Source organism: Schistocerca gregaria, chromosome X (genome assembly GCF_023897955.1).
Source record: "Schistocerca gregaria isolate iqSchGreg1 chromosome X, iqSchGreg1.2, whole genome shotgun sequence".
NCBI classification, from domain to species: domain Eukaryota; kingdom Metazoa; phylum Arthropoda; class Insecta; order Orthoptera; family Acrididae; genus Schistocerca; species Schistocerca gregaria.
The window spans coordinates 301,389,063-301,461,151 of NC_064931.1; positions in this window are offsets into that span (position 1 = coordinate 301,389,063).

A 72,089-nucleotide genomic window follows, 5' to 3' on the forward strand; every position below is an offset into this window, starting at 1 on the left:
TTGCCTTGCATTTCCTGACTGTTACATTGCAGAGTCGAAATCATTAACGAGCTAAGTGCCAAAAATAAAGTTTTTTAGTTATACCCGAAAGTGCTGTTGCCAAAAACCTGAAAAGCGGGCTAAACGCAACGATCATTTCTAATAGTGCATCTAAGGCCACAGAGATATCACGAGCGGTATGCGCCGGCCCACTAGCGAGGCTAAAGTGGTCTAAATACCACAAAGTTTTGTAACTGTTTGCAGCTTGTGACAGAGATTTTGCGCAGATTGAGAAACGTAAGGGGTTGTAAGAATGTCGTAGTGTCATGTACCTAAGGACCACGTAACAATCTATTTGTGGTTACTATGCTCCAGCTTGAGGACAGTTTTGATTTAAAAAAATCAGCAGATACACAAATTAACGCGACGAAAATAAAAATTTCAAAATATAATTCGATTCAAGTGAAAAAATTTGCACCTGGTGTCATCAAGATGAAAACAGTGTTAAATGAGCGTGGAGATTGGAGCACCTAGAAGATTTTCGATTAAGGGATTACCACTGACATAATGAAGAACTTTGTTTTACAGTCACGACAATGAAAAAATGCAAAGTGAAAGGATATGCCACATATGCTGCCGTATTGGAAGTAACTAATAGAAAATTTTTCGAACAATTAAAGAATTAAAATTACTTTATACTCTATAAAATGAAACGAGGGAAAAATAACTTATTCACAGGATAGTGTGCCTTCAAAATGTTTTTGTAAAATGTTTACTATTAACAAAAATGATAAATACTTGAAATTTCTTTCATTGACACTTAACACGTTAAGCAATTTTCAGAATAAAATATTTCTTTTCATTGGTTAAAGGAAGGGAACTTAAAAAAAATATTTCAATATTTGTGTGACTCTTACAGTAGACAATACATAAAAATAAAGTGAATAACTCGGAATCAGTCTTTTTGGTACTTATCCCGTTATTGATTTCCACTCTGCATTTGTTGGTGGCTTAATCTTTGGATGTATGAATGTTCGGACTGACATTAATACTTGAAGGGGGCCTTAGAAACCTTCATTGAGATTTCTGTAAATATCGTTACTTTTCAGCCTTGTTACGTTTATTATGCAAACTTCCTTCTATAATCGAGTCAAAACGGTCTTATAAGACTTATCTGCAGTTAGTTTAAATTAGGAAAACATCAAATAACAGGTTAGGACGTTAGTTTCAATAGAATAATCTTTAATTTAGTCCTTACTAATTGTATTATTTTGACATTTAATAAATTACGTTAGCCTTTATACAAACTAGGAATTGCACATTGGTGAGGTACAATGCAAATCAACATGCAGAAAGCATCCAAATACAAAAAATAAAGGAAGAAAATGGCTAAGTTGCACATGGCATTCTCACAAAATAAAAGCTATACAACATTTCATCCAAATAAAAATTAGACAGCCTGTCACAAAGGTCTACGCATTACTGGAAACAATCTTCTCAAGCAAACACATTATGTACATTTCATACATTGTTCGAACATTTTGAACAACATTGAGCAGTTTTCCTTTCCAATTCACGTGGGCACAAAAAGCATTTTCTTCTGGGATTTTTTTAAATTAATAATATCCATTTCCCACTCCTTCTGACGACACATCTAGCCAACGCCTGTATTTCCTTGCCAGTTCGGAGTTTTGACTCTGGATTTCATATATGGACGAATTATTTCTAGGGACAATTCTGTCAAGAAAACCCTCCTGTTATGTGATTTTTCATTATCATATTCTGGATGTTGATTTGTGAATAAACAGTAAGCATTTATAGCTGCAACATCCATTACATTTGCCAATAAAATAAATGGCCATCTCCTTGGTTGTATTTAGCAAATGTAACTATGTACCCTTTGGTCAAGAGAAGCCACACCTGATTTTCTTTTGTTATGGAATAAAATCATTTATGGTCTCTTCTATGTGTGAGTCTCTTCAAGTGTGACGACGTAATGCTGGATCTCAATAGCACCACGCTCTTATTCTTCTTTGGTACATACCGATCAGCCAGAACATTATGACCAACGATCTACTCTCGATGTAAATCCGACCACTCGATAGCAGCATCATCTGGCGAGGAATGAGTGCTAGTCAGACATATACAGGTTACATTTAATATCAGTGAGCGTGCTGTCTGTGTGTAGATTGAGGAAGGCGCGCGATCTGTCTGAGTTTGACCGAGCGCAAATTGTGGTGGCCCAGACGCTCGGCACGAGCCTTTCGGAAACTGCGCGTCTTGTGGGTTGTTCGAGGAGTGCTGTGGTGAGTGTCCCCAGCACGTGGCGAAACGACGTCCTCGCGGTTCTAGGTGCTTCAGTCTGGAACCGTGTGACTGCTACGGTCGCAGGTTCGAATCCTGCCTCGGGCATGGATGTGTGTGATGTCCTTAGCTTAGTTAGGTTTAAGTAGTTCTAAGTTCTAGTGGTCTGATGACCACAGCAGTTGAGTCCCATAGTGCTCAGAGCCATTTTTGAAACGACGTCCTGATGTCGTGGTGTTGGGCGGCCACCCATCATTACAGATGTCGGAGATCGTGGGTCTGGCAGACTAGTAAAACAAGACAGATGGCGAACTGTGGCGGAACTAACACCAGACTTCTAATGCTCGGCAAAGTAAAAGTGTATTTGAACAAAAAATGTTTCAAATGGCTCTGGGCACTGTGGGACTTAACATCTGAGGTAATAAGTCCCCTAGAACGTAGAACTACTTAAACGTAACTAACCTAAGGACATCACACACATCCATGCCCGAGGCAGAATTCGAACCTGTGACCGTAGCAGTCTCGCGGTTCCAGACTGAAGCACCTAGAACCGCTCGGCCGCTCAGGCCGCCTGTGTTTCAACAAGCAGCGCCCCTAACACTCCTGACGATGGGACTCTGCAGCCGACAACCTATGCATGTGCCAGTGTTAATAGCACATCTGCATCTACGACTGAAATGGTCACGTGATCATCGGCACTAGAGGTTGGCGCAGAGTAAGAGCATAGCATGGTCTGTTGAATCATGGTACCTTCTTCATCAAGCCGATGGGAGGGCGCAAATCCGTCGTCTTCCAGGGGAACAGCTCTTTGACACCCGTAGTGCGGCACAGAGACAGTCTGGCGGCGGTTACGTGATGCTCTGGGGAGCATTCACGTAGGCACCCACGGATCAAATGGAGCTAGTGCAAGGCACCATGACGGCCAAGACGTTTCGTACACTGGTTTCAGACCAGGTACATCCCTTCATGATGATCATAATTTTCTACGGCAGTAGACTTTTCAGCACGATAATGCTCAATCTCACAAGGCCAGGATTGTGATGGAGTTCATCGAGGAACGCAGTGGTGAGTTCAAATCAATGTGCTGAGCCACCAGTTCGCCAGGTCTGAACCCGATCGAGCGCATCTGGGATGTGACTGAACATGGCCTCAGAGCTTATTGCCCCCTCCCCAGAATCTACGGGGATTAGGTGGCTTATATGTGAAGATATGTCAGTTGCCTCCAGCAACCTACCAAGGCCTCATTGCTCCCATGCCACGACGCGTCGCCGCTGTTATCGTGTCAGTTAGTTGGTCATAATGTTCTGCATGATCAGTGTAACTCAATCTCAGTCTTACTGTTGAAGACAGAACCTCTCGTGTCTTACGTGGTTTCATTTCTGGTGGAATTTGGAGTTTTATTTTATTTTTTACGGCGAAGAGTACAGACTCGAACCGGAAAACACTAGTAAAACAGTTGTCCACCGTGATATTGGTTGAGCTTCCTCTAATAGTCTTTGGCAGGGTCTTTACCACACGAGCTGCAACATTAGGGTGACGAGGGTAATTTCTTTTTTTCCAAAGTACACTAGCTCATCTATAGCGTATGATATCAACGAGCCACAGCGCCAGAATATCTTTATTCAATATTTTCTTGGCTTGCTCGTAATACAGTGTAGAGATCTTCCATCACCTTCTGAAAGACATTAGCTGCTTATCTCCTGTGCAGTTCTCTCCTGGATAAAATCTTTGTCGGCAGTTGTTACTGAACAGTTATCATACGCTACAGAAAGCTGCTATATTACCATTTTGGTTCCTAGCTTGTCCGGTGTGTCTATCGTCGAACCTTACGGCTATCCTTATTTCTTCAAACCTCTCTACAGAAGTTTTCTTATAAATAGAGTTGCCAGTAGAGCCGTGAAATAATTTCCAGCTTCTGTAACTGCCACCTTATAATAGAATTCCAAAAAGTACATTGATTTCCTCGTTTGTGATACCACTCCGTGTTTGACCTTTTATACAGTAATTACCGAGCATCATCCTTCCAGGAATTTGTATTTTTTACCCTAACATGACCTGGAGAAACTTTCGGTGGCTCCACGAAGTTCCATCGCATCTGATTAAAAAGTTAACAGGCTGAGCCGGACTAGCTACATTATAGACATTCTCAGGCTGGGTTGTGCTTGCTCTATTATTTCTTTTGCAGGCTGGAGTGTACCTGATACACTATGTGAATTTGCAGGCTGCGCTGCATTAGCAGAACAGGCTATTCGTCGTAAGTCTCCATTATTTACAATGCGAGTTTCATCGCAACTTTCTTCAGAGTCTGACCTCCAAGACGCAAGTCTATATGCAAGATCAATTTCATCTTCGGAAGCAACGCTGGATTCACGTTCGTCCAACCATTCAGTAACATTTTTTTTTGTTTTTACAGCTGATAAACAGTGAAACAGTAAGTGACAGTGACAGTGGCAGTGGCAACTCAATATTCAGTGTTTGACAGTGATGAAGACGAAAAAAGAGTATAAGTGGTTGCAGATGACAAACTGTGGAACAAACGGTCACTGTAGAAACACAAGACGTCAGAAAAACCACACCATGTGGTAAAAAGATGGAAAATAAAAGCCCACTGAGGATGCTGCAACTGCAGTGAAACATGTTTGGGTTATAAAACAAAACTGTGTTTTGCTAAAGGCGGACCCTATCCAAAAACATATGTATTGTTAAAGCAAACACGGAAAAAAAGAGCTTCAATACCAAGATGATTAATAGTGGTAGCGCTTGTGTCATGTACATTTATAGTATTGGTAGGTTGTCTTTTTCGAGATCCCATACTTTAAGAAACGAACGTCCCTTTGCCAAGAAAGAATAAATAGTTACTTTTTCAGAGAAAGGGAGAAGAAAGAAAAACATAGACAATAATAACAGATATAATTACTTACTTCAGCTATGACAGAAACGCCTTTAACTTATGAGGTAAACTTCAACAATGTGGTTTCCGTGATTTCCCTAAATCACTCCAGGCAAATGGCGGGATAGTTCCTTTGAAAGGGCACGGCCGACTTCCTTCCCCGTCCTTCTCTAATCCGATGAGACCGATGACCTCACTGTCTGGTCTCTTCCCCCAAACAACCCCCAATCTAAACCGTGTCCTCCAATGAGCTCCCGCTTAACACTAATGAAGCCGTATATTGTGGTTGTTTGACGTCAGTGGAACACACGCTGCAGGGACTATGGCTCATAGCTGTCCTTAGAGTAACCGATATATTACAGTTTGTTGTGTCACTGTGGTGCCAACTGCTGTTAAAATTGATCCTACAGACGCCGTACCATGCGCCACAGACACACACCAAACACAGTGGTCTTTTCTCTCGGTAGCGCTACGTCGCCGTCCGGAGCCCGGTCTTCTTGGATCGCACGTTCTCGTGATTACCGCTGCCAGCGATCATGAACAGTGGCTACATTCCTGTCAAGTCTTTCTGCAGTATCGCAGAAGGAACATGCAACTTCTCGTAGCCCTATTACACGACGCCATTCAAACTCATTGGTGTGTAGACAATGGCGTCTTTGTCGCCTTAAAGGCATTTTTGACTAACATCAGCTCAAGACTTCCGTCAATGGCATCATTGGATGCGATATGGAGAAGCGTGGGTTTAGCACACCGCTCCTCCCGGCCATTGCCAGTTTTCTCTACCTGGCTAATTAAATGTAACACCTACGAAAGAGGTAGCTTCTAAACCGTACGTTCAACTGAATTTTGAGTATCGCACAGCGGTGTTGGAGTCTTAATATGAAGGATCAATAGAAGAGATAGATGATCCAAAGAAGAGCAGTGCCTTCTGTCATGCTACACCATTCACCCTAGTAATACCAAGACTTTTTTCATATCGCGCATTTCCAAGGGATAGGGGTACCTTATGCCCCTCCCTAAAAAAGTTGAAAAAATCGTTATCTTTGTTGACTTATATCAGCAAAGTAATTTTTAAGTGGGTGATGGCGTGTAAGTAGGGTGCAGAACCTGAAGATATCTCTTAGCACACTCTTAGCAGTATCAATACGGTTTCAATAAGGTGTATGTACTGCCGACGGGGGAAGGGGTTCTTCAGTCATATCGTAAAAAAAAGAAAAAAATTAAAATATCTTGAATTGTTGTTGACTTTTATTCAAAACATATTTCTAAAGAGATAGTGATGTGTAAGTAAGATCCTGAATCTGAAAATATTGAATATGACTTTCACTAGGGTACGTGACATTTACTACTAAAAGGAAAAACAGATTTATTTTTGTGTTGAGTTCAACTGAAAAATTTATAACGTTTAAGGAATCTGGTATAAAAGTTCACTAAAAACAAAAATATTTTTCAAAATTTTAAAATTTAAAGTAACTAATCAAATTAAAATATTTTTAGCAGATGGGCATAAAGTACACTCCCCCACCCCATCCCTTCTTGGTATTGCAAGGGTTAAGGAGATACTCTACAAACTGTAATGACAGACGCTATAAGACAAGCGTTGTGAGCCACAGAAAGGTTTATTGCTAAAATTCCGAGATTTTACGTTCGAAGAATATCTAAGAAACATTACTTGCTCGTAAGTACGTGTCGTGAAGAGTACACGACGCTCCATTGACGAATGTAACAGTACATGATAGCGCTACCAGAAGTGCCTTCCTCCACATGTAGTTTGGGGGCAAGCGGAGCACAAATAGCATAAGAGAGCTCCGGTGGATTTTTATTCGTTTCAACGATGAAACTGTCTTATATTATGACAGATATTGTTGATAAACGCAGCGAATGTACTCTATTGCTACCTCAATACAAAGTTCATTTACTGGGAAGGAGTAGTACACAGCATTAGTTGATACAACAGTCTCTATCATTTCTCTGATGAGAAAGTTTATCGGTACGTGAAGGTAATCTCGGATGTCAAAATTAATCAGTGAATGAAGCAGATTTATAGTGTGCACTGACAACACTCCAATAAGGCATTCGTTTAGATGAATGTGTCAACTCCGATTAAAGGGCACTGGCGGAAAAAGTGATCAAACCGACACAGCTCTACAAAATTCTTCAGTAAAATCCTTAAGAAGGGTAACGGGAATATAGTTGGACTACAGTACGTTCGGAATGTTACTTTGCACTGGACTACGGATTGTGGATGAACTTTCGCTGCTTGAGCCAGTAAAGACGGAAAAGTATTCACTGTATGCGTAACTTTATAGGAAAAGGTCCAGACAGTGTGCTGCAGGACTGCGATTGTTAATAGTGTTAATGTCATTAACTGCCGTTAGGCGCCGGTACTGATACGGCAACATACGGTTGAAACTAAAACATCAGTGTGCATTAGATGTACAGACAGTCAACATAGATCTGCAAAAGGTGAGCGGAACTTTACTCGTGAAGCTGTTTTATCAAAACAACATCAATAGTGCTAATGCTTTTTGCGAGTATGGTGTATTCAAGGAATACGGGGAGGTCGTCTTTCCGTACCGGGGTTGAAGAAAATGATTCGGAAGTTCGACTTATTTGGCGTTTTGGGAATTACTCCTGCGAGAGACCGACTGCCAAATTCGCTACAAATCGTCGAAGAAATTAATATTGACATAGCTGAGGATGCTCAACGCAATGTGCAGTCTTAAACAGTGCACGCGGTGTGTCACAACAGCTGACCATTCCATGGGTCACCTTTCAAAAAGTGCTGTAAACAACTGTGAAATGGTATCGCTAGTGTTGTTCCAGGCTGTCGTTGATACAAATGATCGCAACAATGAGCAACGTTTGAAACCTGGAACGCATACGTGGTAAGCGATTAAGAAGTGTTATACTTTTATGTGGAAATTAAAATGTGTTTCATTCAATAGTTTATTCGTTATTCCTCTTCCACAAGTCCTTATAATTGTTTACACGAACTTTCATTGTCCTACGATAACTCGTCCTTCATGGAGGTCCTCTCAAATACCGGAAGTCCAATTACAACCATCCTGTAAATTACGTCGGAAGATTGAAAGGAAGCTGGCAGAACATAAGTTAGTAGAATTGTTTTCTCATAGATAACTCTTTGTTTCTTAGCTCGCTCTACTATTGCGTAGCTTACACTGTTCGGTTCTGTTCATGAAAGCTACTGAATGCGATGTCCATTGTTTAGATGTTCAGTTTGTTTTTGAATTAGGCTGTTTTCAACTGATGAATGAATTTTTCTTATTGAAAATGTATTTCGAAAAAACGATAAATACACAAATGTTCCGGAAGCATTTCTAAAATAATTCCCGGACACAGCTGTACTTCGTCGTAATACGGTTCGTCAATTTACTGAGGTATTTCGAGAGACGGGCTCACTGTTAGATGCCGAATGAGCTTGCAGATCAAATAAACTAAACGAACGCAAGTTGTGGGATATCCCTAACTCTATGCAGCAGAACCCCGCAAAATCGTTGAACGGTAAAAAGATATCGGGCTGGCAGCCGCCCATAAAGGGGTTAGACAAACACTGAAAATATTCGTCTATAAAGCAGCAGTGGTGCTAGAATTGAAAGATGTGGATCATGAAAAGCGAATGCGTGACTAGAGATGGTTTACATCTTTATTGAGAGAATAGCCACTGATATACTTAATGTCATTTTTTATACAGACGAGGCTATGTTCCACCTCTCGGGTCATGTTAACATGCGAAATACACGATTATTTTCAACGGAGAATCCACTTGCTGTACTTGAAACTCCACTGCATGATCAGAAAATTGGAGTGTTGGTAACAGTATCCAGATGACCCATTACTGGACCATTTCGTTTTGAACAAATCGTGAACAGTGAATGTTATTGTTTAATGATGCACAATTTCACTGGCCAGCTAACAACAGACGAAATTAACTACTGATGGTTCCACAAAGATGACGCTACTGCGCACTCAGGTAACAATAGTATGCATCTTCTAGAAGAGTTGTTTGAGGAAGGTGTCATTTCAATAATCATATGGCCCCCTGCTCACCTCACCGTACTCCACTAGACTTTTTCTCTGAGGGTGTATAACTGCCCGTATTCGAAATATGTAGTAACTGCACAGCAAGTTTCCTATCTATGTTGGGAAGCATGAGAATAAGAATTCGTCACATTTACTTGAAATCATTTAGGAAAAAGTCAGAGATGGTAAACGTAGCTGGCTGAAGGGAAATTCCAGCCTCGCTCCTTCTACTTGGAATATCTATGTCTTTCATACTGTGCCACTTGGTTCTGTAAATTACTGCGTGTTCTTGTGTGTGTGCGTGTGTGTGTGTGTGTGTGTGTGTGTGTGTGTGTGTGTGTGTGTGTGTGTGTGTGTGTGTGTTTATGAACGACTACTTTCAGGTAACAGTGTACATTTATTTTGCTTTTATATGCTTTAAATATGAATTAATACACTCTCTCGTGTTGGTTAGTATCTGCTAGGGTTCTCACAATCTACGTTTTGAATCCCGTAACACAAAACACCTCAAGCTCCAAGATAATCTCCAACCGATTTCTCACAATGGTCACTTTAGTAGTACTCGACACGCGTTCGAGAGGAGTGTCGCTGCCAGTAATCTACTTCTGACTGCTTCTGTGCTATCACAATCACTTTGTCTGTACGTAAAGTCATGTCTGTCTAAATGTGTGTCGACTACCATCAATAATTTCCAATAAATATGTTGCACTATTTAGTACGTCTGCCTCTGTAGCTCAGCGGTGAGCTGGTCTGGCTGCCACACGCAGTATTCACATCGATTCCCATCACTCACCCTCATGAAGACAGTGGACGGGAGAACGGTGCTTTGACCCCGTGCCTTCCTCTCCTCTCCCTCACCACCGCCCCCTCCCCCCCCCCCCCCCCCCCCCGGCAGAATCACACGGCCACGGCAGAGAACAGAGATGAAATCGACGACTGGGCAGCGTCAGGTGCGCTTTTGGGGTTAATCAAGGAATTTCTTTTGCTATACGTGATAGACCTCCACAAATACAGTTGTAGTTTACACGATGATTGGTACTTTTTAGTTTAGTTGCTAAGCACACACACAATTACACTACCGGCCATTAAAACTGCTACACCACGAAGATGACGTGCTACAGACGCGAAATTTAACCAACAGGAAGAAGGTGCTGTGATATGCAAATGATTAGCTTTTCAGAGCATTCACACAAGGTTGGCGCCGGTGCAACACCTACAACGTAATGACATGAGGAAAGTTTCCAACCGATTTATCATACACAAACAGCAGTTGACCGGCGTTGCCTGGTGCAACGATGTTGTGATGCCTCGTGTAAGGAGGAGAAATGCGTACCATCACGTTTCCGACTTTGATAAAGCTTGGGTTGTAGCCTATCGCGATTGCGGTTTATCGTATCGCGACATTGCTGCTCGCGTTGGTCGAGATCCAATGACTGTTAACAGAATATGGAATCGGTGGGTTCAGGAGGGTAGTACGGAACGCCGTGCTCGATCCCAACGGCCTCGTATCACGAGATGACAGGCGTTATCCGCATGGCTGTAACGGATCGTGCAGCCACGTCTCGATCCCTGAGTTAACAGATGGAGACGTTTGCAAGACAACAACCATCTACACGAACACTTCGACGACGTTTGCAGCAGCATGGAATATCAGCTCGGAGACCATGGCTGCGGTTACCGTTGATGCTGCATCAGAGACAGGAGCGCCTGCGATGGTGTACTCAACGACGAAGCTGGGTGCACGAATGGCAAAACGTCATTTTTTCGGATGAAACCAGATTCTGTTTACAGAATCATAATGGACGCGTCCGTGTTTGGTGACGTCGCGATGAACGCACATGGCCAGCCGCTGTGGCCCAGCGGTTCTAGGCGCTACAGTGTGGAACCGCGCGACCACTGCTGTCGCAGGTTCGAGTCATGCCTTGATCATGGATGTGTGTGATGTCCTTCTGTTAGTTAGGTTTAAGTAGTTCTGACTTCTAGGGGACTGATGACCTCAGAAGTTAAGTCCCATAGCGCTCAGAGCCATTTGAACCATCTTTGAACGCACATTGGTAGCCTGTATTCGTCATCGCCATTCTGGCGTATCACCTGGCGTGATGGTATGGGGTGCTATTGGTTACACGTCTAGGTCACCTCTTGTTCGCACTGACGGCACATTGAACAGATGTGTTACGACCCGTGGCTCTACCCTTCATTCGATCCCAGCGAAACCCTACATTTCTTCAGGATAATGCACGATCGTATGTTGCAAGTCCTGTACGGGCCTTTCTGGATACAGAAAATGTTCGACTGCTGCCCAGGCCAGCACATTCTCCAGATCTCTCAATAATTGAATACGTCTGGTCAATGGTGGCCGAGCAACTGGCTCGTCACAATACGCCAGTCACTACTCTTGATGTACTGTGGTATAGTGTTGAAGCTCTATGGGCAGCTGTACCTATACACGCCATCCAAGCTCTGTTTGACTCAATGCCCAGGCTTATCAAGGCCGTTATTACGGCCAGAGGTGGTTGTTGTGGGTACTGATTTCTCAGAATCTAAGTACCCAAATTGCGTGAAAATATTATCACATGCCAGTCCTAGTATAATATATTTATCCAATGAATACCCATTTATCATCTGCATTTGTTCTTGGTGTAGCAATTTTAATGTCCAGTAGTGTATGCTGACAATATGCTGATATGAGTTGGGTTGCATATTGCGTAGGTAGGGTTTCCAAGAGGCATTAACTAATTATATCGCCATATTGATTTTATTAAAGTTTATCGGTCCCAGGTGTTTCCATACTCATCTGTGGATGGTGCTCACTTAGTTTACTATCATGTGTTGATTCAGACATTAATCTTGAAGTTTACAGTCTGTCATCATATGACAGCACACGTGACGGACTACATGGGAACAGGATTGCAGTGTTGCTGTAGTCCCTTGTCGCTGATGTGTTTACTTCTGCTCTGACAGGTTGACGGATGAGACAGACATTCGTTTCTGCGACAAGGAGATAACTCAGGAATAAACCGAATCCACCCTCATGGTAACGATCGCTTGCCTCTTGCATCATGAGGCGCAGATGTGGAATGCATTCGGTTTTTCACCATCCCTCTGCACATGCGTTACAGGCAAACACTTAAAAAAAAAAGCAATTTCACACATGACAAGAATTTACTTTACCTGCAGCAAACTAAATAGCGTGGTTACTTTTATTTCTAAATAAACGAGACTATGATCTGCACAGAATGCAATCGGCTTATGCTGTAAGGAATGGGGTAGGCTCAGAATTTGCGACTTTTACCAGAACTATGATTTCTTTCGGGACTGTGCAATAGCATGAAGATTTATCAGGATGGCGTTTAGTTATCAGTGTAATAGAAACTGATAACAGATACATAATTAAGGGGTAGAACACAATAATAAGAGCACCCGTGAAAACTGATAAACTCTTATTAGTGGACTTATGGACTTCCTCTTTTTTGAAACTCACTTTGTATCCTAAATACAACGGAACATTCAAAGTCTACACAACAGCAGGAGGGAGACATATTCACATCATACACGGAGGTCACTAGTTTCTAAACTGCCCCTGGATGAGGAAATTGACTGCTCAGCTTCTTATCCAAATCATCATACAAATATTCAGCTATATTTGGATCAGAGAAGAGGAGACTGTTGGTCGTTCACCAGGGAACACAGTTTATATTATTGGGTCAGGCTCGTCATTTAGAGTACTTCAATAGCAACCTGTAATTCAAACATGCAGAACAGTAAGTGCGCCACGGTGAGGATGTTAAATGACGCCTCACAACACCTGTCGTTTTACCCTATTCGTCTTAGGCAGTCAACATGATTTTCTTCCACTGCCGTTCTCCAAATGTAAACTCGTACCCTTGTAAGAAATTATTTGATTCACGTTAACCGATACTTTCATCGTTTCTGGGTACAATAGTTCCGTAATTGTAAACGATAAGCATCCACAGTTTTGTACTCTTAATATTTAAGTATTTCAGTGACAATTTGTCTGATTTTATTACATTCTTCGTGGTTGTTATACCCAAATTGTATGTTTGTGAGACCATTGTCATCATATGAAGGATCGCATTACTTGATCTATAGTTTCGAAACAGTCACTCAATAGTTCATTTTTGCCGCATACAATTCAAGTCGGATATTTTCAGTGGTGAAGATTCATGCAGAAACGTGTTAACCGGACACGGAGTTGTCTTGTGTGTTCAGGCCACAATCAGTTTCACAGATTTCTTTGTGTCGTTCAATCAGTTTCGACTGCCGGCCACAGTTTTGTCTGACAAATATTTTTTCCCTGTTCGATACAAGCTGTAAATACACGCTACTTCTTCTAACACCAGCCAGGGTAACCACTTTCGTATTGAAATTCTCTCAAGGTGGACCCCAAGAATCATACCTCTCTCGAAATCTGTAGCTCATCCATAACAAAGTCTTAGCGCCACAATAGCATCACTAGTAACACACTGAATTACTAAAATTTTCACTCACTATGTGCCACAGTTCAACAATGAAGTGCTGGAATATACGACATGCTTCCACTTACCTATGTTCTTAGACAAATGTATATACTACCTTGTATAACAGCTATATTCACTACGTATCTCGGGGAAGAGAGACCAGAAAGTGTCGAATAGGGAGAAAATTGTGTAGTCACAAGTTTTTAAACGATGGTTGGATGGAGTGCCATGAACAACATACTAAAATTCGTGGACTATATTATGTGAGTACGGGAGGGGGGAGGGGGGGGGGGTGCAGAAGGGATGGTAGGGAGAGGATAGATGAGGCACTTATGTTTCTATTCAATAACTAGAAAAACCGTGGGTTCTAGCATAAGTGATTCCCTGTACAAATTACATTAAATTTCCTTTTTAAAATCGCCTATACTATTACTAATAGTTCCTCCGTTGCAGAGGATAGGAACGTCACTTATTGCTAAGAATAGTGTTTTGATGGTTCATAGTTAATGTTTATGTTTAAATAAAGTTAGTTACTAACAAACATTAAATGTCTGTACCACACCTAAGGGCGCTATAAACGTAGTAAGCGGTAAGTTCTGTTTTGCTGTGTAACAGGGTAGAGGTGGAGGTGCTGGAAGATTGACGCGTAAGGGAAGGCAGATCAAAAAAAAATGACTCTGAGCACTATGGGACTTAACATCTGTGGTCATGAGTCCCCTAGAACTTAGAACTACTTAAACCTATCTGACCTAAGGACATCACACACATCCATGCCCGAGGCAGGATTCGAACCTGCGACCGTAGCGGTCACGCGGTTCCAGACTGAAGCGCCTTGAACCGCACGGCCACACCGGCCGGCGAAGGCAGATCGCCGGATTGTAGTTATGCAATTCCCTCTTCCGTAGGTCTGCAAACTAAAGAGGGGGCTAGAGAGTCCCCACTTTCTCTTCCCCGCTATGTCGCAACTATATGATGTTGCACGAAGTTATACCGACGCTTCTGCAACTCACTTTATGAATCACTGGATACGCAGTGCACGGAGACACCGGTAGGCCTTTATTCTCCACAAAGTGCGTTAACATTAAATGGAATTGAGATATGAATTACTAATAATGCTAACACAGTAAACTCAAATGCACACTATACTACACTGTGCTACATCGCTAGACTATTGGTCGTAGAGAAATTTGGTTGGAAAGGTAATTTAGTTTAACGGCGTACTGGTGAACAGTTTCACTAGATGCCGTGGTTTCCGATTTGTGCAAGAAAGACGCCTGTCCCCTTACTTCCTTGCCGCAACATCCACGCTCACACCCCACCGGTCAATATTTTTAGCATGTAATTCATGGCACTCCCTTTTAGCTCTGCACAAATATTTCCGACTAGACTATTTTTCCTCTGATTTTCCTTCGTTCACAGGACTAATGAGAAAAATGACTTACTTTAGTCACATTACATAATATTTTAGTTTTAGTATGCGCAGTTTGTGATCGTATTTTATTTCCTACAGGTAGGTTAAGAAAATAGGCAAGAGGAGGTGTTCCAGCAACGTCGGCACTACTCATTCGCACGCAGCGACGTAGCTAACGGCAGTCGCCTCTCCGCTCTCAACGGGTCTCTAATATGGATCAGTCTGGTAAGTGTTGATTCTCTATAGTTTTGAAGGCATCAATAATCTGAGGATTAATTTATAGTTCAGTCTAAAGTACAGATCACTATAGAGTCAAGCAACGATAGTTTCTTTCGTATTTGTGGTAATATTCGTTCTGCTTGAATTTGGTAAACGACTATAAAACCTTTCTTTGAATTGAAAAATGTATCTGAATACTGTATTGATATGTACGTCCACCAATAACACTGTATCTAACGTTTTACTAGACATCTCACAAACCAATAGACGTACTTCTAATGTGAAGATTATTTTCTAGCTACGATTTGTTGAGATCCGTGGTTTGAAACTGTAAGTTGTTAGAAACTACGTATTGTCTTGTACAAAAGGAAAAGAAAATGCTGCTTGCATTACCAGTGAGATATTTGCAACTACACATTCGTAGGCGATTACCTTTCTGCCTGAACTATGTCCCCAAGCTATGACGAATCTTATCAACGTCGATCAACACTTTCCTCCAGCAATTTCGTGTACGAGGCCTATTATAAGATAAATGAGAGCGATACTGCGTATATTTTGCTTATCGTAACGTTCAGTTAGTGACTGTTGCCTTTAGGGCACATTTTCGTGCACAAACTTCTGTGTTCGTTCCTCTTTTTAAAACATTTCTGTATGTCGCGAGGATTTGTACTAGCTTCCCCATTTGTGTGCTCAAGCTTCTTCCACTGACAGCGAGTTGATTGACATTTAATAAAACTTCTCCCACCATAATGAAAAAGCTTAAGGACGAAATAAAAGTCAGTTGCTAATGTGCCATGATAAGAAGTTTCTTAGTGAGGTAACCAGCCTTCTTATCTGTTGCGCATAGATAAAATTTTTATTTTGTGTTAGGTAGTGCTCATGTTTTGGCGTAGGTGTATTATGCTGGACAGAGCAGAAGCTGAATGGTAGCGTTACTGATTAGGGTACAAAGCTGTCGTGCATAGTCTCGAAAGTTGCCCACAGGGGTCCACAACAATTGCGGCGATGGGCATCAGCGAGCAGTCACAACTCCTATAACTGTAGTCCCAAAGGTGGCTAGATGAGAGGATGCTATAAATACTGCCACACGAAATCAGAAAATGAAGATGGAGTCATAGTACAACAACTAAAATTAATTTTCAATGCTCTACGGTTTGCAGCTGGGGCAAATTTTTTGAAAGATTTCGTGGTGCCTTCAGCTCCCATTTTCTCTATTTCATGAACAACGGCACAATTTCGGCCTTAGGCCATTTTCAAGTATTTTATGCATTACTTTTCAGTAGCAAATTATGCCATCTATGTCATTGCTCCTATGATTCCATGTTATACTCACAAAATAATTCGAGATGTTTTACTCTGTTTTAGAAGCATGTTACTTTCGAGCAGTTGCAACAACTCCTAAAATAGCGTAAACACCTCGGATCTATTTTATGAGCATAACATGGAGTCATAGGAGCAACGACATACATGGCATAATTTACTACTAAAAATTATCCATAAAATACTGGAAAATGGCCTAAGACCGTAATCGTATTTGAAATAAAGAAAATGGCAGCTGAAGGAATCATGCAATCGTTCAAAAAATTATTATTAAACTGTATAGGAGGTGAAAGAAAGCTTAACATCGAGAAAAGATTGACAGAGATAAGAACATTGGAATTTAACTTAAACAAATAGTAAAATGTAGTATAAAATAGAGTGGATTTATTGTCGCTCAGTGATTTGGTGGCGCTTCTCAAGAAGTGTGTACCTAGCAGAACGTGCCGACTGTCCAAAATTTTCTCTGACTTTCAGAAAGACTTCGTAAAACTCACTTCTCATGTAGGCTTGGAGGCCTTCACTTCTATTGAGCCGTGTTAAACCACAGAGAATATAAATAGTCAGGATAGTAGGCCAATATGGCAACTGGTAGCGTTGTGGGAACCCGTTTCTTTCCCTAAAACGTGTACCATTTATTTTTTAGCAAGAGTTATACATGTTTCTACATAGTCTTCCTATATAAGTCTACTCAACTCGCACTTTTCACAAATCTGAGATTGACTGCGTGAAGTGGATCTGTTCCAATTTACTGCATCAGATGCTCGTCGTAACCCAAATTTTATGTGATAAAAGTTGGTTGTAATGTAACGTAGCAGACACTGTCGGCCACTACATAAAATTACTTTATATTACTAACCCCTACGTTTAGTTTATCACCTGTCTTCGTGTGCTTTAAGTTTCCGTATTTGATTTATGTTACGAAATTATCCCCAGTATCAATAACATGTATTGTAAGCCGAAACCATCTTATAATCGCATAGACTTTGAGGTTTGTAGGGGTTGGTTTCCATTAATAAGTTCTGCAAAACTGAATATAAGAGCACAGCCAGCATCAAGTTCAACATCTTTTTTAGAAAAAAACTTTATAAGCAACTAATATATTCCAGTTAAAGTAGGCTGTCAGAATACCTCGCTTCTTCCAGGACTAATTCCAATTAAAGTTTTATAATCCTCTGATCAAATGGAAACGTTTGATATACAGCACTTCAGTAATCGTTTTGAATTATATCCTTATATTTTTCTAGTGATTTTTGTTTCTGTATGTTTTAGTCCTTTCCAGAGCTTTCAGTCCTGTTAAAACAAAACACCATAAACATAATACGCACGCCACCAGATCCTATAATTTACAAAGGATTCCCAATGTCATTTGGATGTAGTAGGCTACCTGTATGATTACCCATGAATGTAATTTAACCTAAATTATCCTAAGGACTAACACACAAATTTAAGCCCGAGGGAGGACTCGATCCTCCGTCGGGACAGGCCGCACAGGCCATGACTGCAGCGTTAGTTGACATTGGTTAATAGACATAAATGTCTCTAATCACACGTTCCTTTGGCGTATTCACACTGCTAGCGACCCAGTTAAAATATGTGGATATTAATTAAAGTCCATTTACAGCCAACTCCTTTCGCTGCATGTCGGATGGTGTGTACAAGAGCCAACTTACATGTAAGCATACGCTGTTGAACCAAATCATTATGGGAGACAAACTAAACAGAAAAATAAAGACACAAATAATTAGAAAAACGTAACGAAACCACGTCAACACATACAACCTGCGAAACCACAAAAAGTGGTATACCATGACCTACCATACAGAATTCAGAAATAAAACTTGGCATAAAAATTTCTTACAAAACAAACAGCTCAATTCAGAAGCACATCCCAAAACAGAAATCGAAACCAAATACATACCAGAATTCTGGTATCTATCAGCTCAGTTGCAGAGTTTTGAAGAAATATACAAAGATGTGATTGGCAGGACATGTGACACAAGATAAAAAGAACACATCAGAGCGCTGAGATACGGTGCTAACCATTCCACATTCACAGCCAGCGAATAAACACTATTGCAAACGATGTGAACATCATCATAAGTCTTAGAGTGTAGTTGTTAATTGTATGTATATTCTTGCTACTGTATTCACGCGAGTATATGTGAGTCAAGAGAATAGTGTGGAAATAAACGGTGCGCCAACAAAGGAAAAAATGGCACAAAACATGCAGATTGTGATATTCGTTAGTATAACCATCTTGAAGGATAACCAATTTTTTGTACTGACAGGCTGTCCACTCAAATCGAATTAATATCGTACTAACCATATGAAATACTAGTTATAACGTGAAAGTATCACACGAGTAACAACAAGAATGTTTAAACTTAATTTTCCTTCGTCCTTGTCACTTCCCAGTCACTTTAGATTGGACAGATGTGCCGAATAGTGTTCAAATGAATCAATAGAGAATAAAACAGTGATTTGCAAGAAGCGAGTGAAACCTATTCCTGAAACGAAATGACTGTTGACTAATACGGTCTCCGAAGGTGAAGGTTAGGTTTTTCAATGTATTGTACCAACAGAGATACCAGAGTATCTACAGACTACTCTGGAAGACTCGAAGCAACGTACAGGTCAGACATACTAACATTACAATGAAATTGACCGTTCTGACACATGCACACTGTAATACCGCTAGGATTAGTCACCATATCAGAGGGATATACTGAAAATCGTGGATTGTTTAGTGACACATAATGTAAATTAACCCACTCCATTTCAGTTCCTAAATTCACTATAGTCTCATTGGGTTACAGCTGTATATACGGATCTGAAAAGAAACTTCTAGTAAGATAAACGACTCAACGAAGTCACATTTACTAGGATACTTACAGTTCTTTTCCACTTAGCTACACGCACTGAGAAATGAGCAAGGTACGAAATATGAAGTACATGTGGTAATAGTATTTAAATAACGTTTACCGCAAGGGACTCACAAGATTACTTTCATTGCTACACCGAATACACTTCATCTATTTAAGCACACATAATGCAACTGAAATCGATATATTATCTTAAATGCAGTTGTCCATTGTCGTTTTTTGTCTGTTAACGAGATGCTCATTTGCAGCATCTCATTTTTAAAAATAATCCTTACCTGTAAACGTAGTAGTATTTATTCTCGTCTCTTCCTTTTCTACCGGCTGATTCTGCAATATTGACAACGAGAAAGAAGGCCTCCCAGTCCTTGCACCTTTCCTTCTTCTTTCTCCCAGTTCATTCGCACTGATTTGGCACGTTCTTTTCGTCCTTGAATATTATTTGTAATTGCAACGATGAGCTGTAACAAAATTATGCTCGCATTGCAATTGGGACCACCAAAATGCACCGAACATTTGTGAAGATACTTCGCTGCATGTAGGATTTTCTGTTTTTGCTGCTTTAGCTTAAAATTTTAAATTTTCGTTCGTGTTTTACTTTCTTTTTTTGTGGACCAGGACCAGTTGTCCTTGAGGGAACTCCTGAGATATCGCCCCAGTTGCCTCAGCCTATATACGGGGTGGTCCATTGACAGTGACCGGGCCAAATATCTCACGAAATAAGCGTCAAACGAAAAAACTACAAAGTACGAAACTTGTCTAGCTTGAAGGGGGAAACCAGATGGCGGTAGGGTTGTCCCGCTGGATGGCGCTGCCATAGGTCAAATCGATATCAACTGCGTTTTTTTAAAAATTGGAACCCCCATTTTTATTACATATTCGTGTAGTACGTAAAGAAATATGAATGTTTTAGTTGGACAACTTTTTTCTCTTTTTGATAGATGGCGCTGTAATACTCCCAAACGTAAGACTACGAGGTATCACGCAACATTCTGCCAGTGCGCACGGTATTTGCTTCGTGATACATTACCCGTGTTAAGAAGGACCGTTTACAAATTTCGGAAAAGGGCAATACCGTGTTGATGTATGGCTATTGTAATCAAAATTACCAACGGGCGTGTACTAAGTATGCTGCTCGGTATCCTGGATGACATCATCTAAGTGTCCGGACTGTTCGCCGGATAGTTACGGTATTGAAGGAAACAGGAAGTGTTCAGCCACATGTGAAAAGTAAACCACGACCTGCAACAAATGATGATGCCCAAGTAGGTGTTCAAGCTGCTGTCCCGGCTAATCCCCACATCAGTAGCAGACAAATAGCGCGAGAATCGGGAATCTCAAAAACGTCGGTGTTGAGAATACTACATCAACATCGACTGCACCCGTACCATATTTCTATGGGCCAGGAATTGCATGGCGACGACCTTGAACGTCGTGTACAGTTCTGACACTGGGCGCAAGAGAAATTACTGGACGATGACAGATTTTTTGCACGCGTTCTATTTAGTGACGAAGCGTCATTCACGAACAGCGAGAACGTGAACCGACATGATATGCACTATTGGGCAACGGAAAATCCACGATGGCTGGTACAAGTGGAACATCAGCGTCCTTCGCGGGTTAATGTATGGTGCGGGATTATGGGAGGAGGGATAATTGGCCCCAATTTTATCGATGGCAATCTAAATGGTGCAATGTATGCTGATTTCCTACGTAATGTCCTATCGATGTTACTACAAGATGTTTCACTGCATGACAGAATGGCGATGTACTTACAACATGTTGGATCTCCGGCACATAGCTCGCGTGCGGTAGAAGCCGTATTGAATAGCATAGTTCATGAAGCGGTATTGAATAAGATATTTCATGACAGGTAGATTGGTCGTCGAAGCACCACACCAAGGCCCGTACATTCACCGGATCTGTCGTCCCAGGATTTCTTTCTGTGGGGAGAGTTGAAGGATATTTGCTATCGTGATACACCGACAACGCCTGACAACATGCATCAGCGCATTGTCAATGCATGTGCGTACATTACGGAAGGCGAACTACTCGCTGTTGAGAGGAATGTCGTTACACGTATTGCCAAATGCATTGAGGTTGACGGACGTCATTTTCACCATTTATTGCATTATTGTGGTATTTACAGGTAATCACGCTGTAACAGCATGCGTTCTCAGAAATGATAAATTCACAAAAGTACATGTATCACATTGGAACAACCGAAATAAAATCTTCAAACGTACCTACGTTCTGTATTTTAATTTAAAAAACCTACCTGTTACCAACTGTTCGTCTAAAATTCTGAGCCGTATGTTAGTGACTATCACAGCGCCATCTATCACGAGAAGCTCCTCCTAAGCCACACGTGTGTAGTCAAAGCTAAGGGAAACTTAAGCTGATGTAAGGAAAAAGGTGGACCAACTAAAACATTCATACACTCCTGGAAATTGAAATAAGAACACCGTGAATTCATTGTCCCAGGATGGGGAAACTTTATTGACACATTCCTGGGGTCAGATACATCACATGATCACACTGACAGAACCACAGGCACATAGACACAGGCAACAGAGCATGCACAATGTCGGCACTAGTACAGTGTATATCCACCTTTCGCAGCAATTCAGGCTGCTATTCTCCCATGGAGACGATCGTAGAGATGCTGGATGTAGTCCTGTGGAACGGCTTGCCATGCCATTTCCACCTGGCGCCTCAGTTGGACCAGCGTTCGTGCTGGACGTGCAGACGGCGTGAGACGACGCTTCATCCAGTCCCAAACATGCTCAATGGGGGACAGATCCGGGGATCTTGCTGGCCAGGGTAGTTGACTTACACCTTCTAGAGCACGTTGGGTGGCACGGGATACATGCGGACGTGCATTGTCCTGTTGGAACAGCAAGTTCCCTTGCCGGTCTAGGAATGGTAGAACGATGGGTTCGATGACGGTTTGGATGTACCGTGCACTATTCAGTGTCCCCTCGACGATCACCAGAGGTGTACGGCCAGTGTAGGAGATCGCTCCCCACACCATGATGCCGGGTGTTGGCCCTGTGTGCCTCGGTCGTATGCAGTCCTGATTGTGGCGCTCACCTGCACGGCGCCAAATACGCATACGACCATCATTGGCACCAAGGCAGAAGCGTCTCTCATCGCTGAAGACGACACGTCTCCATTCGTCCCTCCATTCACGCCTGTCGCGACACCACTGGAGGCGGGCTGCACGATGTTGGGGGGTGACCGGAAGACGGCCTAACGGTGTGCGGGACCGTAGCCCAGCTTCATGGAGACGGTTGCGAATGGTCCTCGCCGATACCCCAGGAGCAACAGTGTCCCTAATATGCTGGGAAGTGGCGGTGCGGTCCCCTACGGCACTGCGTAGGATCCTACGGTCTTGGCGTGCATCCGTGCGTCGCTGCGGTCCGGTCCCAGGTCGACGGGCACGTGCACCTTCCGCAGACCACTGGCGACAACATCGATGTACTGTGGAGACCTCACGCCCCACGTGTTGAGCAATTCGGCGGTACGTCCACCCGGCTCTCGCATGCCCACTATACGCCCTCGCTCAATGTCCGTCAACTGCACATACGGTTCACGTCCACGCTGTCGCGGCATGCTCCCAGTGTTAAAGACTGCGATGGAGCTCCGTATGCCACGGCAAACTGGCTGACACTGACGGCGGCGGTGCACAAATGATGCGCAGCTAGCGCCATTCGACGGCCAACACCGCGGTTCCTGGTGTGTCCGCTGTGCCGTGCGTGTGATCATTGCTTGTACAGCCCTCTCGCAGTGTCCGGAGCAAGTATGGTGGGTTTGACACACCGGTGTCATTGTGTTCTTTTTTCCATTTCCAGGAGTGTATTTCTTTACGTACTACACGAATATCTCATAAAAAATGAGGGTTCCAATTTTTAAATAAACGCAGTTGATATCCGTTTGACCTATGGCAGCGCCATCTAGCGGGCCAACTATAGCGCCATCTGCTTTCCCCCCTCAAGCTAGGCAAGTTTCGTTCTTTGTAGTTTTTTCGTTTGACGCTTATTTCGTGAGATATTTGGCCCGGTCACGATCAATGGACCACCCTGTGTACCCTCTGTGTGGGGCTTGCTATTAAGAATAATTTGAAAAGCAATGAAAGGCCTACGTAGAAACAGTGGCCTGGGAGAAGACTAGATCCTTCAGGATAATTGAGAAAACCTCTGGAGAGCCTGCAACGACAAAACTATTCCACATTTTATGCAAGATGTGTGAGACAGGTGAAACACCCTCAAAAACCTAGGGGAATGGAAAATTCGTATTTCAAAGAAGACGGTTGCTGGTAGTTCTGAATGTTACCGGACCAACCGTTTAATAAGTCATGGCAGGAAAATGCTAAGGAGAAATACACTCCTGGAAATGGAAAAAAGAACACATTGACATCGGTGTGTCAAACCCACCATACTTGCTCCGGACACTGCGAGAGGGCTGTACAAGCAATGATCACACGCACGGCATCATGGTGTGGGGAGCGATCTCCTACACTGGCCGTACACCTCTGGTGATCGTCGAGGGGACACTGAATAGTGCACGGTACATCCAAACCCTCATCGAACCCATCGTTCTACCATTCCTAGACCGGCAAGGGAACTTGCTGTTCCAACAGGACAATGCACGTCCGCATGTATCCCGTGCCACCCAACGTGCTCTAGAAGGTGTAAGTCAACTACCCTGGCCAGCAAGATCTCCGGATCTGTCCCCCATTGAGCATGTTTGGGACTGGATGAAGCGTCGTCTCACGCGGTCTGCACGTCCAGCACGAACGCTGGTCCAACTGAGGCGCCAGGTGGAAATGGCATGGCAAGCCGTTCCACAAGACTACATCCAGCATCTCTACGATCGTCTCCATGGGAGAATAGCAGCCTGCATTGCTGCGAAAGGTGGATATACACTGTACTAGTGCCGACATTGTGCATGCTCTGTTGCCTGTGTCTATGTGCCTGTGGTTCTGTCAGTGTAGTCATGTGATGTATCTGACCCCAGGAATGTGTCAATAAAGTTTCCCCTTCCTGGGACAATGAATTCACGGTGTTCTTATTTCAATTTCCAGGAGTGTATTTGCAGGAGAATGGAATAGTAACTGACCTTGCGGAACATCAGTTTGGGTTTTGGAAACGTGTGGAAAATGCAAGGTAATATTTACCTTACAACTCATTGTAGACGACAGACTGAAGGAAGAGTAATCTATATTTACGTCTACATCCACTTTCTTGTTTCTACAGAAGTGGTAATTAGCAGCATGGGTCGGTCAGGGGAGCTCTGTGAGTTCGAACGTCGACTAGTCAACGGGTGTCACTTGAGTAAGTAATTCATCAGCGATATATCGTGTGTGTGTGTCTAAAGGAAATGCCAAGCCTTCTAAAGTTGAGTTAAAGAGAATGGATGCAATGGTCGAGAAGCTCCTCGTAAGCCACACATGTGTGTAGTGAAAGCTAAGGGAAACTTAAGCTTGTGTAAGAAGCAACGCAACTGGACACTAGATAACTGGAAATGAGTCACTCTATACCCTGAGTGATTCAGATGACAGAGTTTGGGTGTGACTAATGCCTGGGAACGCTACCTGCCATCATGTTTGGTGGCATCGACGAAATACAGAGGACGTGGTTTTACGGTATGTGGGTGTTTCCAGTGCTTAAGGTGTGGTCCCCTTACTGCACTTTAGGAAAAGCTAAATCCAGATGGTCATAAACACATTTTAGAGCATTTTGTACAGCGTCCAGTAGAAAAACCGTTCGGACACGATGTTTATTTGTGTTTGTATGATAATGCACCATAATGTGTAGCATTACCGTTGAGTCAATAGTCGATGAACAATAACAATCTTGAAATGAACTAACCTGCCTGAATCCCGACCTGAACCCAGTAGAATAACGTTGTAATGAATTAGAATATTGACTTCGCTCCAGATCAGGACATCCGGCAATGGCCATCCTGCCAGGTGGCTATTGCTGCGGCTGGGTGGCGCCCGTGGGGAGGACACTTGGTCGGAGTAGGTGGCATCATGGCGGTTGACCCGCAATGAAGCGTGGTACATCATCTGTCGCTCGCGGCCAGCCGCCAGCAGTCTCTAAGCGTTCTCGGGCTCAATTTAATGATCAGAAGTACGATCCGAAAACGTTCCCGTCCCTGGCCACGCCGTGGGAGGAGTGTAAGTCTCAGGATGGAGGTAACAGTTATTCGCCCCGATTCTTAGTTGGAACTAGAGATGATGGGTAGTCTTTTTTAACCACAAAGCCTCAGTTCTTCGTCGAGCATTTAGAGGACACGTTTGGGGAGGTGGAAGGCTTGTCCAAAATGCGCTCTGGGTCAGTACTGATACAAACGGCATCCTCCGCCCCATGAAGCAGATTACTTGCTTGTGACAAGTTGGGGGATGTTAATGTTACCATTACACCACATAAGAGTTTAAATATGTTCCAGGGTGTTATTTTCCATAGAGACCTAGTTTTGCAGTCTGATGACGAGCTACGCGCCAACATAGAGCGTAGAGGTGTTCATTTCGCCCGGCGCGTTTATCGGGGTACGAGAGACAATCAGGTTGCTACCGGTGCCTTCATCTTGGCCTTCGAGGGTGATACATTACCGGAGAAGGTCAAGGTGATGGTCCACCGTTGTGACGTCAAGCCCTATATCCCTCTCCCGATGCGGTGCTTTAAGTGCTGGAAGTTCGGCCATATGTCTTCCCGCTGCACTTCCAGCCACACATGCCGAGATTGCGGACGCCCATCACATCCCAATACTCCATATGCCCCGCCTCCCATCTGTGTCAACTGCGGTGAGCATCATTCACCTTGCTCGCCAGACTGCAAAGTATTGCAGAAAGAACGCAAAATCATGGAATATAAGACCCTCGACCGGCTGACATATACTGAGGCCAAAAGGAAATATGACAGACTACACATCCTGTGCGAATGACATCTTCTTACGCAGCTGCTACAAGAACTGTGATAGCCCCATCAGCTTCAAGACTTCCAGCCAGCTCTATGAGCAGTACAACTCCTCCTGCCCCCTTGCCCGTGGGGGGCTCTACCCAACCGGTTGCTCCTGCACCGCCTACCTCAGGAGCAACATCCTCCCACCCATCGGGGACGTCCGTCCCCGCTTATAAGCCAGAGAAGCGTCTAAATTCTTTGGCTGCTCTCGCCTGTAAGGGCTCCATTGGGACCCTCCTTTCCTAGGCTTCCACCAGCGGGAAGGATAACGCCATACAGTGGCATCAGTCCCCACCAGCGGCTGGTCGTAGGGCTTCGCGATCCTCCTCCGTCCCGGAGACTGATTCAGTGAAGCCTTACCAGCTGGTGAAACCCAAGGTTCAGCGAGAGAAGTCCAAGCGCAAGACCTCTAAGGCCATAGAACCTGCGGTGGCACCAAACCCACCGCACCCTTCGAGCTCTGTGTCTGAGTATGAGGGCGAGATTCTGGCGTCCGCTGAGGACCTTGATCTCGCCAGTCCCTCAGACGGCATCGATGTCACTCGCATGGGTACTGAATCGGTGGAAGCGAGTTAACAAGCGGCGTAAATTGCCTTCCCAGTCCCTTCACGCCTTTGTCAGCCATGGACAATATCATCCTCCAGTGGAACTACAGCGGTTTATTCCACCATCTAGCTGAGCTCTGACAACTTATCAGCCTTCACCCTTTCTTCTGCATCGCTCTTCAGGAAACTTGGTTTCCAGCAATGCGAACCCCCGCCCTCCGTGGCTATCGGGGTTATTATAAGAACCGGGCAGCTTATGAAAGGGTGTCTCGTGACATCTGCCTCTATGTTCTCCACTCTCTGCACAGCGAGTCTGTCTCTCTCCAAACACCTTTAGAGGCGGTCGCTGTTCGGGTGTGGACACCACAGGCTGTTACCGTCTGCAGTCTTTACCTTCCACTGGATGGTGATGTTGCGCATCGTGTCCTGGCTGCGCTGATCGCCCAATTGCCACAACCTTTCTTGTTACTGGGCGACTTCACTGCCCATAACCCTCTGTGGGGTGGGTCAGTGGCAACAGGTCGAGGCGCCACCGTCGAGAATTTATTGGCGCAGCTCGATCATTCAATTTTAAATGATTGTGCCTTCACACACTTCAGTGGGGCGCATGGCACATACTCTGCCATGGACCTTTCGATCTGCAGCCCTAGCCTCTTACCGTCTGTCCAGTGCAGAATGCATGACGACCTGTGTGGTAGTGACCACTTTCCTATCTTTCTGTCACTACCACAGCGTCACTATTCTGGGCACTCTAGCAGATGGGCTATGAATAAGGCTGACTGGGACTTGTTTTCCTCCACTGCTGATATTGAGCCTCTCTCTAATGGTGTCATTGATGCCGTGGTTCAATCGGTCACCACCATCATCGTTACTGCCACAGAATCTTCCATTCCCCGTTCTTCTGAGTCCCCTCGGTGGAGGACTGTGATTTGGTGGTCGCCTGAGATCGCTGAAGCGATTAACGGTCGCCGGCGGGCGCTCCAGCGTCATAAGCGACATCCCTCCATAGACCACCTTATCGCCTTCAACGGCTGCGTGCGCGAGCTCGCCTCCTTGTCCGCCAAGGCAAGCAGGAGTGCTAGGAGCGGTATGTGTCCACCATATGCCTCCATGTCACTCCATCGCAGGTCTGGGCCAAGATTCGACGCGTCTACGGCTATCGGATCCCTGTCAGCGTCCCTGCGCTCTCACTGAATGGAGCAGTTTGTATTGACTCCGACGTCATTGCAAACCGCTTGGAAGAGCATTTTGCTATGAGTTAATCTTCTGCGAAATACCCCCTGGCCTTCCGCTCCATTAAAGAGCGGATGGCACGTCGGAGCCTTTCGTTTCGCACCCACCATCCAGAATCGTACAATGTTCCATTCAGTGAGTGGGAATTTTGCAGTGCCCTGATACCGATCCTGGGCCAGATGGCATCCACTGTCAGATGCTGAAACGCCTTTCAGTGGACTACCAGCGACGGCTCCTCGACCTTTACAACCGTATTGGGGTCGAGGGTCAGTTTCTGTCGCAATGGCGGGAAAGTATTGTTATCCCCATTCTGAAACCGGGCAAGAACCCTTTGGAGGTTGACAGCTGTCGTCCCATTATCCTCACCAACGTTCTTTGCAAGTTTCTTGAACGGATGGTGAGCCGGCGGTTGAACTGGGTACTGGAGTCTCGGGGCCTTCTGGCTCCGTCTCAAGGTAGGTTCCGTAAAGGCCGCTCCGCCGCCGACAATCTGATGAGCCTGGAGTCGGCCATCCGTACTGCCTTTTCCCGCCGTCAGCACCTGGTCGCTGTCTTTTTCGACATGCGGAAAGCGTACGATATGACATGGCGTCATCACATCCTCTATACGCTTCATGGATGGGGTCTTCGGGGCCCTCTGCCGATCTTTATCAGAACAGTGGACAGTGCGTCGCCAGCAGAAATGCATAACGCAGGTCTTGGCTGCCGAAAACTGGAACCCATGAGCTACAGCCCAAGACTGCGCCTTACGTATAGCGCTCTGTAGCTGACGTTCAGCAGCTGCAATGCCAATAGAGCTGTAATAAAGGTAGAAGTCATCAGCATACAAGGACGCTGCTTGACGGCGAACTCCTTGCAGTGGTGGAGACACATAAGTTTATGGGAGTGGTTTTTGATGCTCGGTTGACTTGGCTGCCTCATATTCGGCAGCTTAAACAGATGTGTTGGCGGCATCTAAATGTTCTGCGATGCTTCAGCCACAACCACTGGAGCGCCGACCGATCTACCCTGTTATGGCTCTACCAGGCGTTGATCCAGTCCCATCTGGATTATGAGAGCCTGGCTTACAGCTCAGCATCCCCATCTGCGTTGCAGGTGCTGGACCCAATCCTCCACAGCGGGATACGCCTTGCCACTGGTGCCTTCCGGATCAGCCCAGTGGACAGCATACTTGTGGAGGCGGGTGTCCCTCCACTGCAGTTACGCCGCCAACGTTTGCTGGCTTCTTATGCTGTCCATGTTTTCAGCTAGCCCAGGCATCCTAACTATCGGCTACTATTCCCACAGTCACACGTCCATGTTCCACAACGCCGGCCCAGGGTTGGATGTACGATCGCGGTCAGCGTCCGAGAGCTTCTCTCCGGGCTTGGAGCTTTACCTCTTCCTCCTCCTTTCCGGGCACCTCTACGTACACCCCCGTGGTGTGTGCCTCGCCCTCGCTTTCAGCTGGAATTGACACAGGGCCCGAAGGACTCAGTCCTTCCGGAGGCTTTCCGCCGCCACTTTCTTTCCATTCTTGCAACGTATCAGGGCTCTGGCATTGTTTACACTGACGGCTCGATGGTTGCTGGTCGTGTCGTTTATGCGCTAACTCTAGGGGACCATTCCAAACAACGTTCCTTGCAGGCTGGCTGCAGCGTTTACACTGCTGAGCTGGTCGCCATCTTTCGAGCCCTAGCGTATATCCACTCCTGCTCAGGTGAGTCCTTCGTTATCTGTACCGATTCCCTGAGCGGTTTACGGGCTCTCGACCAGTGTTCCCCTCGTTCTCGTCTGGTGATGGCTATCCAGGAGTCCCTGCATACTCTTGCCCATAGCGGCCGCTCTGTGGTCTTTGTGTGGACCCCGGCCATGTTGGGATACCCGGCAATGAACATGTTGACCGCCTGGCGAAAGAGGCCACCAGTAACTAATCTCTGGACGTTGGCCTCCCGGAGAGCAGTCCTCCGACGAAAAGTTTTTCGTTATGGGACGCTGAATGGCGCGGTATGACCACCCCCAACAAACTCCGTGTTTTCAAGGAGGCATGAGTGTGTGGCTGTCATCCCTGCGAGCCAACCGCAGGGACTCAGTAGTCCTTTGCCGCCTCCGCATTGGCCACAACCGCTTGACACACAGCATTCTACTGCGGCATGAGGACCCGCCTCTATGTCCATGCGGGTCGGCTTTGACGGTGGTCCACAATTTGTTGGACTTCCCACTTTTAACCGTGCTCAGGCAGACGTTAGGGCTGCCTGATACGCTCCCTGCCCTTTTAACTGACGACAATGCCATGTCTAGCTTAGTTTTACGTTTTATTCGAGCAGGTTTTTTTTATCATTTACTCTAGTGTTTGTTTTTAATGTTGATTCTGGCTTTTGGCCTCCAATTTTAAACTGAGTTTTTAATGTGTTCTCGGTGGTTGGCTTTTCCTTCTTTTTTCTCTATGGTCGGCCAACCACCGTCACACTCGGTGTGATTTTAATTTGTTTTGTCTGTTCTCTGTCGGAGTATTTCTTGTCCTCTGTCGTCTGCCGTCTATCCTGTTGTTCGTTTTTATTCTCTTTAGGTAGTTTTAGTTTTTTGGAAACAGGGACCGATGACCGTGGCAGTCTGGTCCCTTTAATCCCACAAACCAACCAACCAAAACCCTTCCGTCCACCAACGTTCGTTACACGAAACCTGTATGCCTCTACGACTCTTGGGAGTTAAGTACAGGCTGCTGCATTCTATTCCTTTTCGTTTTAGTTTTAGTCATCCAGACGCCACACACATTGTGGTGCAACTGAAACCTCCTGCCTGAAACGATTACTAAGTTCAAGCTAGGAAAATATGTTTGACGTCTAGGAGCAGCTAAGGGTAATTGTTTCCCTCTCCCTAGTGATTATATCCACTGTTGGTGCAAAAAAGAATCTCCAATAAACCGATAGGTAGTAAGAAGTTTCAACGAGGATTGATAGCTTCCATAATTGGCGAAATAACGTATCGTTTCTGGTAAGTGACACGAAAGTGTTGGCAACTGGTGTCCCAGAAGGCACGGAAGAGGAGAAAGCAGAGAATTAAGAGGGATTCGACACATCAGGAATAAGGCTGAACTTATTATCTCTGTAATGTCAGTCATCGCTGATAACCCGATTTCTTGTCGTCTGAGATTGCACTGATTCGCGCGGGCGCCATCGGACAGCTTAATCCGGACAAGGAGGGTGATGGGGTACTCTTCTTTCACCGACGTCATGCGCCACGTGTTAACAGTCATTTCTAATGTATTACCTGAAGTTTAAATTGCAGTATTAAAAAGGTAATTTCCCTATGTGTTCATTTCATGATCTATTAAAAGTCGATGGTTCATTTTACACACCCACTACCAGGATTGTTATTTCTACCAACCTACTTTTGTTCAAATGTACGCTGGTGAAAACGAGAAACCTAATTTTAAACAATGTTAATGTTTTTCTGTTCTTTTTGGCTAGAAGTCCTTGAAATGGAGATACATCAACTACATTTATTATTGTTGACCCACAGCGTCTTATAAATGATGTAAAGATATCGTATAAAAATTCAGATGTAAATCTCAAATACTTTCAAAGAATATGGACCATTTATAACAAAATCTTTGGCTTTCGGAAATAGAAATGCAAAACGATGAACAACAAAATCTAATTTAAAATGCCAGAATCAGCTAAAATGGATCATCCCCGGCCTCATAATTATCTTCCATGCTGTCGCAATTTAACATTTTTTTCCAGTTCAAACCACTTGTGCCCTAGGTCATATTTTCAGTGTGTAACTGTGTTCATTCAATCAGCTTATTGTCTAAATCCCTCAGAATATTACCTTCAGCACAAATTTTTCTTCCTTTATTTCTATAATTAAATATGATGACACGATCATTTGATGCAAGTTATAATTTTAGAAGTTGTTACGAAATAACACTGTTGATAGGCTCACTGAAATTTTCAGTTTTTTCTGCCAAACAGTTTGAGTCTCTGGATCTGCCAAATCTGTATGAACAGGTTTTATTATCTGTAAAACAGTACCAGGGAAAATAGTTTTGTGAGTGAACATATTAAAGTTTCCTTCTTTCTTGGCTTCTTGCCCTTACATCACTTTATCGAAATTAAGTTGGTAAGTGTAAGATGATTAGCTGGGGTCTTGGTGAAATTCTATGCTACACAACTCTTCCCATTACATCCACATTATTTTTAGCGTTTCCAATAACTTGGCCTCCATGTTGCACAAAATTTCGGGAGAACTGCTGGATGTTTGTAACTTCCTGCCACAATATTTCGGCACAGAGTCTTCTGGCCATCTTCAGGCGATACTCCCGAAAACGCACTGACCTCTGGTATTTAAGGTCCCGCCGGCACATTGGTCGTGGATTCACTTGGCATTGCGCGTGCTCTACTTGGTAATGGGACACACAATCTATCACAATGAAACGATGAAGGGAGAGATAGTGACTGTGGAGAGAGACATCAGCAGTAGGAAGCAAGGAAAGAGTTATTAGAAGAAAGAGAGAGTAAGAGTGAGACAGTGACACTGAGAGGAGGCTGTAGTAGTAGAACAGAAGGAAGGGTACTGTGGAAGTGACACAGGAGACAATGACAGAGAGACACAAAGAGATAATGAAAATGAGCTGGGCTGAATGTGTGAGTGAGAAAGAGCAACTGGGATCGAATGAGTATGAGCGGCTTACAGTGATGGACTAGCGGGTGTGACTGAGTTACAGTTAGAGTACGCTGCGGGAGTGATAGGTGAGTTGCATGTTAAAAGAAGAGCACGCATATACTCGCATGCAAAAATTTTTGAGAACATTTCGAAAGATGCTGAGGAAGATAGAATGAGGTCTCTGGAACACCCCGTTTCTGTCAGGGACTTATAACAGCAGAATATTCCACTTGTTGTGCTCCAATAGGAGCATTTTTCCCTTAAATACTTTAATTCGGGTCAAAATTTAACATATAGCTCTGCTGCAGTGTCTTCTGACTTAGTACTGCCAGTAGGGATGTGCGCTAAAAGTATGTGCACTACACCTGAGGTGATCATAAAGCTATTTTCTTCGAATGAGGAAAAACGTGTTTGTATATTTCTGTGATGCTTTCTTCTACTGCCGATAATTTGGAAGAGCTGACTAACTATAAGTCCATATAAATACTTTACAACCTTTGTTTAGTTCCCTTGCTTAATGCAGTTTAATTATTTTCATTCTTATTTTGTTTCATTCGTTTCGTTAGGTTAATTGTGATATGAAGTCTAAGACAAAGAGTTAAATTCATCAGTCACAACGATGGGCTGACGTAGCGTTTCTTTATGCCACACAATTTTAACTTTGTTACAGATTTGCTAATTCATGACTTTTATTTCATCTATACGCAAGAAACACTGTCACAAAGTTTGCCAGTTTGGTGATTTTTGTTTTTTCCAATTTTCTGAATATCGCAGCAGTTATACGCCTATCGTTATCGAAACAGAATCAGACTGAAAATGAGTAAAGTGTAAGAAACAAGGCGACTAAACAAAGATTTTACACACTTATTGTAGATTTTGTTCAGTGGAACTGTATGCGGAAAAAATAGGTCTCAATATTGACATTTAAAACAAAACATCTAAGAAAGGTAATTAGTTCGAAGTGTAGGACTTCTACAAGTTCAGTGGTATAGAAAAAAGAAAGAGACAAAGTCATAACAAACTGAATACAATATTCCGAGCAACTGTATGTTATACTGAGAAACAAAGCTGTAGTTCAAAATAAAACTATCTATTCTGCTATACCATTCAGAGACGTCCACAACTTCATTGATGAGACTTTTTCCTACTATTTCATTTGTCACGCGTAATACTGCAGGTACGTATGTTGTCACATAGTTACCCCTATAATCTAGAGAAATAACGATTTTCGTTTTCCAGTGGACGAAGATAATTTTTATAACCTAACTGTTAAACAGAATGATCTGCACATGTAACTCATTTATATGGAGCTACTTAAAGTTAGTGAGTTCTTCAAATTCATCGGCAGTAGCAGAAAGTTTCCAAGAAATCTATAACACGTTTTTCCTCATTCAAACAAAAAGACTTTGCGACCAGCTCAGATGTAATGCAAATACATGTGGATTCCATCACTAATGACACTACTTACCTAGCACGTCTGCAGCTCGTGTCCCGTGGCTAGCGTCGCGGCCTTTGAAGCACGGGGTCTGAGGTTCGATTCCTGGCCGGGGTGGGGATTTTTCTCTGCCTGGAGACTGGGTATTTGTGTTGTCCTCATTATTTCATTATCATCATTCTTAAGAGTTGCTAGATTGGACTGCGTAATTTGGGACTTTGTACTGGAGGTGATGACCGCGCAGTTTAGCGCCCCCTAAACCAAACATCGTCATCAAACTAACCGAGTACACAAGGTAGCAAAGTTGAAGGTTGACCCGAACTACAGTATTATAGAACAGAAATTTTGACTGCACTGTTGTCACAAAATAAAACCTTAATTATAAAGTTGCCCACTTTTACGGTATGTCTTTCCTTAATGACGTCATCCACTTTTTCATGTTGCACGGTTCTGTCCTGGCAGTGTACTGCAGAGTGCAGGATGAGTCAGCAGAGTCTGGCCACTTCTAATATATCCAGGAAGAGTAAACTTACCACTTACCGTTGACAACGTGGCGAATTTTCTGACCTATGATAGTAATTTAAAATTTATGTAGTTGCTTAGTTACGTCACAGATTTTTTCAAAAATAAAACTACATACTTTCACCGTGGCACTGGATGCAGCTCTCGACGACAGTTTATCTGTATAACATACGCGGAATTTGATCAGACAGCAAAATGAATAACAGCGCCGTAAAACACTGTCCCGCATTCAGTAAAAGCAGCGTCCATATTGTACTAAACTGCCTGATACAAACAGTGAAGCATCCAGACGATATGGTCAACTGTCGATGTAACTTTTAAATCAGCAGACTTTCCTGAGACGTTGGAGGTACGTGGAGAAAACTTAGTAGGTGTCCGCTCTAGTCCTCTTAAAAAAATTAAATTAAATTAGAAAAATAAAAAAAACAGCAGGCAGGCGGGAGTAGGGCTCACGCTGTGAGGGTTGCGTGCAAACTTAATTAAATATGTCGTTTCCAGTTTCTTATGAGTGACTTTTCGAGAATCACAGTTAGCGACAAGATGGCCGTATCTTTTGACTGTATTAAATTACAAGCATAAAGTTCTAACATCGCCAAGGGATGTAGACCTTATGATTTGACATTGGTTTCAGCTTGATACCTCTCTCCGTTCCTAGGGAACAGGGGTCTTAACAAACGAAAAGACAGATGAACAACAAAATGATTCTGTAAGGTTTCCGTTTTTACCGATAGAGATACGCAGAGTCGAATAAAATTACAAACGCATATGAAATTACAGCTTCGTACTGCTTAAGTAATCACGACTGGTTATGCAAGGGACTGTCAATCGATTAATTAAAAAGGCGCTGGGATTAATCTGTCGACATATGCATTAAAATAAATTTTCCCAAGCCAAATGAAGCCATCGATTGCTTGCCTCAGTATGGGGATGTCACTTGTTGGGGACGGAGCAATTTTTTTGATCCCTAAAAATTTAATTAATAAATGTAAACTCAGCATGGCGAAAATCGGCAAAAGTTGTAGGACAGTTGCTTTGAAATTTAAGCCACAGCAACGCTGCCGCGTAGGAACGCTGACCACACCCTTGCTCGGAGAACTGGCGCCACGAGAGGGTGAACTATGTGAGTGCGAGGAGACGGAGCAGGCTCTCTGTCGAGAGCAGTAGGATCTGTCTGCATTGCCACCAACAGTCACGTTGGCTACAGGCATATGTTTCTATCACCGGAGCACGCTGCTGCGCGGCGTCTGAGGTTGCAGACACACTAACAGACATTCTCTCAGCTCCATTTCATTGCAGCTTTAGGTCGGCTTAATGAAGTAACTACCAGCGATGCAGTAGATGCCGCCATTTCACGATAAATGTGTTGACTTCCGCCATTCTAGAAGCAACAGTCTGTAGATTTAGTCAACTATAGCCTTGACATTTCACAGCACAATGCTCGTAACAACTTTGCCAGTGATTCAGTATTGTGGCTCCACTGATGTTGAAGGAGTAATCTTTGTCATGCTGCACTTTCTGTATACTCGTATTACGAGACTTCTCATGGCTTTCGTTTGTGACTCTCAATTTCCAAGACTCACTTCTATTTTCCCGATTATCACTCTCTAGGAAATAGACTGTGTAGTGTTGTATCTCGTTTGACTTAATATCTGTTTTATGCAGATTTAGTTTGATCTGCTGCTACCTTGAGCCTCGCCATATCGTTCATATTTGTGGAATTGGTACGTACAATTCTTTGTGACAAAACGGGTGCCAGTTATGTTCTTTTGTCAAGAATATAACACATTTCATTAGTTCTCTGTCTCTTGCTGGTCTATAAGTAGTGCAGCCAGAATCATCCTGGGGCTGCTAGGGAACAAAAGATTAGCAGATAAAATCGTTTTTATTTGGTGGTAGGGAAAATGGTAGAGCCAGAAACTCTCAGCTACATCCCGCGATGCGCCTACAGACTCAGCACCAATGTACTATTCTGTACACACATTTAGCGTTGCCGTTTATGAAAATTATTAGAGTTGCTATTCTTTGCGACAGATACAACGACCACCAGATTGCAAGAGTGTTGTTCCTGTTTAGTGTTGTTGCCAGGCCTTATAGGGTGTATATCGGTTGCGAACAGCGCGAGTTGTTGAGTGATCACTACGAAAGTGAGGGTGCCACGTAGTACTACGAGACAGCGTTATTAGCATTTGTAAGAATTTAAAATGTGCCTCATTGTGGGTCTCCATTTGGCTGGCTGATCGTGTACTGCGGTATCCAGATCGAAGGGTCATTCGAATGTGACAATGGCGTAGTGTTCGACTGCATGGGCACATGACGGCAAGCATACTCGTCTTCAAGGTTGCGGCCCACTAAACCTGATCACCACAACGAAGGATCGGCATACTGAGCACCAGGCACATCATAAACCCTTCATAAATACACCTGTCTTCCGATAATAAATAATGGACTCCCTACAATATTCTGCATCATCCCACACCATTAATCACGAACTAGCAACAGACAGACTAGGGCTGTACCGGCACATGTGGAGGCTGCCGTTAACACCACGACACAATCAGCGTTTGGAATGGTACCGTGACCGGGAAATATGAGCAGTTGATGAATGAAAATACATTGTGTTGTGCGATGGATCACAGTTCTACTCAGTCCCAGATGACCATCGTTGGCGAGTATGGTGGCGATCTGCGGAGAGATCCCATTATTCCAAAGTTTAGGAGCTGGACAGTGGTGCTCCACCTGGCACCATGGCGTGCCATGGGGTACATCTTCAGATGATGGCTAGACGTGACTCAGGGGACTGTGAAGGAACATTGAAGTAACACCGACATCCTGTGTTCCTATGCATTATCTCTCATGCGACAGTATCGTAGTGCTGTTTTTCAACCAAGTCAATGCTCGCGCACAAATAGAACGTGTCTCTATGACCTGTCCACTGGATTTTGAGGTACTCCACTGTCGAAGCAAGATCACCATATCTCTCCCTAATTGAACATGTGTGGGACCAGCTCGGATGTCAGCTCAATCCCGTTACCACAGTTAAGGAAGAGTTACAATAGTTATGTGCCAACTTACCACTGTAGAGGATATAATGTCTTTATGACACACTTACCAACCGAATCATTGCATTAAGGCCGTAAGTGGGCTCGTACTGCCAAGTTCTTTTCGAATTTGACTCAACTTTGTAATCACTGAAATAATATAACATTCATTCTTAACTCGTGATGTTTCATTTCTTTTTCTCCTCCCCTTCTGAATTCTTGAAATTTTCTTCAGATAGTGTATGTCTAAGAGACTGTGACTATTGGCCGTACGACGGGTAGGTGCAAGTTGAACAGCGTCACATTTGACGAAGATTGCATCCGCTTGAAATTAATAACGCAGGGACTACTACACCGAAAATGTATGGTGCAAGGAAAATAATGTCACATTTGAAGAAGATGGCATACTCTTGAATTTAATAATTCAGGGACTATTACACCGAAAATTTATGTTTTTGTCACTGACAAAAATTGTATGTTCGTTTGTTGAATCTAGATGTGAAAATGAAGTTTCTAAACACGCCCAGCTGACTGGTTTTTGGCCTTATAGGAGACACATATTAGACACTATCTGTTAAGGAAATTGAACTCTATGAACAAATGTTTCACTTTTTTCTTTCGTTATTGTTACACATGTGTAACAAAGTAGGTGGTAAGTCAGAAAATACGTATACCCTAACTCCTTTCACAGGTCTGTTACATCTGTCGCGTCTCAGAAAATCATTGCTATCTACATCTCCTGAACTGATGAGAATTTTGGGCTTGTGACAAATCTCCGACAGACGTATAACATGGATTTGTTTCTTAAAATACATGGTGGAACTTTTTGAAGTAACTTAACAAAGACAGGACAATTGTGCTTCTGCGTTAGCGACTTAAAGCAAAGAGGTTTTAGGTGTAACATGCGTGGGGCTACTGCTAGTGGACACATCAGCCGCTGGCTAATTTCCGGGTACCAAAGCATGAAGATGGGAGGGATCTGAGAATACTTCGCCTTTGATGTTGTTGAAGAACATTGAATTCTTCGATCAGCATGTGTGTGAGAAATCGTATACTATCAGCTATCTATTTTCAGGGCACAGACATCACACACATTCATTCGCCTCGAATGTTTTCCGTATTCCTCCCAACACTGCTACAGCGACAGTACCATTGATGGTGTAGACAACGTGCCGGAGCTCCCACAAACCTTTCGCGAATGAGCACAATGAAAAAATCCGAGAATGTAGAGCGAATACGGAGATTTACGTACAATAATTCTTCCGTAGCCTCATTCGCGGATGGAACACAGGACCGGATTGAGGTAGCAGCACTAGAAGGGCCTTCCACCACACACCATAAAGTGGTTCGTGGAGTATAGATGTAGATGTGGAAGCAGCGCGGCACTTGTGGAGCTCGGATATGTTAAAATTGTCGTGAGCGCGGCTGCAGCTTTTGGTGCATATCAATCGACTGCTGTCTTTGTGAAATGGCTCTGAGCACTATGGGACTTAACTTCTGAGGTCATCAGTCCGCTAGAACTTAGAACTACTTAAAACTAACTTACCATGCCCGAAGCACAATTCGAACCTGCGACCGTAGCGGTCACGCAGTTCCAGACTGTAGCGCCTACAGCCGCTCGGCCACCTCGGCCGGCCCTTGTGAAATAGCTTCTCACGTTGCAGATGCTCAAAATGTATTGCCAATGCGATACTGTGTACGCGACACACGACGATTCGTGGATATATACAACTACTTTACCGCTTAGTAGCACTTTCAAGCTTCAGGTAAACTAGAGAGCCAATCACTCACTCACTAGCTGCCAACTTCTTATTTTTGAGCATATGATTACTGTTAAAATTACGAGAGAATACTATTTAGGAAAACTCGTGGAAAATATTGCTTACTGCCACATACACTCCGCGAAATGACCATGACGGTAAAAATCTGAGGAACTCTAGCTCATACGGAGTTTTCGGGACTGTCATTCATACAGACCACCAGTTGCGAATAATTTATAAAACAGCAAACTTACAGTGTACATGGTGGCGACATTTTAGAGATTTGATTGCTGATGTAAGTAGGATGATTAAGCCCTGGAACTATGCCTCGTTGTAAACAAATTCATGACCCATTAATCAATGTTGTAACGCAGTGTGTCGTCCATAATGAGAAATGAATTTAAATAAGCTACTCACACTTGCATGAATGACAGGCATACTACGTATACTTACACACCAGTTAATACGAATATCACTCGATATATTCCATCTAAATTAATACGTTATCAACGTATAGCCAGTCATTGTGCAATGGGGCTCGGTTCCCCATTCTTTAATCAAAATACGGAAATATGTAGATGACTAACCGCTGGTAATATTTCTCCAATTTATTTAAATGGTTGTGCCTTTTGAAAAAATTTATATTCGCTAATTATTGCGTAAAGCTGAACACATCGATGTAACATTCTCTGCTAGTTAATTCTGTGGAACGTAAGCACATATACTGTACAGAATCTACCACATCAATTCTTCAGTCAGACACCGACGTTAAGACTTATTTCCACAGCTTAATAATTTGCATGCAGAGAGAGGGATAATTATTATTAGAAAGAGGGGAAATCTATTTGAGAACTGAATGACTTTGATATCTTGATCATATGCCACAGTTAGACAGGCAAAAGTGGTACTCAGAAGTATGTGAATATGGAATTACGACAAAGTGCGCATCAAAATGCGAATGTTCAGTAACTGACGTAAAGTCAGTGGTAATGAGGAACAGAAAATAGAAATAAATTCTATACTAAAGAGAACCATCCATGAAGGAATTATCCGAATGGGAGGGAAATTGTTACATGTGATGTACATAAACAGACAAACATGATTACCATTTCAGAAAGAACTGAATGATTTATTCCAAAGAAAGAGCTTCACAAACTGGGCTAGTCAATAAAGCGTTGGTCAACTCTGGTAGTTATGCCAGCAGTTATTCGGCCTTGCATTGCTTGATAAAGTTGTTGGATGTACTCCTGAGGGCCATCATACCAAATTCTCTAAAACTGACGCTTTAGATCGTCAAATACCGGAGCCGATTGGAGGACCCTGGCCATAATGCTGTAAACATTCTCAATTGGGAAGATATCCGGTGATCTTGCTGGAGAAACAGTAGAAACTCCTGCCGTGTGCGGGGACTATTATGTTGCTGAAATACAAGCCCAGAATGGCTTGCTGTGAAAGGCAACAAAAGGGCCGTAGAAAATAGTCGACGTACCGCTTGCTGTGCAATAAGGGTTCCGCGGATAGCAACTGACAGGGTTCTGCTATGAAAAGAAATGGCACCCTAGATCATCACTTACAGTTGTCGAGGCGGCCGGCATTCAGCTTAGTACTCCACCGCTGCCTGGGGCGTCTCCAGGAACGTCTTCCATTGACACTAGTTGATCTGTCTTCAGTGATGAGTCCTGCTAGGAGCTGAGCCCCGATGATCAGCGCCGTATCTGACATTCGTCCGTCCATAAGACGCTTCCAGAGACAAGTGTGTTCCAAAGCCGTCTCATAGAATGCATTTTGAATCACTAGTGCACGGACTGGCCGAAAGCGCTTGGAAGCGATCAAAGGTGATCATGCTTGCTTCAAAATATCTCATTGACAGATAGATCCAATAATATGCACTGTATATACACTCCTGGAAATGGAAAAAAGAACACATTGACACCGGTGTGTCAGACCCATCATACTTGCTCCGGACACTGCGAGAGGGCTGTACAAGCAATGATCACACGCACGGCACTGCGGACACACCAGGAACCGCGGTGTTGGCAGTCGAATGGCGCTAGCTGCACAGCATTTGTGCACCGCCGCCGTCAGTGTCAGCCAGTTTGCCGTGGCATACCGAGGTCCATCGCAATCTTTAAGACTGGTAGCATGCCGCGACAGCCTGGACGTGAACCGTATGTGCAGTTGACGGACTTTGAGCGAGGCCGGGTGGACGTACCGCCGAATTGCTCAACACGTGGGGCGTGAGGTCTCCACAGTACATCGATGTTGTCGCCAGTGGTCGGCGGAAGGTGCACGTGCCCGTCGACCTGGGACCGGACCTCAGCGACGCACGGATGCACGCCAAGACCGTAGGATCCTACGCAGTGCCGTAGGGGACCGCACCGCCACTTCCCAGCAAATTAGGGACACTGTTGCTCCTGGGGTATCGGCGAGGACCATTCGCAACTGTCTCCATGAAGCTGGGCTACGGTCCCGCACACCGTTAGGCCGTCTTCCGCTCACGCCCCAACATCGTGCAGCCCGCCTCCAGTGGTGTCGCGACAGGCGTGAATGGAGGGACGAATGGAGACGTGTCGTCTTCAGCGATGAGAGTCGCTTCTGCCTTGGTGCCAATGATGGTCGTATGCGTGTTTGGCGCCGTTCAGGTGAGCGCCACAATCAGGACTGCATACGACCGAGGCACACAGGGCCAACACCCGGCATCATGGTGTGGGGAGCGATCTCCTACACTGGCCGTACACCTCTGGTGATCGTCGAGGGGACACTGAATAGTGCACGGTACATCCAAACCCTCATCGAACCCATCGTTCTACCATTCCTAGACCGGCAAGGGAACTTGCTGTTCCAACAGGACAATGCACGTCCGCATGTATCTCGTACAACCCAACGTGCTCTAGAAGGTGTAAGTCAACTACCCTGGCCAGCAAGATCTCCGGATCTGTCCCCCATTGAGCATGTTTGGGACTGGATGAAGCGTCGTCTCACGCGGTCTGCACGTCCAGCACGAACGCTGGTCCAACTGAGGCGCCAGGTGGAAATGGCATGGCAAGCCGTTCCACAGGACTACGTCCAGCATCTCTACGATCGTCTCCATGGGAGAATGGCAGCCTGCATTGCTGCGAAAGGTGGATATACACTGTACTAGTACCGACATTGTGCATGCTCTGTTGCCTGTGTCTATGTGCCTGTGGTTCTGTCAGTGTGATCATGTGATGTATCTGACCCCAGGAATGTGTCAATAAAGTTTCCCCTTCCTGGGACAATGAATTCACGGTGTTCTTATTTCAATTTCCAGGAGTGTATAGCTTCTGATCACAGAGCGCCATTGAAGACCAGTTCACAAGTTACAGAAAGCAAATAATTGCAAAGTTGAAACTGAACCACCATAAGTAAGAAGGCTTAAGTACTGTATATGCAGAGATTTGTGTAATTTGTCTAGTGTGCACCGCTTAAAGCCGCCTTACAGATAATTTCCTAAAAGGATGCCTTGTCAAACGTAAGATGTGGGCTAAAGTGCATAAGATTAAAGATAAAATAATTTACTGGATATTCCATAGCTCTAGTGCGAAAATCATACTTAAGTATTTTAATCACATGGAAAACCTAAATTTTATAACATCAAAATATGCTCATAGCAATTTTTCAGAATGTCCATCGCTAAATTTACTGATAATCCTACAGAATGCAGCACCATCTTCTCCAATTCTACTGCCCAATATTTGTTGCTTTTCCAGCCACAGCTTTAAAGTTCTTACAATTCGATGACGACTGTTGAGAAATTCTTCTCTGTACATTCGTACGTATTTCCGGGCACTACATTATGAACATCTGTTCAAGTTCCTCTCGGACACGATATAGCCGAACGGTTTTGGCGCTTCAGTCTGGAACCTCGCTGGTGCTACGGTCGCAGGTTCGAATCCTATCTCGGGGATGGATGTGTGTGATGTCCTTAGGATAGTTAGGTTTAAGTAGTTCTATGTCTAGGGAACTGATGAACTGAGATGTTATGTCCCATTCTGTTTACAGCCATTTGAACCATTTGACACGACATTAACGTCAGTGTAATAGGTAGTCGCTTACTATGCAACATAAGCCTCACACACATTTAGCGAGCGAGGATGTAGTAAAACACTGGTCTCACATTCGGGACGACGGCGCTTCGTCTCTGCCCGGTCATCCAGATTTAGGTTTCTTGTAATTTCCCTAAATCACTTTAGGCAAACACCGACGTAGTTCTCTGGGTTCCTTCACCAACACTCCAGAATCCAAGAGAGTTTTCTGTGTCCCCAGAATATTAAAATCCTATTGTACTTAATTTGTAGCAAACAGATTGCATTTTCAAGACAGCGTACGGCCTACAATTTTCATTTTCGAACACTGATTGCTTTCTTCAAGATATTGAGTGTATGATCCATTCTCATCTGTAAAATCTTTTCACTAAAAAAGTTTGTGACAAGTTGTGTAAAAGAGAATGGAGATCCTTACCTCAATATAGCAGTAGGGAATTTTTTAGTTTACTGAAGAAAACAGCATTAATCTAATACCGGTTAACAATTTAACTCATTAACCAGTTTTTTGGTAGCTTCTCGTGAATGACTAAATGTCCTCTTGACTGCATGGATTTACATTTCATACATCGAGCGAGGTGGGCTAACACATGGCCACGTATTTGAGAAGACGGTGATCCAATCCGCATCCGGCCATTCGGATTTTTCGGTTTTAAGTGACTTTTCAAAATCACTTAAGGCAAATACCAGCGTAGTTCCTTTAAAAATACATGGCCGACTACACTCTCTATCCTTCTCCAAAACCAATCTTTTGCTCCAGCCCAATATCCTCATTGCCGACTAGACGTTAATAATTATTTGTTCCCCGTCCTTTGTGGCCGAGCGGTTCTAGGCGCTTCAGTCTGATAGCGTGCGACCACTACTGTCGCAGGTTCGAATCATGCCTCGGGCAATGGATGTGTGTGATGTCCTGAGGTTAGTTCATTTTAAATAGTTCTAAGTTCTAGGGGACTGATGACCTCAGATGTTAAGTTCCATAGTGCTCAGAGCCATTTGATTTTTGAATTTAATGTTTCTTGCAGAGTACCAACGTTTTGAACTAGCGGTTTTTAAGCGATGTAATCCATCTGGAGTGCAGATTCTCTTCGCCCGCTAAGACGTTGTTATTAATATCCTTTATTAATTATTCTATGCCCTGTTAAACACTTACACTGTCTTTTTATTCTGAGAATATACTTATGACACGTAGGCGACGACCGTGTCTCGGTTGTACTGAAAACTCTCCAGGGGGTGTTCGCTTCATGGGGAAGACTTCCGTCCGCGGCAGTTTCACAACGTTGCCTCGTCACGAGGAAAATAGTTGGCCTCTTTACAGCCAGCTGTAACTCCTTTTATGTCACAAGCCCTCCTTCTTTACGAGTCGGGTCGGATTTAAGGAGTGGCCCAGCTTTTTCGTTTGTTTGTTTTAATTAATCTCTCGGTGGCCAGATAGGCCGGCGGTGGCGTACTAATTTTACATGGCGGCTCAGGAAGCCATTGCTAATAATCCGCGGAGCCGGTGCGACGGTAATGAAGGAAAGGGAACGGCATCGCCGACGCCGATGCCAATGCCGGACAAGTCGTAAAGCGCTACGGCCGGAGTAATCAGCAGAGGCATCACGCACTTCCCGTCAAACGCTGAACGTTGCGCCGCACCGCGCCCGGAGTTTGTATTCCCTCGCCGCTGGCGCCGCACGTCCCTTCCTCCATGAATGTTTAATCCAGGTTTACTCAACCTCTGCCGTAACGAAAGCTACCGCCACGTCTCGCGAAAGGAGCTGCGCCAAAAGCCTTCGTGGTGCACTGTTTTATACCGGCGTTATGTTGCTCAGCTCGACGACGCCGACTTTAGCCGCCAGTTGTGAGCTAAGAACGTATTATGGTTATTGGTAAACGAACAGTCGCTACTTAGCGCGCTTATTTCTGAAGTTATGGCGTCTACAGTGGCCGTTTCGTTTCTCTGTAGCTGGGTCCCCACCCTCAGATCGACATTGAGCAGAACGCTACCATTAATGTACAAACTTTCGTTTTTCTTATCTGACTGAAACAAGATCCAATATATTTAACACTTTTATACTTCTTTCCCAGTTGCTCCTTCAGTGTTGATTATCGTTTAGAACAGAACAACTATTACCAGTAACTAAATTTTCACTATTGCCTTTAAACAAATCTGATTTATCTAATTGCTCTAGGCACAGTCAGCAGTCTACAAAGCATAAAGTACATGATTGTTTGCTGTAACACAAATAAATTCTTTTTAGTTACAGGGTGCTTCTCAGCAATTCAATGTTAATATAAAAGTTTCACTGGAATTGCTTCTATAAAGTTTCTTATATCAAAAGAAAAATTTTGCCTCTTCTACGTCTCTGTAGATCACTAAGGGTGCTTAACACAATTACGTGAAACATGTTCGGTTAAAAATAGGAGTAACATTTCCGTTCCCAAAGACTAGTAATATTTTATACTATCAACAAGGCAAATAGCATTATAATCCTCTTCCTTAATGTTTTGTGTGTTGTACCGTACCTTCTATAAATTTCATTAATCATCATCATCTTCATCATCATAATCTTCCGCATCATAATCTTTAAAGTTTACCGTGCGAGCCTGTTCTTGCTTCAAATTAAAATGTCATCTTATCCACTTAGTCACTCTACATTCCGCTGTCCTATTGGCTTGTACATGTACAAAATTATAGCAGTTCTGTTATTTTGCATTGGATCAACACGTTCTTTCCATTTGAGTATCAGAGGGCTACTGGTAAAATAAGGTGTAATCGGTCCCGAAATGCATGCCACTATGAAAATAAAAAATGTCTTATTTGCAACAGTTAGTTACATCTTTCAGCTACTTCCGTCTATAGTCGCCGCTACGACTTATACATTTTTCTTAGCATTATACCAATATTCCAATATCGTCGTTAAAGAATGAGGCAGCTTCCCGCCAATTCTCTACACGGATCTACAGCTAGTTGTCTGTGACAAAATGTGGTCTTCACAGCCAGCGGTTCATGAGAGCAGAAATGAAACTCAGGGGCAGCCCATTTAACGCTCTGTTGTGGGTGATCAAACAGTTCCCATCGAAAACGCTGCAGGAGCATCTCATTGCACTTGCAGACTGCAGCCGAGAATTGTCATGAAGGAAATGTGTGAAAAGTATGTTATGTGGGCTGCGTGACATCAGGCAAAATCTCTCACAAGGCCCTCATACTTGGCGGGAGAAAACATTTCTCCCGGCTTCTTTACGTGCTCACTGTGCGCTCAGACTAATAAGAGCGTCGTGACACTATCGACGGCCGTACTAGAGACACTGCCCAACACATTTGTGCTAACCTTTACCGGATTTTCACTACTCCTTCCATTTCGTGCCGATCCCATCTTAAGTTCCGGGTAGCCCTCGTATTTTTCTAGAGTCTATCATTTATACTGAAAGTTTCCAATTCCTTCCGTATATTATTACTTCTTTTTCTATCGATGGATATATAGTCTGCCAGAAAAATTAAAAATGTCACCTCGGTAGCTTCTAATATTCTCGTGTCTCAGCTGTTGACTGTCCAGTTCTTGTTGCCATGTGAGGACTGCCATCACATTACAGAACTTTATTTTTATCTATTTCCCGGTTTTCCACTTAATTTCCTTACAATTATGACACATTCTGATAGATTAGCTTATGTTTTCTGGTAATACCTTTTCTCGCAGTAAGAACATTACACAACAAGTAGTTGAAACTGCAAACTATATTTTCATCTTTTCTTACTATTATAGTTCTCGAAAGATGTTTCTTTTAGAAGCCCATGACCTTAGTCTTTGTTACAGATATCGTCAGGTGAAAATCTTTGACTGTTTTTTCCAGCTTGTTCGCTGATCACTTTCTGAATAGCTTAAAGCAACCTCGTCATTTGTAAATAAAAGTGTATTTAAAATGACATTCTTCGTTTTGAAATTATTGTCCAACGTTCTCCGCCACTCCTGTGTGACTGAGTGTATGTATATCTATCGATAATATTAATGAAAATATACAGCAGTTATTGTCTGTTAAAACGCGCTACTCTCCAAAACTACTAGATGAAATGTCATGAGATTTTCACAGATAAACTGAGGGTATCTTGAGACAAAGTATAGGCTTTATTTCAACGGAAAAAGAAAAATATACGTGATATAAAGTTTGATCTACAACTGTCATATCTGCCTGTTTGTCTGAACATGCTAGTCTCCAAAACCACTAGTCGAATTTGCAAGGGGTTTTCAACAGTAATTTGGGGCAAAATATAGGCCTCATTTCATCAAAATCGGAATAAACTAAAACGATACTGTGATGTAAACTTTATCTAAAATAGTCTTCTCCCGTTACCTTGGCAGTGCACCAAATAACCAATGTATGCCGTTGTTACAGTTTTTCAAATAAGTGACGAATGAGTTTCCAGAAGTTCCTGTCAATCATATCTCTCCGAGTAGAAACTATCAGCGAATTTACTTGGCCAGGATATATGGATTTACAGATCTCTTTTCAAAAATGACTCTGAGCACTATGGGCCTTAACATCTATGGTCATCAGTCCCCTAGAACTTAGAAATACTTAAACCTAATTAACCTAAGGACATCACACAACACCCAGCCATCACGAGGCAGAGAAAATCCCTGAACCCGCCGGGAATCGAACCCGGAAACCCGGGCGTGGGAAGCGAGAACGCTACCGCACGACCACGAGATGCGGGCTCAGATCTCTTTTCGTGAATTAAAAACTTAAAGACATGTCTTTCCTCCTTCTGGTAAGTTTTATTTACAATCATTGCTAGGAAAAAGAATTGATTGTGTTTCCTTTAGATATGATTGGCTACTCATTATGTTTTTATTTTGTTTTGTTTACGAATAAATACGCCTAGAAAATAATCATGTCTTTCTACATACACCACAATGGCGAAAAGAATGAGAACTATGCCTTCTCAAGAATCCAGTGAAGACCTTAAGGCAAGACGTGCAACTGGTTGAGAACATCAGGCTTTAACTTGCTCTTTGGAAACTCCTTCCAAAAGCAAGGTGTGACATTACTGGGATCATGCACTATCTCTCAACTCAGAACCCTTCACTCACAAAGGCTCTCCAAAGTAACACCATAGAAGCGGAAATTCTGATAAGAAGTGGCGCAGGTGGGCGGGTTTTTATATCCTCAATCCAATTTATTCCTAAGAATTAACTATTTCGCTTTAAAAGTGTCCAATTCCCGGGGAGGTTATGTTACACAACACGATAATCAAAGCACAACGACTGCCCTGCGTTATACAGATGTGGCATTGGCTTAGACCATGGCCTGAATGGAGCGGGGCGGGCCGCGTTGAAGGCTGTTCTCCCCACAGCGTGCAATATGTTCAAATGTGTGTGAAATCTTATGGGACTTAACTTCTAAGGTCATCAGTCCCTACGTTTACACACTACTTTACCCAAATTATCCTAAGGACAAACACACACACACACACACACTCATGCACGAGGGAGGACTCGAACCTCCGCCAGGACCAGCCGCACAGTCCATGACTGCAGCGCCTGAGACCGCTCGGCTAATCACGCGCGGCCAGCGTGCTATAAAAATCTGTTTGGCGCTACGGAAGTATCCTGGCGGCAAGCGTTAGGTAGGGCGTGCAGTTACCAGTAATAGCGTGCAGCTGGGCGAGCGTGTGTAACGCAAACCAGTTTGTGTTTCACAAGGGTGCAACAATCAGCGAACTACGTTTTTTGAAAAAAATATCACAGCGCTACAAAAAAAAGCCAGAAATCTAGCACTAGTCATTCTAAGCATAGAAATAGATCGAATGGGATATGGCCGAGCGGTTCTAGGCGCTTCAGTCTGTAACCGCCCGACCGCAACGGTCGCAGGTTCGAATCCTGCCTCGGGCATGGATATGTGGTACGTCCTTAGGTTAGTTATGTTTAAGTAGTTATAAGTTCTAGGGGCTGATGACCCATAGTGCTCAGAGCCATTTGAACCATTTGAACCAGGTCGAGTGGGAAATCGACTTAAATAGCAATGGATCTTAATACTGAGAACAAATACATATTATTATTGTGTTATTCAGTTCAGACCAAATTAATTCAGAAACAGGTCTCGGAAATTTATTACCATTAGTGCTGCTAGATGCAATTGTTTAAATTGTGTAATGTTGTTTTAGGTTAAAATAAAATTTTGAACGGCAAAAAATTGTTGAGGTGACTTTCACTTACATCAAGGTAACTATAAATTTTTCCTCGATATAGTTGAATGGAAATTGGTGCAGCGTACACTCGAGCATGCATTGATCATTTTCAGAACGTAATAAAATGTAAACACAGACATTCTCATGCATTCATGGAATTTATCAGGATACAATCGTAAACTCTCACACAATATACGAAACACCCTCAATTGTTGTCTCTGTCCCACTAGAATATTTGGGCCTTTCCTTACAATAAATAAAATGCATGCTCCTCCAGTGTCAAATCGGATAGCTGTGCATACCACTCTACTGATTGTCTGCATGTATAGGACCTAAAGCACAACCTTGTTCTTGCGATTTTAAAGAAAAGATTTACTAAAAGATATTTGTACTCTCATTTTGTAGCCTTATCATAAACTGTCGCACCATTTACACCTACAATCATTAATCTTCTGCAGTTTATGGCCTTCAGATGAATATACCGCGTCCGTTACTCGACGTCGTCCATGATGACACTCTTGAAGAAAAAGTTTAAAATATCGGATGAAAATGAATCGCCGTTTATGTTCGAATTCCAGGGGAATTTTGTAAGCCAGTGCATCATTAACAATGAACAGCTGGAACAGAAACTTACCACAGGATCTTATTTATACACTTGATTTGTCTTTGAGATATGAAAAAGTACAGCAAACAGCGTACTCTTTACAGAATAAGAGAGAGAATCTTCTTACGACAAATGTCTTATAATTCATCTGTGATATTGACGATGACGATTAGTTGGCAAGATACTGCAAGTCGTCAGTGTGTTCACAGCTACGAAAGAGTGGTCTTCGGCCAATTCTACCATGCAGCAAAATTTCAGCACTGTTCTATTAGAAACACAAATGTAATGCCCGTTTACCTGTGGATCATAAGGTTACTACAACATGATACTCATTGCGTTATGAACCGTTTGACTCTCCTCTTTAACGTTAAAACAGGTTATAAATATATGTAATCTATCTTTAACACATTAAAGATAATTGTATGTGCTGAAGAGATTCACAACCTGAATCTGAATGGGGGTGGAGAGAAAACTATAGTACACTCAAATGTTCAAATGTGTGTGAAATCTTACGTGACTTAATTGCTAAGGTCATCAGTCCCTAAGCTTACACATTACTTAACCTAAATTAAATTAAGGACAAACACACACATCCATGCGCGAGGCAGGACTCGAACCTCCGCCGGGACCAGCCGCACAGTACACGATTGCAGCGCCCAAGACCGCTCGGCTAGTCCCACCGGCAATAGTACACTCTTTGCTGCGAATTACACTGAAATGTCAAGGAAACTGGTATAGGCATGCGTATTAAAAGACAGAGATACAGTATCTAAACAGGCGGAATAGGGCGCTGCGGTTGGCAACGGCTATATAAGACAACAACAAGTGTGTGCCGGAGTTGTTAGATCGGTTACTTCTGCTACAGTGGCAGGTTATCAGTATTTAAGTGAGTTTGAACGTGGTGCTGTAGTCGGGGCACGAGTGATAGGACACAAGATCTCCGAGGTAGCGATGAAGTGGGGATTTTCCCGCACGACCATTCCACAGTGTACCGTGAATATCAGGGATCCAGTAAAACTTGAAATCTACGACATCACTGCGGCCTGAAAAAGATCCTGCGAGTACGGGACCAACGACGACTGAAGAGAGTCGCTCGACGTGACACAAGTGCAACTCTTCCGCAAATTGATGCAGATTTCAATGCTGGGCCGTCAACAAGTGTCAGCGTGGGAACCATTCAACGACATATTATCGATATTGGTTTCGAAGCCGAAGGTCCAATCGTGTACCCGTAATGACTGCACAACAAAAAGGTTTACGCCTCGCCTGGGCCCGTCAACAACGACACTAGATTGTTGTTGACTGGAAACATGTTGCTAGGTCGGACGAGTGTCGCTTTAAATTGTATCGAGCGGATGGAGATGTACGGATATGGAGACAATTTCACGAATCCATGGACCCTGCATCTCAGCAGGGGACTGTTCAAGCTGGTGCAGACTCTGTAACGGTGTGGGACGTGTGCAGTTGAAGCGACATGGGACCCTATGTAAGTCTAGATATGACTCTGACAGGTGACACGTACATAAACATCCTATCTTATCGCCTGCATTCACTCATGTCCATTGTGCATTCCGACGGAGTTGGACAATTTCAGTATGACAATGCGACACCTCACACGACCTGAATTGCTACAGAGTGCTTCGAGGAACACTCTTCTCTGTATAAACTCTTCCACTCGCCACCAAATTCCCCAGACATGAAAATTATTGAGCATATCTGGGATGCCTTGCAACGAGCTGTTCAGAAGAGATCTCCACCCTTTTGTACTCTTCGGGATTTGTCGACAGCCCTCCAGGATTCATGGTGTTAATTCCCTCCAACACTACTTAAGTCGAGTCCATACCACGGCGTGTTCCGGCACGTTTGCGTGCTCGCGGGTGCAGTACACTATATTAGGCAGGTGTAGGAGTTTTTTTGGCTGTTCCGAGTATTTCCATATTTTTCAGACGAAGATCAGGGAGACAATCCTTTGGTAAGTTTCCATTCCAGTTGTTCATTATAAAAAGTACTGTGGGCTACAGGATTTTGACAAATTTCAACCACTGATTTATAGATACACTTAGAAAAGAACGATATTGGGCAAGTAATCGGAATTAGCAACAGAAGCTGAGCGGCCTTAATGTAAACGCTAGGTATAAGAGGCAGATGATATGATATGCCTGTATGTTAAGGGGTCATTGTACATGAAATTCGTTGAAATTGGACATTTTCTGTTTTCTACTCTATAATGTACTTTCGACTTTTCTGAAGATTTTGATATATAGTAAATTAAAATCAGACTACTGTGAGACCCTCAATTAATATCATGAATGTTGACATGTGACTCAAATTTCGCGGCTACGCATATACTGCCACTGCTGAGCAGTCATATCTTGGGAACTACACAGTGTAGAAGGCTTTGCATTGCTATGTTTTGTGCCTACTGTTACGTCTCAGAAGTTGGCATTACGAAAAAACTTAAAACCCAAGCTCGGTAACACAAAATTGTCTTGTGGAAAGACAATAAAATGTGCTGGAAGAGTAACGGACAAAGAAATTGATGAATTACAGGAATATTATGGGAAGGCCGTTAGAGGGAACTGTCAATTTAGAAAAGATGAAAAGAGCTGTGTGGAGCACTTTCTTTCATCGAATATCAACCGATAAAAAGTCATGTCATGCCTTGTGTCCACCTCCACCAAACACTTGGTGAAAATATAGGAATCTGAATTTTCTGACACCCTGCATGAATTTACTCATAAACATTCTCTTCCTTTGGCGGTAATGGAGGGAATCAAACAAATTTACAGAGATTTGGCAAATCCTGGTGTAGCGATGCAAGGAGGACAAAATTTGTCATAAAATTCCCTAAATTACGCAACTGATACTATTTTTCAGTACAGGTATTTCGTTCATTCCAAGCAAATATCAGTTCGTGACGTCATAGTACAGACACGAGTTGACAGTAACCAGACTCCTTTTTAACAGACTAATAGTTTCTTTCAGGGATAAAACTTTGATTATCAAATACAAGTTTTTGAAGTTTATTTTGAATAGGAAATGTTTAATTATTAATTGCATGCCATAATTTATCTGTTAAATATGTAGGTTATTTGATTTTTGTATGCATGTAAAAAGTGTGAATTTATGTGCAGCTTTTACTCTTAGGTGAGTTACCACTAAAAGTGCGCGTGTACAGTTCGATGACCTGAGCGGTGAATTTCACTTCGTGATTTTTAGCCGAATAGAGACAAATCCAGTTTCATTCAGACTTTACGTGAGATAGACACATCACGTTATCACAAAAAGTCGTTTAACCCATCATGGAAAATTGAAACCTGCGCGCTCGATTTGAAACAAGTTACACGCTAGCGCATGATTTAGCTTTCCATTAAATCGTGTATAATAATTGCAAACGTGCTTGGACTTAATGCACGAAGTCTGAAATTACTTTTCGAGACAAATACTGAGATTTGATTAAAAAAACGAAAATTTCTTCAAAATATTGAGGTTCTGTTTTAATTGGGGCACATATCACCTTGTTGATAACATTGCTTAGCAACACTGTAATACAAATCAATTCATTCATTAGAACGATTTGCGATGTAATAAGTCTCATTACACATACAAACTGTTACACGGAATTTGCTGATCGAATGAGAGTATAAGAGTGTTCTTTTCCAGAAATGCCAATAAACCAGCGGTTTCAAAAGTTAAATTACCAACTGTTCAGCAACTTCATTGTTATTGCATTTCACTGGAGAACACTATTTTTATTGATAAATAAACATTAATTGCAACTATATTTTGAATATTCACCAACATTGCCAAGCAGCAGTTCATATCACAACCAGTAATAAATGCCAGTATAACTGAACGGCCATTACTTCATTAAAACAGAGCAATCCAATTCTAGGATCAACTGTACCTGGATTTATTAAAATCTTGTGGATTTGTAATAAGGTTTATCTGAACACTTCTATCATACATTATTATTTCACATTAACTGGACACATTAGTCGGAAAGGAGTTCACCCACAACAGATTATCTCACGCCACTACTAAACTTTTATCGTGACGCTTCACAAGAGATCTCAAGAAGCCGGGATCAAGAAACAAGAAAAGGAGAGACATCGGTATACTGGGCTACTAAGGAAGTGTTTACAAGGGAAGACCCAGGGTGTGAATGAGTCCTTCAATAATGTTGTGTTGTACCATGTGCCTAAAAAGCATTTGTTGGCCTTATGACTCTAAAGTTAGCAGTGTCTGACGCTGTAATAACTTTTTATGGTGGGAACTATGAAATACTTAAGGTTCTGGAGAAGTTAAGGGTAACATTTGGACAGAACAAAGGTAAAGGACTGCGATAACTGCATGAGCTTCGTGTACGGGAAGCAGAGTTAGCTGCTCAGCAAATGACAAAAGAAGCCAGAAAGAAAAGGAGGAGGCGAGCACAGGGCTGTTTTGACACTGAAGAAGACACAGACTATTGGCCAGTGCAATTTTAATTTATAAAAGTCGCAGAAATGTAAGTCTGCATAACAATTTGTAATAAAAAAAGAAGTTATAAACCTCAGTTTCTCTGAACTACATTTTTTGCAATAAGTGACCCGTTTTCTAAAAACGTACTGATGGTAGAGACATGAAGTTTTCACAGCATGCCAAGTGTGAGGTTTAACACATATGGAACTGGAATAATTAAAATATACTAAGTTGTTTTTTATATTAATTTATTTACAAAATTCTGCCAAAAAATAGAGTGTTTGAAAAAAAGATAACATACCTCACAATATAGTTTTAGTAATAGTTCTAGTTCAGTGTATCTAGAAAGGTGTATTCAATAATTATGGAAAATTGTAAGTTGGTGTCTTAAACATTTTCCAAGATAATGGGTCACAAAACTCGATAATTTAACGTTGGTGGCATAGGACATACAAACATACAATGTCCCCTTAACGGATGAATGACGAAACATTTTAAGTTATATATCAAGTTACATAGCTCATGAGTTGAATGAACGGTGGTAATATAATCTGTCACGTATGAGTACAGTACAGTACAGTATAGGAGAGCAGATGTCACCCAATATCAGTACTTTAACTGAAGAAAGAGCAAATATTCTAGGCTATACATAATATTACATATTGTATGGGTTGAGTCATAGCCGGCCGGTGTGGCCGAGCGGTTCTAGGCGCTTCAGTCTGGAACAGCGCGACCGCTATGGTCGCAGGTTCGATTCCTCCCTCGGGCATGGATGTGTGTGATGTCGTTAGGTTAGTTAGGTATACGTAGTTCTGAGCTCTACGGGACTGATGACCTCAGATGTTAAGTCCCATAGCGCTCAGAGCCATTTGATTGAGTCATCAATGCGAACACCTGATGTCAAGTAAGATTACAATAGAACGTGGGAGAGAGATATTATTACATATCTATACCTTAATAAATATATGACAGTAAAAATTACCTTTTCTTTAAAAGTATACAACATATCATAACAGAAGCCAACTGTTAAGACTGAAGAATTATTCATTAAAAAATCTTTGAAACTGAGTCAAAATACAGTAGATATGAATTGATGCCATATTAACTGTTAATATTGAAGTAAGGGGACACAACTTGATTCAGTTTTTGTTCAGGAACCTGTCCATGTCAACACATTATTGCTACTCCTGCCTCCACGACATCAGTGGCGTTCACCACGGAACAGCCGGCTGTTGGCTTAGAGTGTTCATGGCATCCTCGCTGAAGAAGATGGGGACTCTGCCGTTTGGGAGACTTGTCGGCATGTAAATTCATTTCTGTTTAACTTTTAAATGGCTCCACATCGAACATGAGCATTTTTTCTAACTGCGAGACTTAAACTGTGGTAATTCAGTTTCTACTTTACATCTGTGAGTTCTAAAGGAATTTTAAAAGTGTGTGTTTGATGAAGTTAGAGAGTGTTTGATGAACTTAGTGACAAACTAACTGGCCTTCATTCACCAGAAGTACTTTTTCTGTGCTTCAGGAAGTGACTCACTCGATGTTTAGTTTCAGTCCACATCGGAGTAGACGTGCTCTGAATCTTTTATAAAAAACTTGTTCAGGCTTTGCTATCCGAATGCTTTTTGTTCTGCTGTCGGCAGATATGTCAGTTCACGATGAGGTTTTATATTCCCATCAGGCTCACCCGTGTCCTCAGATACAGGTATCAGTGCTTGCACGTGTATTCTACTTGACAGTATGCTCTCTATAACATTGCTTATATGCTGATAGCATGACAGAACCGATGGATCCCAACGTCCTGGTGTTGAAACTAGTCCAGCAGATGCAGCGCACCCAGGAACTCCTGTTTGAGCATCTAGTGGCCATCTTCATGTCGCCTCTGGAAATGTCCTGCTGCCTCTCTGAGATCGAACTGTGGGCAAACTCTGTTTCACGTATGGAGCAGCATTTCCTGGCATATGACATCTTAGATGGTGACCAGTGGCGTGCTCACTTTTTGGTTTATGTACATCGGGACATTCAGCACCTACTGCAACAAGTAAATTAGGAAGTCGAGCCCAGTACCTTTTCGTATGAAAAGTTGAAGACCAGTATATGTAAAAATATATACTTTCAGGTGCAAGTGATGGCAGCTTGCCACAAGAATTTTGGTTGTCCTAAACTCCGAGGGAGTTCGTACATAGAATGGATCGCCAGCCTACAGGGTTTATCTCGCAGTGCCGTTTCCACTGCAGTAACACTGAGTGCAAGAATTCGTTTAATGCTTCCTTGGTTAGAAATATAATTTTAGCACATGGCTTAGAAGTCGGTCTTACAATTCATCGCTTGAAACACAAGAAACAATCTGCAGAAACTTGTCTTCCCATCATCAGAGCATACAAACAATCTCTTCATTCCTCGGCTATGCTACAGGACTTGTCACAAGTGTATGCAACTGAGACAACACGTCATCCTCAAAACCAACTATGGACACCATCCTGATCAGACTTAGAAACTTTGGGCAAAGACATGGCTTCCTTCTTGCAATCTATTCTTTATCAGTCATCAGTGATGACAATGCTATCACCAGCATTCAAAGTGAACCACTTGTGGGAAATCCGGACGTAGGAGCGAAGTGTGTCAATCAACATTGATGATAGCAGTGGACCCCTCAAGCCCTCACATATGGGGGTAGATAACATGGGTAAATTGTACCCAGATATTACATACATTCACTGATTGTCCCCCACACTCTACAGAGTGTCTCTCGTTATCTGTCAAAATCAGTAACATACCGATCACCCTGCGGGTAAGTACACGGTCTGCAATGACCATTATCGATTTCGAATCGTATTGTAGTGTCGGTACCCCTCCCCTCCAACCCTCTGATATCCCAATGCCAGGAAAATGTAATGATCTTGCGACACCTAATGGGCAATTAATGCCCCAAGTATAGTATTGGTTGAACAACATAATGACCAAGATTTGAGCTGTCGAGTTTTAGGGATGAATTTTTTCGATACACTTGCGATAGAAATTCAGGACTCCACCCACAGAGTTCTTTCTAAGTACAAAACTTAACCTCGAAGAGGTTTATTCAAATACAGCTCCGTATTTTAAAACCTTCTTCGGGTATTAGAGACATGAACCCACGTGGCCCTCCTTGCATGAGACACACCAAAACCTATTCAGGCTAGAAATGTTCTTGATATTTTCAGTAATAAGCTTCAGGAGAAATTACATTGCTTGCAAGATGACGGCCTTTTCACTCCAGTCCCTATTACGCAATAGGCCACACCAGGTGTCATTGTTTAAAACCAAATGGTGTCTTACGCATTTGTTATGATTTCAAGACGATCATCGACGCACAATCAGTAATTGATGCGTAGCAAATACTTAAAGTAGAGGACGTTGTGGCCAGCGTAGCAGGCAGAGTAATGTTCGCAAAAACTGACCCGTGGGACAGATACCTCCAACTGACAATGGTCGAAGAATCCCGCTGTAGCCTGGCCTTCAGCACTCTGTTTGGGTTTCTCCAGTGCAACAAACTTCCCGTTGGTATAACCAGCGCCCCAGCAATGTATCATTGATGTCTGGAGCACGTCGCTTATGATTTACTGGGGACAGCAAATTAGTTAGTACTCTAGTTGCAGAACCTACCCCACAACTTGGATGTTCTCTTCATGTTCCTGCAATATACCAGTCTAACATATAATAAGGACAAGTCTTGTTGTTTTATTCGAAAGCTGAATATTTCAGACACACACTGATAAACCAGATCGTTATGAACACTGCTCACCGCGACGTTGGATGCCGACTATTGGCGTCGCGGGCTCGTGACGAGCAACAAAAGTATATAAGCGGAGCAGACACGGATGGGCTATTACCCTAGAGAAGATATGGACGGTAAATGGGGAAATCCATTGAGATAAGTGACTCTGGCAAAGGGAAGATTATTATTACACAGAGTCTGTGAACGAATTTCTCGAAAAAGGCGAAGCTGGTCGAGTGTTCACGTGCTATTGTCGTGAGCATCAGCGGAAAGAGGTAGAAGGACAGTGAAACTACCACTAGGCGATAAATGGTTGGACGTCCAGAACACGGGGTTCAGAGACTTGTCTGCTCTGTACAGTAGGACAGATGACGATCTGTGGCATCTCTAGGCGCTTCAGTCCGGAACCGCGAGACTGCTACGGTCGCAGGTTCGAATCCTGCCTCGGGCATGGATGAGTGTGACGTCCTTAGATTAGTTAAGTTTTAAGTAGTTCTAACTTCTAGGGGACTGATGACCTCAGATGTTAAGTCCCATAGCGCTCACAGCCATTTGAACCATTTTTTTTGTGGCATCTCTACTGAAAGGGCACAATGCTGGTGCAAGTAGAACGGAGCACACCGTTCATTTTACATTGTTGACTATGGAGCTCCACAGCGGACCAACTCCCCGCGTGTTCACATGGTGACCCAACGACATCGTCAGTTACCATTGCAGTATGCCCGGCACCATAGGAATTCGACCGTCGATCAATGTAAATATGTCGGCCCTACAGGTAAATCACAGTTTTGCTCGACTAGGTCAAAGGTCATCTCCACAAACGCCGTCATCGAGGTGAACGATGGCTCGAAACGTGCAGCGCCCTACGGACGCAGGCTGTTGGGAACAGTGTTATTCTATGAGAGACATGACAGGACCTGTAGTAGTAATCGAAGACACTCTGACAGCTGCGAACAACCTTCATCCCTTTACGTTTACTGTCTTCCCGAATGGTGATGTTATATTTTTTCAGTATGATTGTTGGTGACTCTGAGCCAGAATCGTACTACAATGGTTTGAGGAGTATTATACTGAACTTACGTTGATATCTCGGCCATCAAATTCGCCTGTATTTTCATTGCTTCCTGCATTCACCCCACATCTCAGTATTTCAAGGCAGTTCAAAACTTCCAGCTCCTGCCAATACCAGCTACTTGAAATCAGTGTTAGGGCAATGAAATTGCTGACTAAAGTTTATTCCTAACGCATCTCCAATTGCTAAACCTCTACGTCAACTGCTGCAGAAAAACGTTCGTTATCGATGGAGCCAAACGTGTGAAAAAGCTTTCAGAGACTTTAAATGACTTTTCTCCACCCTTCGTACCCCACAGAATATGAGCTCGCCAAACCCCTTTCATGGTAGCAAATGTGACATACTATGGGATGGTTGCAATCAAGTGCCATGTAACTGACAGGGTAAAAGCCCAATCGCTCTTTTACTCTAATTGCTAATTTTAAAAAAGTCGGTGATATAAGTATGGTAGATATTTCACGTTATTCAGTGTACATAAACTTTTGCTTCCTAATTTCATGCCTTTAGTAAATATTCCGACCAAAACTATATGCTGCCCTCAGCAGCGAACCCTCACTCTGTCGACTTACAATTATGATGTTCAATATCGCTCTACCACAGAACAAGCAAATGTTCATCTCCCTCCTTGCCTACCTCTCGGTCAGGACCTGGTATGTGACAAGGATCCCAAAGTGTGTTTCCACCAGGACATCGCTGCAGAAGAAGCCATGGCCAACCTCCCTCTAGATTCCAAGCACCTAACACTCAGCGAGTTCCTTCACCCAGTACTTCGTGATTGGCCATCAGACCACAAGCTGATTCGGCAATCAGAGATCCAGGCATACTGGCACCACTGGAACGAGTTCTCAACTATTACAGGCACCCTTCTACTCCGAGTAGAACACGGCTGCACCATCCTTGAATGTCTCCAGCAGCAAGATTTTTCAGTTCTGATGGTTGGGAAATGCAGCTTGGTCGTCGCTAAACGTCTGGATCACCACCAAATATATTTTAGTGCCATGAAGATTGCTATTACTCAGATCGTATTCTCTTGCACCACGTGACAGAGCAGGCAGGCACCTCATCGTACATTTTCTTCTCCTGGACACACTCATGCAGTCCTTGATTTAGACCTTACTCATATTTTGCAGGACTCGTCTTAGACCACATGTGGCTCATTGCCATAGACAGAGGCAATGGGTACCCATATGTTTCCCACATGTCTCCCACATCATCTAGTCAATCTATTTCAACCTTGCCTCAAATTTTTTCCGCTGAAGGACTTCCTGACAACATTTTCACAGATAGTATTTCACAACTTGCATCAGTGAAATTCTCCACTTCCTATAGCAATAATGGCATCGCCCTAGGTCACATAGAACCCTTCAGACCTGCCTCAAATGATCTGGTAAAACATTTCATCCACACCTTTAAAAACCAAATGTGTAAACTTAACCATCACAATCCTCAGGACAAGGTTGTTACACTTCTTGTGGCATCCTGCAGGACAATTTCTTAGGCTTGCTTGTCTCCTGCATTAAAGCTTCATGGCTGGTCTCATCAGTCCCCACTTTCTGTCCTTCATCCCACAGATCACAGCCCCCTACTAAGCAGTCTATGTGCCATCGTTTTGCTCTTAAAGACCCACTTGGAGCCCTTGTTAAATTCTTCGCTTCCTGTGGCAGTAATAGCACCTTTCAACCCTGACTGAAACGAACCGGCAGAACAATTCACCCACACCTTTAAAACCACACTGATTAACTCCACCTTCACAATCTTCTTGACGAGGCTCCTACACTTTTTCTGGCATCCTGCAGATTAAATTCTTAGGAATGTTTGTCTTCTGCAGAAAAAACTCCATGTCTCATCTCATCAATCTCAACTTTCTATACTTCACCCCATAGATCACAACTCTCGGTTGGCAGTCTAGCGGCTCCTGTTTTTACTAAGTGACACCAATCACCTAGCTACGACCTTATTGTGGTCCGTCTCCCAACGCGAAGGAAATATCACTTCGTTCTGTTTCAGAGACAGAGCCATTCACTGTCTCCACCCTCGACACTGTCAGGGCATCTCAGCCACTGCCAGTGACCAGCTCAATGGAGAGGCCTTCATCAGCTTTACACGTCAGATCAGGTCTGATACTAATAGATGTGGATATCACCCCCGAACGACCGATCCACCAGCACGGAACCGCCCAACTTGAGGGACTTCAATTTGAGCTTCGCTGTCTCTCTCACCTCTGCGACACCTTTGCGACGGGCGAGGAACAGAGACGAATGCTGTACGATGGCTTAACACGTGCGGTGTTAGAAACCTACATCACATCAGTGCTTCATAGCTGCCTAAGACACAGGGACAAGTTTTGGGGAACACATACAGCCATGCTACAACCGTTCACCAAATTTGAGCCCAAGCTCCGGGATCCCAGACTGCATGGATCGAGTGTCTTCTGCAAGACACGTGGTTGAATACAGGCCTCAATGGAACCTTGCTCCCATTGGTATTTAGGGCAGCACTGGCACCAGACCAGACCAGACCAGTTTGTTCCCAGTGAGTTTTTCCTGTGTCACGTGCTGATTTTGCATCTGTCAATGAGAATTGTCATTCGAGAGCAGTCTCTCAGATGGTTGAGGTGGTATTGCCGTTCACGTCTGAATTAACGATCCTGGCAACTGTCAGCAGTGGACTTAGAGTGTTCGTGGACTCCTCGCCGAAGAAGATGGGGATCTGTCGTCGTGGTAGACTTGTTTACTTGTAAATTTCTTCCTGTTTACCTTTCAAATGGCTCAACGTTGGACTTAGACAAGTTTACTCACTACAGCACTCAGACGTTGATCTTGCAGTTTGTACCTTACCTCTGACCGTCCTACAGGTCTTTTACTTTTATAAGGTTTTTGTCTGATGAACTTCGCCTCAGTGACAATCTAACCGGATTTCAGCCACCAAGTACGATTATTATATTTCAGGAAGCGAGTTATTTTATGTTTTGTTTCAGTCCAAGATAGAGCAGATATGCTGCTATTCTTTGGTAAGTAATCTTGTTCAGTCATTACTGTCTGACTAATTTCTGTCTGTATCGGCCAAATTAGGAGATCTTTCTTCAAAACGAAATGTAAGTAATTTTTCTGCCACCAGTCCCGTTTCTTTTTAAACACGATATGTGTTTCGATCGGTAGGGAATCCCCATTTTAGTGTTCACTACTTTGTGTCCATATACTTTTGATCAGATAGTGTATGCCTGTTGTAGATCACACAGAAGCACTACAAGCAACTACTAGCGGAGTGCGTTCGCATATGTGCACAGCCCAAGAGGCAAAGTGGTATGGGCTACCCCTAGCCATAAAATACTAAGAAAGTCAGCCATAATGACCATTGAATTTACATTTCATAAACTCATAGACCAGAAAAAATTGCCCAGGTGATGTTTCACTTAGAAAAATATAGTGAGATGTACCTCGTGTTTTTTTATGTTATATGCTGTCATCGATGTAAATTTTCCCAGACATGAAAATGGGATTTAATTGGAATAGATGTGAAGGCACAAACCGTTGTATATTTTTATTTTACACTGCTTGTCTAGACCATAACTCATTGGTCCGTATATCAGAATCATTTTTCAGTATCTTATGGCCATGGTACATGGAACTTTGCGCTACAATATTAACCGAAAGGAAAGAAAACACACCATTACATAGGTTTTATTCATTCTACAGCTTCACAATATATTTATTTTCGACCTTGCATCCATTCATGTTTATGATAACTTCATGGAGCTCACTATTCAAATGTGTTAATTTCTTATGGCTCTACTACATGAGCTCCTTACCAACCTCGTGCCCAGCTTGAGAACTCGTTGAAGAGCCTGTATTGCCGTATGTGGCGATAACACATCCAATTAAGACGCATGTCCCGCTTTTTTTAATGGCCAGCGGATCATTACAAATCTCGGTGGTTTCAGTGTAATTATTGTATTTGAATAAAAATTTCATTTTTGTTCGTCTTGTTGCATATTTATACATTTCCACCAGTTATGTACGATACTGTAACCGTTCTTTCTATGTGTGGTCCAAGTTTCATCGACCACATGCGGAAGTTCCTTCCGTTCCTAAATTTTGTTCAACGATGTTTATTGCTATACTATTACATGCCTCTCTCCAATAGTCCTTGGTCTCTGGAAATTCTTGTTCTTCTTCTCACATAAAAAATGGCTGCTCTGTCGTCTTCCCTGACGACGTCATCAGGATTCGCCTTCGTGAAAAGTATGCCATTTTCTCAGCGGAGCTCAACGCGATCCTGAAGGCACTGGTGCAGATGCGATGTATTCAGGGCAAACGGTTTCTCATCTGCCCCGATTCCCTTAGTGTCTGACAAGTAGTACAGAATCTCTACCCAGCTGATAAGTTGGCGCTGCTGACATATGACCAGGGACCAACGACTGAAGGCGTTTGTTAATTCGTACTTCCGATGTACTGAATACAGTCACGTTTGAAGCTGCAAAATATGGATAAAATTAAAATGACCAATTATACTTGCTCCAACGGCAGGGAAAGCATGTGCCCTTCTGCTGGGTGCCAGGTCATGCACGGATACGTGGCAGTGAAGAGTTCTAGCGGGCTACCAAGGAGGCCTATAGAGGACAGAACGTGGCACTGTGTGCTATCCCCCTTCAGGCTGTCGGTTCAGCACTACACAGGAAGTTCATCCAGTTGTGGTATGCGAAACGGCTGGCAGGAAGAGACGATCAGCTGCTCTTGGTAAAATCAACTATCCAGCCGTGGCGTTCCTCCTGCCAGTTGTTCAGGCGGGATGAAGTGACCCTCACACGTCTTCGACATTGCCCTCTTACACATGGCTGTTTACTAAGGCGATAGGATGCCTTGTTTCGTGATGCTTGTGGCGTGCCAATTTCAGTACGCCATATTTTAACAGAGTGAATTGCATACCGTGATGCCAGAGTAGAAACAGATATGGTTGGGGATCAGCCTTCTATTTTAGCTATGATGAAACAAGTGTGACTAAAGTTTTACAATTTTGTGATGAGTCTGGACTCTTGCCTAAGCCTTCAGGCCGGAGGTTTTAGTGTGTTGCAGTGGCTGGCTCCTCCTTTTTTATTCTTGCGGTCATCCAGCCACACCCATTTGCTATATTTTTTTAGCTCCTTATACCACTTTCTTCCTGTTTAGTTATTGTTTTAATATTGCCGCGTTACGTCCTTCCGTACTTCCGTGTGGGTGCTCATATAGTTTGCCAGATTTTCTTATTTTTGTTTTACGTGCAGTTTTATACACCTATTTAGTGTATTTTACCGACACTCGACTCAAACTATTTTTGCGAGGGAACTGAAGACCTTGCTGTTACGCGCCCATACCAGTATTTAGGAAACCAGACTATTCACAACAGTGCACAGCAGGAATAGGTTGAGAGCGCTGTCTTGATTAGCTCAAGATTTTCATAGATATTCTTCGGATGTGAAATTGGGATTCTGACACATGTATGTACATGATTGTACATATGGAGGCTGGACAAAGATGGAAAGAGCTCGAGAAATGCATGTCTGCACATAGATGCATAGGAGAGCCATGCCTTCCGGATGCTCCGGTGCACTTGACCAGGAACGGTACACGTGCAATGTCCTCAATGCTTATCAGGTGTCAGCCGTCGTCAGAACTATGTTCTGTGTAGTTTTGCGTGCGTTATGTTGGTGCTAACTGAATTCGAACGTGGGCGACTTGTTGGTATTCGTACAGTGGGTGTTTCGGTAACAAAGGTACTGAAAGTTTTTAGTATTTCAAAATATAACTGATCGAAAATTTATGCCGCATACTGGGAAAGTGGATAAGCATCCACCGCTGAGACATATGCGAACGAAAAAGTGTGTTGAGCGATAGTGACAGACTGTCATTGAAGACGACTGTGAAGAAAAACAAGAGAACGACAGCAGCAAAAGTCACTGCAGAAAAGTATGTAGCTCTCGCGGACCCTGTCAGTGTCAAAACAACACGAAAGGAGCTCCATAATCAGGACACTGCAGGCGAACTGGAATTCCAAGGCCACTCACTAGTGATGCAAATGCCAGTAACAGGGAAATGTGGGGCCGAAGCCATAAAACATGGTCAACTGGGAGTAGGAATGGAGGAATTACGTCGGATGAGTCTTGTTTCGCACTGTTTGCAACTACTGGGCGCGTTTACGTCGAAATAGTGAAAGAAGTGGGTGTTCGGTGATGCTTTAGGCAGCCATATCGTGGTCGTCCATGGACCCCACGGTCGCTCTGCAAGGTCACATTACTGATAAGGATTATGTGCTGACTTTGGCTGAACACGTCCATCTCTCACTATAAAGTTTGTTGCTTCGTGAGGATGATGTACTTCAAGACGATTGGGTAACGGTTGACACAGCTCGCATCGTCCTGGACTGGTTTTGTGAGAATTAGGATTAATTTCAGCATCGCTTCTGGCCACCACAGTCACCATTTGTGAATCCTGTTTAGCCTTTGTGGTCTACTTCGGAGAGCAGAGTAAGTGGTCGCTATCCTTCTCCAACATCGATATTTGCCCTTGCCACTATTTTTCATGAATAATGGCGTAAAATTCCCTAGAAAATCATACGGGATTGTATTTATCCATTCTAAGACGACTGGAAACTACTTTGAAATAAAGCGGTTCTCCTACACCATGCTAGGCATGGTAAGGTGTTTTGGTTTTGGTGTTTTCATTTTTATGCACCTCCTCTACTTGCAAAAATGTTAACATAATATTCCGATACACTGTGTGCTCTCAGGGCCTGTCACGTTACGTCTAAGTCAAAATCCATTGCAAACATATTTTGGTGCTATGAAGTTAATGAATGCCATACGTATAAAGAAAAGAATCGTATGTTTGTGGCTGCGTGAACGGAAGCTGGATAGGAATAGAGTATCGGAATGAAAAGAACAGCCGGATTTTGTTGCGGTAAGCGGCGACGACAAAAGACTTGTTCTAAAGCGGCTTGTTGCTTAATAGAGTTTCTCGGCACACTGAGCCAGGTTCAGTATCTGCCTCCAACGAAAAACATTCAATTTACGTACTACCCGGGCGAAATACATCAATGCGAAACGTAATCCGGATTTTTGCCACAGCTGAGCTGACTCCAGGATCGTGCTGTCTGTGGGAGAAATTGTTGGTTGTCCCGCGGGCAAACACTACCTGAGATTGTGCAGAGCTACTTCATAATGTACGGCCACGTGCATATCTCAGTGGGGTTTGTAAATGTTTACTATAAAAATACTGTTCTGCTTTAAATATGAAGCAGACGAAGATAATTTTCCACAAAATGTGTAGTGAGTATATTGACGCACAGACACCAAACTACGTTAAAAAATAAATTTAGATACACATGAATGAGTCACTAAAGTCGAAACGCTACGCAAAGAAGTATCACTGATTTTCATCCTACAGTGATTCGGTGGGAGGGTTAGAAACCTACCGCGGAATACTGGCTGAAAATATGCGATATCCACTACCAATTACAAGATCTAAATCATAATCAAAAACTTAACTTTCCCTTAGAGAGTACACATAAGTCCACGTTGAGCTGAAGTTCCTGCCTCAGCTGCTAGTGCTTCAGTTTATATGTAGAAATTCCAACATCTTCTAAATAAGTATGTCCCATATCATGAAATTATAAGTCTTAAGACAGTTTTTGTAGACACATAAATCGAAACTGTGACCCATATATTACCAACCCCCGCCTGTATCCACTATACCATAGCGGACGACATCTAGCGGTTGACACTGCTTCCTTTCCTTGAAAATCAGCAATCTGTTATTTAGGAATCGTCGTTCGCATCACGGATCTTGATCAAGTCAGTGACGCTTCGTAAGGCGGCGTTGGTGGATCCGTGCGTTCTGGCCGTGTTGTCACATCCTCATGGTCACAGTGACGTTCAGATGGTGTTACTATCGTTGAGGCATGGCAGAAGTTGTACAGCTTATCATACTCCTTGTATCAGAAGACCTTATCTTAAAATGACGTCTCAGGATTCTTACAGCTCTTCATACGAAAGACATACACGACGTCAGTGTGCTTTTGTCTCCTCGGTGTTGTATGGTCATCCCCTACTACGTAATAATGTCTGATAACTGACGTAGAACTCGGTGTACTAATATTTCTGATAGACAAACGTTTTGCACTCGTACTGAAAACCATACTAGCTCGCCAGAATTAAACCTTGTGGTGTTCAAATTCGTATGCACACAAATTGTCTTGCTCCTTCAGTTCGGGTGATGAGCTATTTGAAGTAGAGTCACCAGGTTAAACCGCAGACAAGGGATGCAGTGTTGCTTCAGCCTCCCGACCGAGGATTATAGAAAACGGAGAGAAATCTGTGATGTGTCGATTTTCTGTGCCGTATGCGATGGTTAAGACAGGCAGTATCATACCTGCAGTCTCTCTGTTCGATATCAGCAAATGTAGAGAGGGTATCTGTCAAAGCCTGATTAAAGCGTTGTGCAAGGACATTCCTCTACAGGTCGTAGGCAGTTGCCATACTTCAAATGTATATCTGCTAAAAGAAACATGGCGAATTATGGAGCTTCGGCAATCGGCACAGTCTTGGTGACACTGTAAGGAGTGAGATAGCTAGTGCACACTACTATCAATTTATTCAAATCTCTCGACTTGGGAAAACTCCACAAGTGGTCAATTTTAATCTGATGAAATGGATAAGCTGCACGTGGAATTGTTAATAAATGTCCTGGGAGTAACTGAGGCTCATATTTCCACCACTGGCGTTCACTGCAGTGGCTTACCTAATATCAGATCGGCAGCGACCTGGAAAATGATACCTGCTTCTAATTCCATGACTAACGCTGCAAATTCCCGATGACCCGATGTCCGTCCTTAGTGGCAATATTTCACTATAGCTGGGTGTAAATCATCTGAGATAACAAGCAATCATATCCGTTTCTTTGGATCGTCATTATTTTTACGAAGTTTTCCGTATGTTAGTTTTACTTCTTCTTTGACAGATTTGTTTCTCTAAGGTCTTCAGTAATGCTGGATCTGCTTTTTGGTCAGCTGAAATATTCGTTAGCGTAGCGATAACTGGGATATCAACAGCTCTGCGATATTCTGTCTGTGGATTTCGCGAAAGGCAATTACAATCCTTTCGTTGTCATCCATTTTGTGTGCAGATGTGACGTCGTATATCCGAAATATTAGTGTCCATCTCGGCAGTCGCCCTGGTGATTGCTCATACTTGTCAGCTAGCATAGTGAATGGTGTTCAATCACTACGTTCAATAATCCACCGGATAAGTAGGATCGAACCTCAACTGACTGTCCAAGCAAATCCAAGAAACTCCGTGTTAGTCACAGAGTAATTCTTTTGAAATTTGGAAAGGATTTTGAAGATGTAAGCAATCACACTTTTAGCGCTGTCGAATGGTTCAAATGGCTCTAAGTACTATGGAACTTAACATCCGAGGTCATGAGTTCCCCAGACTTAGAACTACTTAAACCTAACCAACCTAAAGACATCACACACATCCATGCCCGAATCAGGATTAGAACCTGCAACCGTAACAGCAGCGCGGTTCCGGACTGAAGCTCCTAGAACCGCTCGGCCACAGCGACTGGCTTAGCGCTATCCTGAATTTGCACAAGAAAACGACCTATTCGGTAACCACTAGTTTCAGTGTATAGTTCCGTGTCAGCATTCACATCAGGAGTGTTAACACTGGTGGACAAGTCTGTGGCTACTTGCAGGAGGTGGGCAAAAATATTGGAACACCAAAAACATAACATATTACCACTCCTAACGCGGTGTAGGTAAACCGTTGGGATTCAGAATAGCATCTAATAATTTCTGAATGAGTAAATACAGGTCCTGCATGGTTTTCAAGGAGATCTTCTACCATTATTCCTAGAAAACGGTGGCAAGTGCAGATAATGATAATGATGGGGAATAACAACCACGCAGCCTTCTCTCCAAAGCAGACCACCAAGTCTCAACGATAGTGTGATCGGATAACTGTGATGGCAAGTAGAGATTTGATAATTCATCCTCATTTCCCACAAAACCAGTCCTGAACTATTTGAGCTGTGTGAATAGGAGCCTTGTCGTCTTGGAACATAGCATTAATTATTGGGAAACGAACATTGTACCACGATATGGATCTGATGAATTAAAAGAGTCACACGATCCTTGGCAGTAACGCCACCTTGTATCATAACAATGAGTCCCATGGAATACCGGAATATGGCTGCCCAAATCATCACTGAACCCCTCTCCCCCACATGTTTCACTTTAGGGGCGTAAACGTGCCAAAAATCATAAACAGTGTAAAATAAGTCTCATCTGACCAAATGACATTCTCCTTTACTCCGCAGTCCAGGTTTTTCGGCGTCGACACCGACACCACGTTTTGACGTTATGAGCGTTGGTACACTGATGAGTAGTTATAAAAATCCAGTTTGCCCAGAAAATCCCTGCGTATGGAGTTCTCTCTCTCTCTCTCTCTCTCTCTCTCTCTCTCTCTCTCTCTCCCCCTCTCCCTCCCTCTCTCCCTCCCTCCCTCCCTCCCTCCTTCCCTCTCTCTCTCCCTCTCTCTCGCCTTTTTTTTTTTTCTCCTGGCTGGGTTCACCAGCGCGACATTCAGTTCTGCAGTGACTGTTGCACCTGTCACGCTCTTATTTTTCGTTATAATCTTCTTCATTAATCATTTTCAAAAACCGTCGGACCCTATCACTCAACACCCACTTTCGGTTGCGTTGTGGGTTATCGGATGATGTTTTTCCGCTTTTCTTGTTTGCAAAATAAACGTTCATTACGGTAGCTATAGAATCACCAAACACTTCTGCTGCCTTGGTTACGAAAGCATCCTCCATACGAGCACTAAACCTTCGCCGCCGCTCTAATTCACATAGGTACAACATAATGCACTGTCAACTACACAGAACACTGTTCTGACCACGATTGACACTTAAAACGTATTGAGGACGTTGGTCAGGTCCGTCCGTGGTCAAATGCAACAACGTACCTGGCGGACCTGCCTATCTTCTGCAGTTACGTTCAGAGATATATCCGTTCCGTACTTTTGTTGAACCCCTGACTCTGTGCAAGACGCACATTCTTGCTCCTCATTAAAAAAAGGTGTCTCTCTCTACACTAGTTGCTATAGTGGGCATGCCTTGGTAACTGCTATACTTTATGATGAATATTTAGTGACAGTGGATTACGAGGAAATCTGTCACATCACAAATTTTCAGGAGTTTGAATATTTGTTACGGCTTTTCCTTTTTCTTGATCGGGAGAAACTCGTGTTTAGTTAATTTCGTGCACCAAAATTTTGATTTCTTCGGTGACAAAGAGCCCATAATATCAAATTCGAGTGATGATGTGTGATAACGACACATTTCAGTGCTTTTGTCAAGTTGCACAGATGTGCTTCAAATATCTGTGAATAAATAACTGCCGGCCGGAGTGGCCGTGAAGTTCTGGGCGCTACAGTCTGGAGCCGAGCGACAGCAACGGTCGCAGGTTCCTGCCTCGGGAATGGATGTGTGTGATGTCCTTAGGTTAGTTAGGTTTAATTAGTTCTAAGTTCTAGGCGACTGATGACCTCAGAAGTTAAGTCGCATAGTGCTCAGAGCCATTTGAACCAATAAATAACTATGTCATTGAAGTAACAAACGGAAGTAGTGCATTTAAAATATCAAAGCAGGTGGTCTGTCATTAGATCAAAGGTGACTGGCGTGTTTCACAGACGAATCTACATAAATTTGAGATATCGAATGCAATTTACAGACTATCAATACTGTGAAATTATTTTCGGTATGCTGTGCTTTCAAATAATAGAATACGTTATATTTTATAACTCCTTCAGTTCTGTAGGAACCATAAATATCTTCACGTGTTTCATTTACTGAATGTAAAGTAAACACATCACAGAAATGTAGGGACTTCAGTAACGGGTTTTGGTTCAGCCATCATGTAAGCACTAGAATCGAGATCACAGAAGTTCGGAACAGGCTGGGGCGGAGGGGGGGGGGGGGCGTGGGAGGGGGTATTATAGTGTAGACTTCGTTGAAAATAAGAATATTGCAATTGTTGAAACGACCTAAGATAGAGTAGCAACGCTTGTTTCAAAAATAAATCAAAGACAGACAATGGAAATCATACAAGTTTATGCACCAAAGTATTCAGATATTAATTAAATGGTGAATACCTATCTGAAATGTTAGAGAAACAGATAAACTGCTCAAATTTCACTGAAAGATAACAATCTGCGAAATTATGACCAAAAGTGAAAACTCCTTTGTGTTCTGTAGTTG